This window comes from Adiantum capillus-veneris, chromosome 14, assembly GCF_014529385.1.
Source record: "Adiantum capillus-veneris isolate H3 chromosome 14, ASM1452938v2, whole genome shotgun sequence".
NCBI classification, from domain to species: domain Eukaryota; kingdom Viridiplantae; phylum Streptophyta; class Polypodiopsida; order Polypodiales; family Pteridaceae; genus Adiantum; species Adiantum capillus-veneris.
The window spans coordinates 105422310-105494398 of record NC_140944.1 but is presented as its reverse complement, the minus strand read 5'-3'; positions in this window follow the sequence as shown (position 1 = coordinate 105494398).

The window sequence follows — 72089 nt, the reverse complement described above, 5'->3', positions numbered from 1 at the left end:
TTTCTTTTAGAATTATTTTCTCCAATGCAATTTACAACTTTAGATGCTGTTATCGAAGTAGGTGATATTGAAATGAATTTGCCTCTTGAGAGGACTCTCAACAATTTGGGTGAATTTATCTATGTATTAAAGGAGCAGCTTTCACATAAATACAAAGTCACCGTATCTCATCAAACACAGTATGCCGGCTCACCTAGCATGATTCCCATTTCCATTGTGGATAGTCCGTCAAAGATGCAATTCGGTCCAAAGGAGTTAATAGATCTATGTACCCCCCCTCGAGTTTTTCCCTCAAACAACTTCAAAAGGAGTACAAGACAAAAACTCTTACAGACAGAGAAGAAGGGCACATTGACAAAGCTGTTAATGCAAATAAAAGTAGTGGAACAAGTTACAGAGATTCCAAGGTCTTACAATGGAGATCTCATTCTAGAATTTCCACCTACCATGGGAAAGTTGCACCATATGGATGCGATGGAGCATAAGTATGATCCTCATTTGTGGCCGAAGACTACTACATCCAATATTGTATTTGCAGGTGTAGTGCGTCTTAGTCATTGCATAGGATCTCTCAAGTGCATGAATGAACAATGTGTCTGCTTGGTTAATTACCATATTCCCAATACAAGTCATTTCAACGGGTACATACAAAAGGCAACTGGACCTGGGGAATATTGTAAGATTGGAGATAAGAGCCTTACATGCCATTTTTGTAAGGCAATTGCTTTCTGTATTGCAACATGTGATTGTGTAGTATACTATGTCATGCCATCCGATGAGACTGCCACTAGAGTCATGATTCATCGTGGCACACATCGACACGATGTGCGCAGCAGCACATCCAAAACACTAACGGACAACACCAAGCTGATGGTGCAAAGGATTTTGACTGTTGACCCACACGCAGGAGCCAGGAAGGTTCAAATGTGTTTGGCAAAAGAAATTATAAGTACAACACTTCTTCGCAACAACACCAACGAAGGTATTTTAGGTGAGCAACAGCTATTTGCAATCGCTCAGGAGTTGGGCCCATTGGTGCAAGATAACTGGTATGAGCATTTCCTAGATTCTTATTTCGATGCAAAACTCTATGCTAAATTATTTTTTTATCTAAACACTTTTAACATTGACAGGTTTCAGAGGTCAGTATCTATTTCACGTAGAGGGGTTGACAAAGAATCTTTTGGCATTGATGCACTCCTAAAACTGAAGCGAGACTGCACATATGAGTTTTTCCATGGAAGCCGGTTTCCTGGTCAAGGTATGGAGGGGGAGAAATGTTATGTCTTCAAAATGTCCACAATTGGTCCAGCATCCGGTATGGACCTAGTCAACCGAATGAGACAAGATCAGGATGGTGATCTTTGACGTGCGTGGATCTAGTTTGATCACACCTGACGTGTTAACGATTGGGGGACTATGGCCTGTCATGTCTATGATCCAAGGTACATGGCGCACCTTAAGAGCTTTGTGGCTTTCCATTTACTCTCTCTAAAACAATTTGTTTGCAGCATGCAGGACCTTTTGACTATTGCAACTTGTGAAATGAAACAGGAAGACATGGAAACGCAATGTTTGTTTTGGGAGTGCCTTAATGATGTAATGATATCATGTGGGTGTGACAAAGCAAATTTCTTTGGCTACATGGCTGATGAAGCTCAAGCAAATTGGAATGCAGTTCGAATTGTTTTCAATGGTGGTGACAAGACCAATACAATGAGCGGCCGAGAGCGTTCTTGTCTTTTCCATTGGAAGCAAAGCTTGAATCAACACACAATGAAGTATGTGGTGCAAGCTTCTCAACACACACACAAAGAAATGTGTGAGAAGTGGAGGCAAGCACCAACAAAAGAGGCTGTAGCAGCAGAGGCTCGTTTGATACGCCAATGGTGGCGTAACGGTCATTGCATAGACCGTAACATTCCATACATGGATTCATGGCTTAGTTGGTGGGAAATTCATATTGCACATTGGGGTGGCATTATGACATGCGTAGAAAGTAGCTCTGATGGACCAAACACTCCACGCACTAACCTTGCGGAGAGCAAGCATGGCAGCTGGCTAGCAGGGGAGGGTTTCCGTAAACGCATATCATTATATGATGCATGTACAACCGACCTTGCAAATTCCATCTTACAGAGCATAAAGGCCATTTCATACAGCCATGGAAAACACATTGGGAAGGGTCCATCAATACAAAAGCTTACGGAACGCCATGAAAAACGTCCTAGCCAAGTGATAAGAGCAGTGAATGCGGCTACTGAGGGCACTCCAATGTATAAACAACCAACTCCATTAACAGGAGATAAGGAGACATCGAGGCAAAAACGGAAGCCAAATTAGGTTATCAACGTGGAAGATGATGTATCACATAGGCCTGAGTACAACTCGGTCACCAAAGATCGCAAGAAGTGTGGAAGACCACGTAAGATCAACTTTGCAGAAGAAGGGATATCACAAACCCCAAAAAGAAGTATAGGTTCTGGTGGGAAGTATGTAGTTGAGCGCAAGGTCAATGAGGCAATGTGGGCCATACGTCAAACTCCACAAGGTAGTAGGGTCACATGTAGCAGTACACCAAGAGGCGGACGCAGGTGTGGATGCAGTATAGCAGGTTCTAGCCTTGGTATACCAGCCCCATCGTCTGAAGGATATCGAAAACATCCAAATGGTGTGGTGCATCAATGGTTTTGGTTTTGTTCGGATCATGTCTTGCATTGTCATATAGTAGACCAGAACATTGAGCCGCAGCCTCTTCATCCACCACACACGGCCCGTGCATGTGGGCACCAACCTATCGGAGGATGAGGTGCAAATATTGCATGAAGGGGGGTATCAAGTGGAGCTAAGCAAAGAAGGAGTATCTAATGTAACGCCAGTTGCTCAAGAACAAAATATGACAAACTCTCCTTTCAAGTCAAAAGATACATCCACTCCTGAAGGCAGTGCAAGAGCCACAGTGCGAGATGGTCTGTGTGTACGGTATTAGACTTCCATTTCCGAGGATGCTGCTCGCAAGATCAGTCTAGCACTAGCCCTGAGAGCGAAGGTCGTAGAAGAGATATGTGCAGCAGATGGTGTTAGTGAGGTCTTCGAACTAGAGACGAAAAGTGAAGATGGTCATGTCGGGATGTACAAAGTTTGTATTAGCAACCAGCCATCGTGCACATGCCCAGACTTCATGGAACGGGTGTCAAAGCAAAAACCATATCTTGCATGTAAACAGTTGTATTTTATTTATCTGCGTGTGCTAGGGCTAAGCCAAAATGAGAACATGTTTATCCATCAACCAATCCTGGCAGCTGTTGATATCTTCAAGGCACCGAGTCGAAGCCGGACTTATCCAGGCATGGATGCATAGCATTTGGCAATGCTCACTTTTTCTTAGTATGCTTTACCTAAACAATTGTACTACTTTCTAATTTTATCTTAGGATGGTCACATTTGGATACATTCATTTGCAACTTTTTTTCATATTTGAGTACTGGTTGTTTATGTGTCAAATCGTGTATAAAATAATATAATATTACCACAGTGGCTATAAATTGCCATAGCTTGAGTTATTTTTGTGAAAGCGTCCACTAGCTTCCTAGCACACCTCTCGTTCTTTTACGATGTCCGACGATCTTGAGAGTAAAATAAAGTCTGCGTGGGATGCCATGGAAGCCATTCCAAACGGAGAGGCATTGTATGGAGCCGACTGGTTCCGTCAGGCTCTCAAGGCAACCATCAACGTGTATCGCCTCTATCAATGCCGCAAGGAACTCAATATGCGGAGCTTAATCAATTTGAAAGAGACGGGACAATTAGCTTTCTCTTGCTGGAAGAAGATTGGGCTCATCACAGAGGAGGATGAGGAGGAAATGAGGCAGCAACTAAGCAACGTGGTGAATCTTAATATGCCAATCGAAGGGAGCATATCAACTACTAAAACCGGGCCTTCCAGAAGATGAACACTTCTTGTTTATGTAATGCAAGTTTAATAAAATGTAACTTTTTTATTATTAATGGGAGTTCTTGTTTTAAGTACCCTTGTCTATATAGTTTTTGAAACAATTTGTCTAGCTTCCATATCTTTGACTGTGTCTCAACTCTCTCTCTCTCTCTCTCTCTCTATGTGGCACTCTCTCTCTCTCTCTCTTCTCTCTCTCCCTCTCTCTCTCAAAGAGAGAGATAGAGATAGTCCACAAAGAGGAAGAGAGAATCTTTTTAGGAATCTGCTCACCTGATTCCTAAAAAGTGCTCACCTAGAAATATCCCCCCTTGGGAAGTTACTTGTACTTCGTGACTTTCATTGATGACTACTTTAGGAATGCATGGGTATATCAGTTGAAAGCTAAGTCCGAACTGTTCATGTCGTTCAAGCAATTTCTTGTTGGCTGAAAATGTCTCGAAATGTACTATGGGCACCCTCCGTTCCGATCGAGGGGGGGAGTATACGTCTCATGAATTTAATGCATTTCGGGCTAGTCGTGGGATAAAACACCAATGTACAGTGCCGTATACGCCCTAGCAAAATGGTATTGCTGAGAGGAAAAATAGGTCTCTTATGGAAATGGCAAGATGTATGGTCAAGAGCCAAGCTTTACCACATTCATTTTGGCTTGAGGCAGTCATGTGTGCCACTTATGTACTCAATAGGTGTCCTACAAAAGTGTTGCAGTCTATAACTTCATATGAAGCATGGCATGATAGAAAGCCATCTATTGAGCACATGCGTGCTTTTGGCTGTTTGGCTTATGGTTCAGTTCCACAAACGTAGTGCAAAAAATTGGATGAAAAGGCTATCAAATGTTATTTGGTTGGTTATAGTGCTGAAAGCAAAGCTTACAGATTGTACCATCCACAAACAAAGTGTATTTTGGTCTCATGTGATGTTGTGTTTGTGGAAGATTCTGTTCACCCTTTGCTGTCATGTACTAGAGACAATAATGTAAGATATCGGGACATTTATGACACTTTGTTGTCTCTTTTTAGTGGTGGAAGTACGAATATAAATTCCAATGAGGCAAATGTGCAGCCTATGGGGGTTTTTGAAAATGTTACAGATCAGCCTATTACTGATGCAGATGTACATGCTGTACTTGATGAAAAAAGGGATGAAAATGAGCAGGCTAGAGGTATGCCAAAATGGCTGCACACTTTGTGTGACAGTAACTTGGATGCTTGTCTAGTTGTACTCGTTCAGGTTCTTGCCATGCCTCTTATGCATTAGATTGTTATGCTTTGGTTGTGTTTAGCTTACATGATGTTGAGGAACCTCTATCTTTTGATGAAGCACAGAATTCGAAAAATTGGATGGCTGCCATGCAATTAGAATATGATGCACTTATAGAAAATGACACATGGACTTTATGTGATTTGCCTCCTGGCAAAAAGGCCATTGGTATGAAGCAGGTTTACAAGTTGAAACACAATCCGGATGGTGAGGTTGATCGCCATAAGGCTTGACTTGTTGTAAAAGGCTAGGAGCAGCAAAAAGGCATAGATTATGAAGAAAATTTTGCTCCCACTTGTCGTATGACTATTGTTCGTTTTCTATGTGCATTGGCAACTCATTTTGGTTGGGATGTATATCATTCAGACATTGTTACTGCTTTCTTGATTGGTGACATATTTGAGGAAGTTTATGTAACGAAGCCTCATGGTTTTGTCTCAAGAAAGGACAAGAGGACAAAGTGTGTAGATGTAAGAAGGCTTTGTATGGGTTGAAGCAATCTCCTCATGCTTGGTATGAGAAAGCTGACACTCATTTGGTCAAACGAGGCTTTCGTAATAGTCCAACAAAAAGCACATTGTATGTCAAGCGTGAGGGCGATGTACTTCTCATTTTTGTTCTTTATATGGATGATTTGCTAATCATTGGTCCCAATGAGGCACATATTGCGAAATTAAGGCTGATTTGAATGCTACTTTCAAGATGAAAGATTTGGGACTGTTGCATCATTACTTGGGCATATAGTTTAAGCAATGTGATGGTGGTATTGCCTTGTGTCAAAAAAGTTACATAGATACATCGCTATGGAAGTTTGGACTTGAGGATTGCAAACCTATTGCCACTCCCATGGAAACAGATTTGAAGTTAAGTCTACATGATGAGCTCCTTGCTTACCCACTCTATGTGCTCCATAGCCCATAACTCCACACATGCCAAAGTGGGTTTTGAAGAAATCTTTGAAAATAATGGCAAGAGAAGGAGGTGTCTCTAACTTCTCTTTGGGAGTTCCACGAATTACAATGTTCTTGGAACGTCGCTCCTGTTCCTTCAACTCCACATCCACATCCACATCCTCAACATTCTTTGTTTGAACCATAGCTTGTATGAGTGAGAAATAAGGAACCACATTGTTACCACATACATCAACCCAAGACTTGTTTGTGCATACATTTTTCATGTCGAATACATCCTGGAACATGGTGTCAAATTTCTCCTCTTTCAATACATGGCCATGCTCTACTTTGCTCATGCGCTCCTTCAAAGCCACAAGAGAGCGTTTACATCTCTTGACTTCCTCTTCAAGTTGCATCGAACGTGTTGTTTGCATCTCAAATGTCCTCTTGAGATTCTCATTCTTAACCACAAGTACCCTTAGTGTGCCATTCTCCATTGCAAGTGCCGGAATAAGTCTTGGCCTTGTTTGTTTATGGTCTCTTGCAACGATACCAAGTATACCATGATCATGGTTTTTGATGTCGTTGGTTGGGTGTCGTTGTGTTGCTATCTCCACACTTAGGAGATTTTAAATCATTTTTCACAATGGTTGTGGACCTTGTTGAAGAAGAAGAACCCTTGCGAGTGCCGAAAGACATTGTACGTAAAATAAGAGATGAGAGTCAACTTTCTTAAACCTGTTCACTTCAAAAATGCTGCTACAGAAATTCCTTTTGTAACTCTGAATTTTTTTGTATTTACATCAATGCGTAGAGGGTGTTGTGCTCTTTGATTGAGGCTATAGATCACCCAAATCGGAGTTTGGATGAAGAAGTTATGATCTAAAGAGTGAACTACTGTCTACTAGGTCAAAAAACGGCTGCACTAAGCGAGAGAGAGAGAGAGAGAGAGAGAGAGAGAGAGAGAGAGAGAGAGAGAGAGAGAGAGAGAGAGAGAGAGAGAGAGAGAGAAGCCATGCAACTCTCCTTCCCCTCCCCTCCATGGCTTCTCTACCTTGTGCTCTGATACCAGTGTGAGATTGAAAGAATTTTCGTGAAGGATTCTCCGCCCTACCACCCATAATATAGGCCCTTGGCCATCAATACTTAGAATCCCCTGTCCACAACTAGCAGCCGGCCCTTGGCATGGGTCCGTGACCCCCCCTTGGGTTTTCCCCTGAGAATTACAAGGTAAGTGTGTGTGTGGACCATTGCAAAGCATGGGGTATATTTCTTATTTGAAAAGTATTGACAAGCAACCCACGAGGGGTACTTGGTGTAGCTTACCCACAATAGGGTGTTTGACCCGGAGGTCGCAGGCTCAAAAGCTGCAAAGTGTTTTTGAGGGAATTGGGTGGACGTGAGTGGCGCATCGAATTGTGATGAAAGCTGCCTTGGTCGGCAGATTGGGGTTCATGTGCACAAGCACCTCTTTACGCTGCTAATCGGACGTGATAAGTAGTGAAATTTGCCTCATATTCCACAATCGGCCATGGCCCTCTTCCCACGATGTTGCTCGTTGCTTAAAGCTGCTTGTGTTGGGCCGTTTCCCACACCTTGTTCCATTCTCTCAAGCTCGGAGGGTGTTCCCACCTACAGCATAACAGAACCACCTTTTAAGGGACAACTTTCCACCAACATAAAAACATTGACTTCCTTAGCAAGCCATCACACCTGCAGAAAGCCCAAAAAAAAAAAAGGGTGAAGTGCTTCAGATGAAGCAGCTAAGGGCACATTCAAAGCTTCAATAAGAAACTTTCCAAGCTTCAAAGAAAAAATTCTTGCAGCCAAGGCACTTTGTGAAGAGGAGTTTCACTCCCAGTGAAGAGGAGCTTCACACAGCTTAAAGGTTTTCCCCCAAAGCATTCAAGAATTTTTCACGTTGAGCATGCCATGAAAATGAAGAAGACCAAGCAATGTAGGAAGAGCTTTTAGTACATAGGAGAGCTCATCATTCAAATGGAGGAGAATATGAAGATTGAAGAAAATGAAGATCATCAATGTGGAGATGAAGAAAACAAGAATGAAGATGAAGACAAAGGGGAGGACATGGAAACAAAGACAAAGACCATGAAGAAGTTGAAAACAAAGCATTGAAGAAGACAAAGGTGCTCTTGGATTAGAGTGAAGCAGACATTTTTCAAAATTTTGCTCTTGGATTAGAGAGTTGTTTTTTGCTCTTAAATTGGAGTGTGGCTCTTGGATTGGAGTGTTATGTTGTTTGTCTCCTGGATTGGGGATGTATGTTGTTTGTGCTCCTGGATTGGAGTGTCGTCTTTCTTCATCAAGTTGTAGCCTCTCTTCAAGGGGAGGAATTGTGTCATCCGTAGTGGATAAAGAACCTTCATTGTATTGTCCTAGTCCAAACATCAAGGGAAGGATTGTAAAGTGTGAGCTTTTCCCTAGAGTACTAGAGTATGATTCAAGGAGAGGAAAGGTGGAATTATCCCACATGTATTAGTGGTGCAAGGTTGTATTCTTTGTCAGACCTTAGGGCAGTAGAAACACCCCAAAATTCTCTCTTAACCTGTGGGTAACTTCTTTGACGAGAATTAAGCACTTTTGCTCCAAACCGGATTGCATACCTGTGACCATCTTCATCATCTTGACCTATAGCCCACCCGACCCGGACTAGTGTCAACGGTTAAGATCACTGGCCTTCTACACTTATAGTCAATATTTCTCAAGGTAGGAGCCTCGAGAAGCATTGTTTTCAATTTTTTGATGGCCATTGTATGAACTTCTTCCCATACAAACCTTTTACCCTTCCATAGCAATTGATAAAGCGCCTCTACAACATGAGCAAAAGTGCGGTAACCAAATACGATAAAATACACATGCACCCAAAAACCTTCAAACCTCAGTGACTGATGTGCATGTTTCTTTCATCTTCTATATAGCTTTAACTTTAACCGGACTTGGTCGTCTTCCATCTGGGCCACACATATGCCCCACAATTAAAACCTCTTTAACACCAAAAATTGATTTTGGCCCTAAAAGTGTCAAGTTAACTTATTCAATCCTAGATAAAATGGCATCACAGCTAGCAATATGCTGGGAAACAAATTGTCACCACCCCTTTGGTCTTTTACCTCATCTTTGAACCCTTGTTCACATCCCTTGATCGACAAATCATCAATGAAAGGCATAGTAACTTGAGGAATAAAATCCCTTAGCACCTTATTTATACCATTAATCATATGAGCTACAGAGTTAGTAGCACCCTGTGGTAGAGTGCACATCCTTACCAAACCGAGAGGTGTACACATTGTAGTAAAATCCTTGCTCTCCAAAGCAAGATGAAACTTATCATATCCTAAGTAGAGATCACCCATAGAGTAGATGGATCTTCCTACAAAGGCTTCAACAAACTCGTCCTTAATTGGACATGTACCCACATTGCGGATTGTTACTTTATTGATTGGTTGCATATCCTGAATGAACCTTAGGGTACCATTCTTCTTTGGAACAGTAAACCACCGATTAGAGCATTGTGCACATGATGGTTCCAAAATACCCATTCTTATCTTCTCTGTTTAGGAGGATCCATGGCGCATTCCTTTCTTTCCTTCTCAACCTTTGAAGGTATTTTTTCCTCTTTTGGTGATGGAAAATTTTATATGTGACCTTCGACGTTGTTCAAATCACCTTCCTCTACTTGGATTTTTGCTTTGTCAGTGTTTTCCTTCTCCTCTGCCTTGGTAGATTTGTCAGATGATTCAAGATCATTGACGTGTGGGTGTTTTGTTCCTCTCTTTCTCTTTGTTCCATGTTGCGTTTAAGTTCATTCTGAATTTGTTGCCACATCTCGTTGGCAATGTTCAGATTTTTTGATGCCTCTTTTCTTTTACGCTGTTTGATTCTTTCCAAAGCTTTAGTTTTTTTGTGTTGCAGAGGCATGTCCTCCTCGTTCTTTCTTTAATCGTTTGCCTCCGTTCCAAGACTTCTCTTTTTGTCATTATTTTGTCAGCAAGTCTTTCCCTTTGTGCTTGTGTTTCTTCCATCGTCCTTCGTGCTTGTGTAATGGGAATTGCCTCTGCTGCCCTGGCTGACCTCCTTTTTAGTCTTGTGTGTCTAATTGCAAACTCACTTTCTTGTCCCTTATTTGAAGGCTGATACTCGGAGGGAGTTTCTCTCTCCTTTAAGTTAGCTTCATTGCTGTTTGGCACATCTGATTTTGTTTCTTCGCTACCAATGTCATGTTTCCTTGAGCTTTGCCTTGTTTGCTTTATCTCTGGTTGCGGTCTTGTAGATGGTCCTGCTACTGGCTTCACTGCTCTTTTGGATTTGTGGGTTAGATCCAGCAGTGCTTCAACAGGTGGTAATTCAACCATCATGCCTAGCACCTGGTAGGCAATTCTGGTCATCATTGGTCCAACATTCATATATGATTTGCTTTTGTGGCTTCCTTTGATGTTTTCTTCCGCTATATTGTCAAGGAGGTAGTTGCGAAAGTCACATCTGACCACTCTTCTTTCTGCCAACCCCATTGCCATGACCACTGTCATGTACAAAATTGGTTCCGTGTAGCCTGATGGTTTTTTCACTTTGAAGTGTTGCAATATTAGCCGTAGTGGCAGCTATGTTTCAGAGTAAATCAGATCTTGATAGAGCAATTTGTGTCCTCTCTGCTTTAGAAATGCCTCGCCATTATCTATTGCCTTGATTTTTTGCAATAAATTGCGTGTTCCTTGCTGTAGGTGAAGAGCTTCGTTGATTATTTCTGCAGTGATTTTGACCTTGAATGTAGCTCCATCTTTGTTAGTGAGAGTGGCTTCCCCATTGTACTAAATGGAGCTAATAACTTCATGGGCTCTTTGAAAATCTGTTCCCCATGGAGGTAGTCTTAAGAAACTATCCAATTGTCGACATCTGGCCCCTTCTAGCACTTTGAAACTTTGGTGTAACTTCCACAATTCCTTTGGAAATAGGGTGGCCTTCACTATCACTCCATTTGTTGCTTGGATCTTCCTGATGATGAAAATGTTTGCAGGTATTGTTTCTAACTCCTGTTCCGTGATGTGAGATTTCTCGTTTGAGGAGATATCAGTGATCTCGTATGGAGCCACCTCCCACTCCTTTTGTGCTTTCTTGCGAGGAATCCTGAGGCCAGTTTCAAGTTGAAAATAGGGTTAAGCAATGACCAAAAAAGCTTTCGGGAAGTTGAAAAAAACGCAAACTTTGACCATAAAATGGAAAATGAACATAACTTTGTCAAAACTACCCCAAATTTGACCAAATTTCACCCGTGCATCTAAGATTACTATAGTCACAAAGGCATGAGATCACATATGACATTTGGCTCTGAGGTACATGGATCACGATGCTTGTTGAGAAACATTTTGAAGATTTGATGATACCATCTGGTAGGGCTCATCAAGGTGATGCCCTAGTCCAATTTTTTTGAGATTTGGATCACTAGTTAAGAACTTAGGCCAATTCTTGGAAATTTTCTTTAGACTAAAAGAATTTGGACCTTTTGGTTGGGATTTTGAAATCCAAATGAACCAATATTTCATGGCTAGACTTGGTTTGATGTTCTGAATCAAATGATGTGATTTTGTATCTGTTTGGACAGAAAGGTATATGGATTGCTATCCATGTTGGGAAGGATAATGGGGTACCCTTTTGCAGACATGTTCCTATAGGCCTTCCTAGCACACTCGTTAAATTTTTTCAAGTTTGCACTTGTTTTTCCTGTGTTTACTCAATTTTTCAATTTATGGTCATGTTTCTCTTGTCTTGACCATATTTGTTTTTTGATCCAATTTTGAGCACTTCCCTTGATTGATATCTGATAGTTCATTGATTGCTAATGATTTATGCGTGAAAACCACTATTTTGCCCAAGTCTTTGCCAAATTTCATCAGTTTCTCGATTCATCTAAAGTGGGAAATTGATGCAGGCATTTTTTTCACAACTTAATAGGTATCCCTTTGCTTTGCTTTGTCCCTAATTAGACCTTTAGTGTTGCTTCTCTTGATCTTTGGGTTTTACTCGCTTCTGGATTCCCTTTTGTTTTGTACTTCTTTTGAATAAAGCCACTGGAAGTTCCAAATGCTGCTTTGCTTAGTGGGTTAGCTTCATGTTCCCTTAACAGTCCTATTCCATAGTGTTTTTTGAAAATAAGACCATTTTAGCGTTGATTAAATAAAAAATGACCCTTTGCAGATTGAAATTCCCAAATCACTTGGTTTTAATGATTTTAAGATCCCTGTTGTGATTAATTTGCATGGTCAATTATCCTTTTTCTTCCTCCAACCAGTGATCCACTTCTACCCTGTTTTTGTCATCAAGGTATATGGATCGGATCCATGTTGGGAAGGGTTTTGCAATTCCACTTAGTAGAGTTTGCTCCTAGGCTTATGGGGAACTCACTGCCCAAAGCTTATTGGTTTTAGGGTTTTGACAACATGGATTGCGATCATATTCCAACTCCTTTTGCAACTGTTTTTGCACGGGGTAATTCTGTCAGATGTCAGGTGTCTACTGAAGAGAGGATTTTGGTTTTGGGCAAGTTTTGGAATCCCCAATTAGCTCTGACAACTTGTCAAATTTTTGTCTTGATTTTGATCCGATCTGCTGTTTTGGTGTTGCTAGTGCAGTGTGGAGCATATACAAACGTTCTTGAAGGGTTAATGATCATACTTGTCAAATCTGGTGGAGTAAGGGCTACTATAGTGGTCACAACAAACAGAAACACGGCAGGATTCTCTAAGCTTCTCTGGCTGTCTCTCTCTCTCTCTCTCTCTCTCTCTCTTAGTGAATGCAAATGAGATTGTCTTGCCCCATTTTGACTATATGTTCCCTACCTACTCGGAATGCCCCATTCATACTTACCTCCATTGCTCATTTCTTCCTGTTCATATCACCTTCGGTTCAAATCGTTCTTCATTCAGATATTCAATCGACCAATGGCCTTTAATCAGCAGTTTTGATCCTTCAAAAGTTGGCTCAAAATCCATCCTGTGCCAAACCTTTTCATATTTGCCATGTTTGAAGCCTTGCTTTGAAGATTCAACGTTTTCTCTAGGAAGTCAATTTCGACTTTCTTGGCTCGACTTATTAATTGTTTGTTGATTATTTACCCTTTTTAGTTTTTTAGAGTTTAAAAATAAAAGAAAATTACCCATAAGTATTATTAATTGGCCAAAATTTTGCCAAAATGTCCAAACAAAAGAAGTTGAAGAAGACGTGCTCTGTCTTTGACAGTGGCACCTCGTAGTTTTGACATTGCATTGTCTTTTGATTGAGGGCTCTTTTTTGGATGCCACTGAAATTGCTTTGATGTGGATTTTGAGTTCGAGTCATCCAGCGGGTGAGTTGGTTTCGGTTTCCATTTCCAAATGACTTCTTTGGTTGTCGATGATTTGAAGTTGTATTGACTTTGTTTTCTTGACAAAAGTTGTAGCTTTTTGTGGTTGGGTGTGGTTTGGGTTTAGTATTGGTTGGTGCAGCGTAGGTTGAATTTCAGTACAATGTCATTTGGGTATCCATATTTTCTTCGAATGAGTTTGCATAATGGATTTTTAAACCCATATTTTCCTAATCACCTTTCTAGAACCTCGTGGTATCGGATCAGGCCCTTGGTTGAAGAGGTTCCCATAGGTAATCTGATTGAACAAATGGTGTGGCAAAAGATTTGTTATCTAACATGAGTTGTAAGGTATCATTCTGCCAATTTGGTGTAGCTTTATAAGTGCACATCCACGACACTCCTAGAATAACTGCTTCATTAAGCTCTGTATCCACAACTACATGAAATCAATGAGGATAAAATTTTCCATCAACAGTTATTGGTAAATTGACTTGTCCCAGGCTGTTCATTGTTCCTTGGTTGGCCACTTTTGGAACTTATTAGTATTTGGCAATAGAGTTCCCTTGTCAATTTTAAAAATGTGGCATTAGGGACAGAAGGGCCTCAAAAAGGGTTGTGTAAGGAATTGGTTAGCTTGCTAATTAGTGGATCATTTGATGGTGGAGAGGGGGAATAGGGAACACACCTAGCACACAAAATGTTTGCCTCTCTATAGCCCAGGGATTCCACAACACCCCTAACCTCTCTAATAACACCTTCAAATTGGCTAATTTGCACTAACAATTCCACTTAAGCATACGGGACAATCGTCTCACACCTTGCAAAAAAACAACTTACAACACAAAAGCACCCACACTGCTCAACTCACCTTTCCGGCTCACAAATCAGGCAATTTCTGTCCTCTTGGTAACAACCTTCAAGCTACAGGCAAACCCTCTCCAAACACCGGCAAGTACACAAAGAGCAAGAGAAAAGGAGGGGGATGGGGATAAGCAACACAAGAAGTAGGGGGCAAATGTTTGGTATTATTGCATAGGGAGATAGTACAGTCAAGTATGCAGCTCCAATGGAAAGCTTGCAATGCACATGCTTGAAAAACTCCATTCACTCTCTCTTTGGAAAAAAAGCCCTCAAAAAATCACTTCTATGCCCTTTTATAAGGCTTGGCTAAGGCTAAAAATGAAAAAAACAAGGAGCTATCTAGCTCGTACAATTAACTGGAGCTTCCTTTAGAAATTTTCTTGCATGGCCACCACTTGGCACTTTCTTGGTGTTTGGTATCTGCATGGTGCAAACTTGCCCAATTTGGCCGCCCGGCCCTCCATTTGACTTCATCCCTTTGGTTTTTCTCTGTCGCTCTTTCTCGAAACCCTGGTTGTGGGATTCCACCTTTAAATTGCACGTACCCTGAAGCCTTCAAACCCTCACTTGGGATCCCTTGGCGAGATACCTCCCCTTTAAAATGTTCTCAAACTGTCTCTCTCTCTCTACCGTGGGACACACCCCCCTCCCCTAATGGAATTTCCTCCTCTCACTGCCTTTGCGGGACCCCTCCCCTAAGCAGGCAATAGCGATGTCGCTATTGGGGGGGCCCTAACCCTCAAAAACGTGGCCTCATTAGCACGCGCATAAGCCCTTCAGGGCTGCCACCTTATCATACCAACCAGGGCAGCGTCACCGCCGGCCGTTGCCCAGCCATGCAAGCGCGCGCCACCTACCACATCCTTCTCTGTGCCACTGATCCCAAAACAGCGCCCAGCGCCGCCGCGCCATATCCAGGGAGCTCTCTAGCTCGCTCCTCGCTTCACATGCCTCAAGAGGGCTCGCGGCTCTGCCTTTCTACCATGCCCTGTCTAGCTAATGAATCGTATATGGGACTTGCACCCGCCACGTGGTAGTCCACAAGCGCCCCCTTCTTTGAGTGGCCTCCAAAAAAAAAAAACCATTTTATGAGAGAAAAACCCCTGCTGGGGTGCCAATTTGGTCCCGTTCCCATTTTTTGCTCACAGATCCCATTCGTGAGTCATAAAGCCCAATCGCAACTTCAGCCCGCGAATCGAGGCCACAGAAATTGATCAAATCATCTGCAATCAACTCCGGATAAGTGCACCCACTCTTTCGACTTTACTATCTCTCCGTTCCGGACTCTGTTTGACATGCAATATAATTCTTGCTAACCGCGTATGATGCATACCCTGCTGTAGAACCTCGTCGAGGCTCAAAAGACGCCAGATTGCATGATTCCCCTGGTGGTCAGTTGGGCATCAACCTAGCCCCCGATAAAGTTTCAACAGGCCATAACTTGCAATCCGTAACTCTGATCTGTAATCTGAAAAGACGATTAGGCTCCATAAATAGAGTACTACATGTCTATACCCTGACTTCCACTTGGACCACCTTTCCCCAGCTGCCCTATCTGGCAAGAGTCTGCAACACACTGGACATTCACCCTTCAATAACTTGGGCTTTGTAGCGCGGTTTGATGAGCCGTTTGGACATGCTCCTTTAGCACTTTAAGCTCTTCATCCATGGACCCAAAGACTGCATCTCATATCTCCTTCACCTGCTACTCAAATTAGCCCCTTATGGATCCTTCCTTGGCCTATAAATAACATCAGTCATACATTTGCGCTGTTGCGTATCAGCCCATGATATTCCTAGCTGCTCTAGCCTTTTGCCATGCTTGTGCTAGCCAGCATATATTTGCTCGTGCCATCTTCTATGGTCGACACACTTTGGCTGTACCAATGGTCAAAACGGCTCCAAATTTGACCGTTTTGGGTATTCAAAGAATATCTAGAGCATTTAAAGAGTATCCCGGTACAATTCTTCTTTCAATATGAAAAAAAGATTTCATTTTCACACTATTTTCTCCCCTACAAGACCTATTTTATTGGTTTGGCGAAAAATTCAAAATTTTCACTTTTGAATGATGGTTTTCCTCGGTACTCTTTCTCTCAAGCCATTTCATTAGGCTCTCTTCACCCTCACAAGCTTTGCAAGCTATCTCTACCTTCGCAAGAGGACCGCCATTTTTGGTCTAGCTAGAAGGACCGCCGCAATTTTTCTCTCTTCACCATTGCAAGAGAACCATCATTTTGTTCTCTTCACCCTCACAAGATTTCCAATCTTTCCTACTAGTTTCTCTTGGCTAGAAGCTCATTTCAACCTCACAAGTTTTCCCATCATTTCTACTCTTCATGGAAACCATTTTTCTCTCCTCACCCTCACAAGATTTCCAAATTTTCTCACTAGTTTTGCTCTTCCTAGAAGCTCATTGCAGTCTCACAAACTTTCCAAAATTTCTCACTAGTTTTTCCTGGCTAGAAGCTCCCTTCAGCCTCACAAGCTTTTCCACCATTTTCACTCTGCCTAGAAACTCATTGAGTTGTTCCATATGGAAATCAAGCTCAACCAAGTGTAAGGAACTGCGAGGGTTGTGTATCAAAGGTTGCCGGCGTCTGAGCTCAAGCATTACAAAGCCAAGGGAGCAAGCAAATGGATATGGACAGAAATCATCTTGCATCCCGTTGATTCATGAACTGGAAGGTAAATAGAAAAATTTGAAGCCTTACTCTCATAAATAAATTTCCATGGTGGCCATCTGCATTTGGAGAAGGATCCAACTATTTCTAAAAGGATAGGAAATGTTTTGAAGGATGCTTCAACAGGATGTTTAAAAGCCAAAAGATTCACTTAGTTTTCTCTAAGTTAGAAATTGGATCTCATGATATCCTGCAACATATGCTCTATCTACATGGACCATATTAAACAAGGGCCCATTGCAACACATAGAAGTCACATTATCAAGCACAAACTTCATTTTTCATATCAACAAGAAAGGGAGGATGACAAAGAAGAAGCAATGCACTAGAATAACGACTCACTCGGTACCAAGGGAGGTAATAAAAGAGGATGAGATCAAAGAACCAACAACAACCACCTTGCTGTGAACATCACAATCATTCCAAGGAGGGGACTATTTAGATGCAAAGTTACAATATCATTCCTTGTAGAACACTATCATTTCAACAATATAATTCCTTGTAAATTTACTTTAAATCTCCTTGCAAAAGGGTTAATTTTATTTGCGAGTTAATCAATTCGTGTTTTTTTGCTACAGGTGATGCTTTTTCGAGTTTATAGAAGCATGAATTCCACTCATATGTATGCTCTCTAAGGTGGCGTTGTGGTATGTTAAATAAGTACCGAGGAAAGGAGAGAGAAGAAGGATTAGACGGAGAGAGAAAAGCATACTTGTGAAATAGAGATAGGATCGGGGTGTGAGAGTACCGACAACGAGAGAGAGAGAGAGAGAGAGAGAGAGAGAGAGAGAGTGGGAGATGAGGGGGAGAGAGGAAAGATAGGTTCAAAATGAAAAAAGTCCGGCTAAAGTTTGGGCAAGAAGGTTCTCCAGCCGGTTCAAATTATTTCATTTAGTAACTTGGTATAGAATTGTTTATGTGTTGGTTTAATGTATATATTTTATAAATATCCTACATTTTAATTGAGATGAAAGTGGAGTTAAGTAAAAGTGGAGTTTTGTTGTGAAGAAGGAGGTTGTGTGCACGTTTTCTACTCACATGTGTGTGTGTGTGTGTGTGAGAGAGAGAGAGAGAGAGAGAGAGAGAGAGAGTGGGAGATGAGGGGGAGAGAGGAAAGATAGGTTCAAAATGAAAAAAGTCTGGCTCAAGTTTGGGCAAGAAGGTTCTCAAGCCGGTTCAAATTATTTCATTTACTATCTTGGTATAGAATTGTTTATGTGTTGGTTTAATTTATATATTTTATAAATATCCCACATTTTAATTGAGATGAAAGTGGAGTTTTGTTGTGAAGAAGGAGGTTGTGTGCACGTTTTCTACTCACGTGTGTGTGTGTGTGTGTGTGTGTGTGTGTGTGTGTGTGTGTGAGAGAGAGAGAGAGAGAGAGAGAGAGAGAGAGAGAGAGAGAGAGAGAGAGTTTTCCTGTTCATATGAGTGTGAAAAGGTTCCAAAGCCGGGTCCACAAATAATGTTTTCCGAGCCCTTAGAGAGGCAGTTTGTGGTGGTTACTCATTGCACTATTATATGCCTATAGTATTCATAGAAGAATAATAATCATAGTGTTTCCCGAGCCCTTAGAGAGGCAGTTAGTGTTGTCTACTCATTGCACTTTTAGATGCTTATAAATCTTATAGGGGAATAATAATCGTAGTGACAAATCATGCATATTTTATTGCACACCCCACTTTAAAAGTTAGTGGTGGAGTAGTAGACGATTATAATATTCATATTGACAAATCATGCATATATTATTGCACGCTCCAATTTAGCAGTTAGCATATGCTGCGTGGGACCCCTCATGTCACTAACGCATGCCACTCTTCCATCACTATCAATGCTTTTTGAGAGCATGGTGCTTTAGCCTATATAAATGTTACAAGGCAAGCACCATATGCTGCACAAGTGAATCGGAGGTGCTAATCAAGAGAGATTTTTTCATTTTCCCTGTACTTATACAATGCCTATAGGATATGCTAGTACTGGTAATGAGGTAGTTGCAAAAATCCATGAAGAGCTTCACAAAATCCCCCCCAACGCACCCCTTGAAGAAAAGAAGACGTTTACACAAAGAGAGCGTGACACAAACAAGGCGATCCGGATGTTCAACCACCTTAATCGCCCTCGCAACACCGGAGACCAGGAACTCAATGATGGCTTTGAGACAATGCGAGAAGCTCTGGGCAAGTGGGAGACATGGGGGTACATAGATAGCTCTCGAAGGGCCGCTTTACAGGCGGAGATTGACCATTTGCTTGTCTGCAAACTCACAATCAACCTGGTCGACATCTCTGGCTCTAATGTGGTAGAAGATTGAGGCAAGATTTAAATAATCATGCACTAAATAATATAGTTAAATAAATATGCACTAGCACATGATAAATTGTACTAGTGTGATGCAAGTTGTACTCTGTGTGTGTGCGTGTGTGCAGGTTTGATTCCCTACGTAATCATGTAAACAACTTATTTTAATTATATGATGCTTATTTTAACTATATGATGGTGTTCGACTCTTCAGTACCTTGGCGAGAATAATTCATATGTCTCTGTCTGACTTATTATTATTGAAGTAGCTGTGATACTTTTAATCGGCCTGGTCTACAGCTAACACATCTTCAAGATCTGTCATAATTTAGGGTATTGTTGATATCTTGTAGCTAAACTGAACCGTCAAAAGTAACTACAAGCTATTTGAAAGCCAAAAATGTAAAGAAAATCTATGTGAGTTTTTTATATAATGCAAGAAAAAGATGAGCATGTCTTTAGTATTTACCCTACTTTTATTAGAATATACTTTCATGTCCATGTAGGTGTTGTTGCAAACAAGGATGAATGCCGAATAAGCCAATTTGAAACTAGGAATCTAAAAAATATTGATGGTTGTACTTGTTTGGGCGAAGACCTCAAAGTAATGAAACACGCATAGACTCTTGCATATAAAATAGTAATTAAGAACACTTTACTGAGTTGAAGAACTGCATACGTACATAAACACACACGTATAAATAACTATATATATTGTATAAACAAGTACTTAAAAACACTTTACCAAGTTGAAGATCTCCTTACGTACATAAACACACACATATAAATAAATAAATAAAAAGATATTATATATATAATATAAATATTATATATAAAACTATATATATTCTTAGACCGACAGTGTAAAGAAATACTGACAAGCAAATGAAATTTTGATAGCATAACAACGTGAAAAATAAAAATAAAACCATTCCATACTTGCTTCTGTGAAAGCTTGCCTAACTTTTGTTAAGCTTTCCTATTCTATACTTGCTTCCGTGAAGCTTGCCTAACTTTTGTGTATACATGAAACCATGATTATGTTTCTAAACATGAACAAAAAGCATGATTATATTCACAAGCAATCAAAATTTCGACAGTATAACGGCGCGAAAATACAAACAAAAAAATTTTCCATTCCATACTTGCTTCCGTGAAGCTTGACTAACTTTTCTGTATACGTGAAATCATGATTATGTTTTCAAACATGAACAAAAAGCATGATGATATTGATAAGCAATCAAAATTTCGGTAGCATAACGGTATGAAAATTCAAACTAAAAAAATTCCCATTCCATACTTGCTTCCGTGCAGCAGCGAATGCTCACGGGAAGAAGAAATTACATAAGCAAAAAAGCATATGTTGGTATATTACTTTGGTAAATCCAAAGCTCTCAACAAACTTCTATCTAGTATAATAAATATGAAATCATGGCTGAATTGATAAGGACGATTAACACCAACAACATGTCTTCAGTAATACCAAAAAAGTGGCACCCAAACACCATGGTCACACGTCGTTCCATAAAAATCACAAACTAGAAAAAATGATAGATAATACCAATGTTGATGTCAATCAAGGGCAATGTGATCCGTGCTCATATTGTTGCCAATCAGTCTCCTCATCGCTATCTGCATCAACTGCTGAAATAGCACGTACACATGGAGCCTTGAAGCGTGAAAGATGTCGATGGAAGACCTCTAGATCACTATCTATGCAGAGACAGTGTCTAGACAACTCAACGCAAACATTGCCCAAGCCACCACATCCAGAAAACATATCAACAATGTAGGTGTGCTCCGCAGTAAATGTCCGCACAAGCCAGCTAAAAAAAAGCAAAAAATATGCGTATTTTTACTTTATGTAACATAGTCCAATAACGCATAGTAGGAAGCATATATTCTTACCGAAAGAAGTCAAGGCTACGCTCGGTGGCACCTCTAAAAGCGTGTCCTCCAATGTACTCTCCGTCGACGCGCTCCACCAGTATTCCGGACTTGGCATCGAAAGAGTTGTTGTCCACGCTCTCTCCATCTCGTAGATCGTAGATAGGACGTTGACCCTTACGATAAAACAATCCTAGCAATAGTGTTTCCACCTACAAATTACAACTAGAATGTGATCTAATTGAAGAAAACTACAAGCATGCTTTTCAATCAACAAATAAATTTACTTACTTTCTCAATCTCAATGGTCTTTCGCACATAACCATCGGGGATCAAAATAAGGATGGTGTGCATCATTTTGAATCCCATCTCGATGGCATGGCTAGACACAATGCCAAAGTGATCAGTGGAGCTTAGGGTGATGTACCACCCATTGTCTGCCACATACTTTGAAGCTATTACGGCCACTTTCTTACTTAATTTTCGAGAGAATTGATTCCATGGAGGGACCTGCATAATACGCATTGCTAATTTAATTAAAGTTCCAAAACTATCATAGACTGTCCATTGTGGTTTTGAAGGATGCATACCTCGTTCTTTGAAAAATTTTCAACTTAAAAGTTTGTTGGAAAATCCGCAAACAAAAGAGAGGCCACTTCATTGCTCTTTTCCCCATCAACATGGGCTGAATGAAGAAAATCCAAGATCCTGCATACGATCAAATAAATGTATTTCAAACATTCACAACACACACCACACATAGTTAGTCTTTCTTTTCACATGTGTTTACCATTTCTCATCATCGAGAGAAATTTTGTAAACATCTAGCATGTTCCCAATAACGTTCACATCACAATCTATGGAAGGCACTGCATAATCAGAAAATAAAATATTTCATCAAGAATTGTTGAGTAGAAAGAAAGTGACAGCTAGATATCTATACAAGCAAGTTTACCTGTGGAGCCTTGAGCACCTTTTTGGTTCTTTTTGGGAGACTTCTTGGGCTTCTTGGATCTAACAAAATCCAATCATTTCTTTATAGAGGAGATTGTACTATTGTTTACTCTTTTTGAAGAGGTGGCTTTCTTGGAAGCTGAGCCAATCTCCTCACTACCATTTTCATTTCTTTCAAGAACGTGCTCTAAAGCAAACAAAAATATATTTCTCACAAACATAATCTAAATAGTATGAGCACTTTAACAATTTTGTAGTTTTTATAAATGCCAAAAATAACCTTTATATAAGTTCCCTTCATCACGTGGGTAGGTGCCTCGAGTGTAATCTAGCCACCAAGGGCAATACTCAATTTCCCAAGCAATCAAACCATAATCTCTCATCCATAGTGGATACATACACTCCTCACAAGAGAGGTCCCTCCAACTTTCAACAGCAATTAGCAACTTCTCCAACAAAGTTTGATCGTAAAGCTGAATTAGCCATCTACATAAAATGCAGTTAACTTTATTTGAGCTCCTTTCCTAAGTGACTTATTTATTATACAAACTCTAAGTAAAAAATAGAATAACAACCATAAAGATATCAATTGTATTACCTGAATAATACTCTCCTTGAAGATTCCATAAGCTCTGGAATTTTTTCATCCGACTCTTTTGTGTTGAGCTTACTCCAAAGCTCCACAAAAGCTTTATCAATGTGGTCCCTCAATTGGTGATGAAACCATGCTTCAAAGCCCTCCGGCATTTCTTCAATCATTTTCCCTTTGATCCTCAAGCATTGCTTCAAGATACTTCCCCAATACCACTCTTTACGCAAGTACATTCTAAATTTCATTGCACTAATATAACGCTCAGAAGTAACATCATCTACATGGCAATGCATCAAAGAGTGCAATATTTCCTTTTTCCTATAGAGCAAACAATAAACAAACCATAAATGCATTGATTCATTTGATGATTTCATGTGTATTTTTTATCCAAAAATTATTACCTCTCTGGTGATATTTTAGAAGTTGCCAAAGAGTGGACTTTGTCTCTTGTAAGGCCCACTTGATCCTTTTCTCTTATCCAATTGAAGTTAAATAATAAAGAGAAGAACCCTTGGCCATTGGCGGGGTTGGCAATGGCCAACATCTATGTTACATTAGCACGAGATCAAATCAAATCAATTTTTCAATCAAATATATCAAATTCAAATGACATGTCAACTTACAATTTTGTAGAAATTCAAACATAAACGGGGAGAAGAGAAAGTGTTTACCTTATAAGCTCTTTCTTTGAATATTTTTTCTACTCTTCCTCGAGCAACCATTTCCTTTTCTGGCAGTGAAATCGAGGGATCATTGATCTCTTGCATCTCTTTGATAAGAGACAAGTCAAAGTCTTCCTTTTGTAGAGCAAATGAAAAAAAAAGTAAGATTTTACAAAATAATGTCAAGCTTTACACTACAAAAGGCTATTCATATTAGCGACGCTCACACAGCGACGCTCAAAAAAAATAATCCCGGTGTCGCTATGAGCGTCGCAAATTTACAAAGAAATTTGCGACGCCGGCTGGGCTAAAAAAATAACAGAGCGCGCCCAAAAACTCAGATCTCAGCTCTGAGTTTTTCGGCGCCCTCAAGCAAGGAGCAGGTAACGCTCTCCCTCTCTCTCTCTCTCTCTCTCTCTCTTTTTCTTCTCCACACACACACACACACACACACACACACACACACACACACACACACACACACGAGGAGAGGAAGGAGAGCCAGGTATGCTCCTTCCCTCTCCTCATTCTCATGTTCCCTTCCCCTCTTTCTCTCTCCCTCTCTCTCTCTCACACACACACATACACACACACACATAGTGTTTTTGAGAGAGAGAGAGAGAGAGAGAGAGAGAGAGAGAGAGAGAGAGTACAAACATAAACAAAAATGCACACACACATACATAAACAAAGAATGCACACACACATTGAGAGAGGAAAAGAGAGAGAAAACATGCATACGATCCAAAAAAACGCACACACATTGAGAGAGAAAGAGAGAGAAACTAATTTAACGACGTAGGAAACTAATTAAAATTAAAAGACCTAAAGATCTAGCTGACGAGGAGTTGAACTCAAGACCTATTATTCAAGAGGGAAATGGCATAATCAATCTATCATACTTGGCATGGGTGATAGAAAGGTTATACCATTTATCTCTTTTTATTGGCACACACATCCACACGCGTACACACACAAGAAGAAGAGAGTTATAACGTCGTAGGAAACTATCCTAAAAGACGTTAAAGATTAGGTTAGATGTAGACTTACGTTAAATTAGATTTAGGTTTATTTAAGTTAAATTAGATTAGATTTAGGTTTATTTTTAATTAGATTTATGTTTATTTACGCTAGATTTAGATTTACGTTATATTAGATTAGATTTAGGTCTCCATAGACTGCGATGCCTGCATGAAGCGGGTGAAGAAAGCCCTCAATGGAATATAGGGTATTGCTGCCTTCACTTATGGTGGGCTCCGTCGATCCAAAAGTACTGGTGAAATGTCTTCAGAAGATAGGGAAGAAGGTGGATCTTCAGGGCGGCAAGAGTCACTACATCCCCGACACAATGACCATCTAGACAACCTCTAGTCATTCAACAGCAACTTCAAAGTTAGTAACAAGAGCAAGAACGGTCTAAAGGGCCAATTGCTGTCGTCAGATGTGGATGGAGATGAGGCAGCGTCACCGCCGGAAGTTAACTCTCACATCTTTAGTGATGAGAATGCCAACTCTTGCCGAGTTATGTGAAAAATTATGTGTTAAATCAGTTTTAAGGTTCTTATAATCCCTGTTAGTTTAGTTCTTTGTTTTTAATATAACATAATTTACATTAGATTTAGATTTATGTTATATTAGATTAGACTTAGGTTTATTTAGGTTTACCCACACACACACACACACACACACAAGAAGAAGAGAGTTTTAATGTCGTAGGAAACTATCCCAAAAGATGTTAAAGATTAGGTTAGATGTAGACTTACGTTAAAATAGATTTAGGTTTATTTTTAGTTAGATTTACGTTTATTTAGATTTACGCTTATTTACGTTAGATCGAGTCCACGCAAGAATTACTTATGGTTTAGGGTTTAGAGTTAGACGAACAATGAAAAGATCTACTGTGAAAAGATGTTAAGATGCTGTGAAGTGCTACAGCTAGAGAAGAGGCAAAGGGGTTTTGTCCACTACATGTAGTATCATGTAGACATGGGTCTGTAGATTTCTTGTACCCACAAATATAGGTATTGACCAATAAAGACGAGATTATAACCCGGTGGTTCTAATCTCCGTGCACCTCTAGACCGAGGTGTGCGGGGATTGGACATGACTAGAGAATGTGAGGTAAAGAAAGAGAGAGAGAGAGAGAGAGAGAGAGAGAGAGAGAGAGAGAGAGAGAGAGAGAGAGAGAGATAAGACGAAGAATGCCAATAGAATATTAAATTTGTTGTCCAGGTTATAAGATTTTTATCCTCATTATGAGTAGTGACGAGGATGTGGGACCGTCCAACCGAAACACCTATCTCTCAACGAGGGTCTTATGTCCTTGTAATCAATGCAAGCATGCTGTGCGACGGACAAGACGTGTTTCTTTGCAGCACGTTCGCGAATTTGGCGAGTTCGATCCATCTATTATAGATCGAGTTGTTGCCAATTATAACTCGTCGGACTCTGACGCTGGCCAACAAGCAGCAATCTTGCAACCCAATAGAGGTGCTCGCAGGCGCTTTGGTCAAGCAGCATATGTGAGGCCACAAGATGTAGCCTCTGACAGCACGGGGGATGATCATGCAGAGCACATTCCCAACGAGGCAATGTTTGAGCCCGAGATTGATGAAATGATCGAGACGATCATGGATTCAGAAAGGCTTATCTATGATGATATGAAAAGTGAAGCCGATACGCCATTGTATAATGGAGCACGTATGTCTAGATTGAAAGCACTCCTGGTTCTTCTCAACATGCAGGCAAAGTTTGGATGGAGTGACACTAGCGTCACAGCGCTTTTGAGGTGATCTATTACAATTAGTTTACTTTAATAAAACTCTAAATGTATAATGATCTGATAGATTTTTACACAACTGTATCATATTTTTATGTTGTGTAGATTGCTTAAAGAGCACATACTACCAGCTGACAATGTGATGCCAGATTCCCGAGATGAAGCAAGAAAGATTTTGCGAAACTTGGGGATGGATTACAATTCTATCCACGCTTGTCCTAATGACTTCATTCTTTTCAGAGGGGAATACATAGACATGGAGAAGTGTCCGAAATGTGATTCCGAAAGATATCGAGTAGATCTCCACGGGACAAAAATTCCACAAAAGGTTTTGCGACATTTTCCTCTGCTTCCTCGCATCAAGCATTTCTTCGAATGTAAGTCCATGGCCGCCCTAGCATCATGGCATGAGGAGAATAAATCTTCGGATGGTGTGCTACGAATTCCTGCAGATTGCGCAGCCTGGAAACATATAGATGGAACATGGTCGGATTTTGCCAGGGAAGCTCGAAATTTGTGCTTAGGCCTGGCTATGGATGGCGTAAATCCATTTGGTCAAAGATCAACATCTTACAGTGTATGGCCCGTTGTCATCGTCAACTACAACATTCCCCCGTGGTTGACTACGAAGAAGGGGCACCTATGGCTAAGCTTGATTGTGCCAGGGCGATATAAAGTGGGGAATATGGATGTGTATCTTCGTCCACTATTGGAAGAGCTACAACAATTGTGGATTGGCATAGAGGTGGTGGATATGAGCCGACACACAGGACGACGAAATGCTTTGATCAGAGGCATTCTAATGTGGACCATGCATGACTATCCCGGGCTAACAGAATGCTCAGGTGATCTATTGACACTCCTCACTCAGACACTGTAAATCTTGTTTTTTCCCATAGTTGATCTATTATCATGTGTATACATGCAGGGCTTCAAACAAGCGGATACAGAGCATGTGTCACATGTGGACCTAGACTGAATGCACGTAGGGCGCCCTCACTGAAGAAGCAAATCTACGAAGGTCATCAAGCGTATCTTCCAGAGAATCATGTGTTACGCGATGGATTTTTGGGAAGAGCACAACAATGCGGTGACGAAGTGACTGAGGATGGTTGCACAACCAATTGAAAAGCGCACAACAATGCAGTGACGAAGTGACTGAGGAAGAGTGGGAGTACTCTCGGGGTTGCGCGACCAAGGTAAGTTTGCAATGTACGACTAGCAAGTGACTTTATTTATAAACGTTTGAACGGCCACTCATAATCTTTGTTCGTTGTAGTATAAGTCATACACAGCAGCATGGTGTAAAGGTCGACATTTTAGGGTGGAACGAATCGACAAAAAGCGTTTTACTCAAGATTGTGGAATCATGGCAAAATTTGAACAGTCTAGTCGACGACGTTCCTCTGATGCAGATCCTGTGGTGGCGGAACTCACTTACTTCAGCACGCTGCAAGAGATTTTGAGGATCGATTACAAAGGATTTTTTGTTGACTTGTTCGACGTGCAATGGTTCAAGATAATCATGGAGGGTCGCAACCCTACTGTGCGTAGAGGAGAGTCTGGTTTTCTTGAGGTGGATTCTACTAAGAAATGGACTGACCTAAGAGACACTTTCGTACTACCCGAGCATTGTGAACAAGTAAGTATGTAAATAGTTAACATCCCCCTTTTACAAGTTACGTGCTTGAAAGCTCTCATGTAAGTTATGTGGCTCTGGCAGGTAATATTTCATCCTACAAAGTCTACATCAAACTGGTGGTACGTCATAGAGGTAGCCCCTCGTAGTGCAAGGACGTATGAAGGCTACCATGTGCCAATCACAACGGCATCAATGGAGGAGATCAGAGAAGATGCTCAATCAGAAGCCGCTGCGGTGGTGCCAGACGAGCATCAAGATGCTACTACTCTATATGGGGTGCATGCAGAGGAGCTACAAAATGAAACAGAGGATATGTGTTTAAACGGAGAGCTCTATATAGATATAGGAAGTTATGCTGAGTTATGCGAGGATGAGAGAGAGATCTCTTAAAGCCACAAATATTGTATTTGAACAATTTTGCTCCGTGTTGTAAAAGCTCTGGCTCTCTAAGTACCTTCCATGGTGTATAACGCTCTTTTCTACTTGCGCTCACATCTTTTGATTGAAAATTCTGAGTTTTCGACTTGCCTCTTCTATCACTCAATTCATTGCGTCATTGTATTTATATGCATCATTACGTCATTGTATTTAATGGTCTTTGCATCATTGTCTACTCTATTCATTCAATATTAAGTTTAAATATTCGTGTGTTTAATGCAGGTATGGATGATGAGGAGTTTCTTTCTTCTTTGTCACCGCAGCAGAGACAGTGGTACATGGAGCGTCATCGCTCTGGTGCATCATCGCGCGTTCCTACTCCATCCGCATCTCCCTCTCTTTCGGAGCATTCGGCGCGCTCCGAAGCTTCGGCGTCGACGAGACGAGCTTCACACTCGTCTAGACACCGGCGCATGGCAGAAGGTTGGTTGGTATGAGAGTCCCTAGTGTACATTGGAGAGTGGCTAGACGGATTTGATAAAGCCCGGGACACGCTATGGCGAACCATAGATGATGAGCGCATATCTGGGATTGTCATGTGCAATCTCGGTGTTGAGAAGAAGATGACGGAAGATCTAGAGGCTAAAATCAACCGATTTTGCATGCTTCACAATCCAGTGATGCAAAAGTGGATTTCACAATATGAGGATGCAAAGCAAGAGCGACAAAGGGTACGAATCGAGTGGAGACGGGGAAGACGACCACTGATGCACTATCCGACGGTTCTAGAGAGCCTACCAACCTTCATGAGCTTAAGATGGTTGCACAACAAATTGAAAAGCGCACAACAATGCGGTGACGAAGTGACTGAGGAAGAGTGGGAGTACTCTCAGGGTTGCGCGACCAAGGTAAGTTTGCAATGTACGACTAGCTAGTGACTTTATTTCTAAACGTTTGAACGGCCACTCATAATCTTTGTTCGTTGTAGTATAAGTCATACACAGCAGCATGGTGTAAAGGTCGACATTTTAGGGTGGAACGAATCGACAAAAAGCGTTTTACTCAAGATTGTGGAATCATGGCAAAATTTGAACAGTCTAGTCGACGACGTTCCTCTGATGCAGATCCTGTGGTGGCGGAACTCACTTACTTCAGCACGCTGCAAGAGATTTTGAGGATCGATTACAAAGGATTTTTTGTCGACTTGTTCGACGTGCAATGGTTCAAGATAATCATGGAGGGTCGCAACCCTACTGTGCGTAGAGGAGAGTCTGGTTTTCTTGAGGTGGATTCTACTAAGAAATGGACTGACCTAAGAGACACTTTCGTACTACCCGAGCATTGTGAACAAGTAAGTATGTAAATAGTTAACATCCCCCTTTTACAAGTTATGTGCTTGAAAGCTCTCATGTAAGTTATGTGGCTCTGGCAGGTAATATTTCATCCTACAAAGTCTACATCAAACTGGTGGTACGTCATAGAGGTAGCCCCTCGTAGTGCAAGGACGTATGAAGGCTACCATGTGCCAATCACAACGGCATCAATGGAGGAGATCAGAGAAGATGCTCAATCAGAAGCCGCTGCGGTGGTGCCAGACGAGCATCAAGATGCTACTACTCTATATGGGGTGCATGCAGAGGAGCTACAAAATGAAACAGAGGATATGTGTTTAAACGGAGAGCTCTATATAGATATAGGAAGTTATGCTGAGTTATGCGAGGATGAGAGAGAGATCTCTTAAAGCCACAAATATTGTATTTGAACAATTTTGCTCCGTGTTGTAAAAGCTCTGGCTCTCTAAGTACCTTCCATGGTGTATAACGCTCTTTTCTACTCGCGCTCACATCTTTTGATTGAAAATTCTGAGTTTTCGACTTGCCTCTTCTATCACTCAATTCATTGCGTCATTGTATTTATATGCATCATTACGTCATTGTATTTAATGGTCTTTGCGTCATTGTCTACTCTATTCATTCAATATTAAGTTTAAATATTCGTGTGTTTAATGCAGGTATGGATGATGAGGAGTTTCTTTCTTCTTTGTCACCGCAGCAGAGACAGTGGTACATGGAGCGTCATCGCTCTGGCGCATCATCGCGCGTTCCTACTCCATCCGCATCTCCCTCTCTTTCGGAGCATTCGGCACGCTCCGAAGCTTTGGCGTCGACGAGACGAGCTTCACACTCGTCTAGACACCGGCGCTCTAGTGGTGGCGGTGGCAGTTGTTGTGGGGATTCCGCCACCGATGCCTCCACACCGCCTCGTGTTCGACGAGGCTCTTACCCTCCCCTTCTTTGCCCGCCCCCACACCAGCCACAGCATCGCCATCTACGCCAGGTTTTGCACGGCTGACTGTTCCTAGCAGCTACACACCTCTACCTACTCCGCCAGGAGCCACCCCACTCGACACTCCTCGCTTCGGGGCCCAGACGCCGGTGGAGACACCTGACGTCCGTACCCCCATCGACACGCCGCTAGAGACCCCTGCCGGGACACCCAGGTTCACACGTCACCGGCCAAAGGGCTTGTCTTACTCCGTCGACTTCAGCGGCGGCATCATCATGGATGATGACGGCAAGAAGGTGATCTCATGCATGCGTGGTCTTTGCTCTCAGCTGTTTAGACACTACATACTAAACAAATGGAGTGAAGTACCAAGTGATTTAAAAAACAGAGTCATCAGCATACTTTATGATGAGTTTCCCGTTCCAACACGGGATCAGCGCTTCAATGAAGACCTGATGAAGATTCGAATGTGCGAATACTGCAAACATAAGCGTTTCGAAGTGCAAAAAGCAATCAAGAATGGGTGGAACAGGCCAGATTGGCTGGCCAAAGAAGATTGGAAGAATGCGAAGAAAGCAGCGCGCGAGAATTCCGACAAGTGGAAGCAACAAAAGGATGCAGCCAGAGCGCGAGTAGAGGCAGGGAGCTCGCACCACTTGGGGAGCCGTGGATGGGCATCATTTGAGGCCGATTTTGTAAGTGTTTTCGCATTGCTCTTTATGTTCGATAGTTTAGGGTTTATGAGTTTTTTAATTCTAACATAATGAAATCTTTGTATGTTTTGACAGTGGTCGATGACAGGACGTGATCCCACACCGTACGAGTGGGAGTACGCAGGCAGGAAGGGCTTAAATGCCCTGATGGACATTCTCAGTTCTCGCGGCGGCATGGTTAGTATTAGGGTTTACTCTTTTCTATTTTTTGTATTGTTTTATAAATGTCGTTATATGTTTATACTTACTGAAAGTTGTCTTATTGTCTTTTTTTGCAAAATCCGACAGATACGCCGCTTGGACGCGATGAGACGTCTGACTAGACGACGTCAGTTAGCATTAGTTTAGGGTTTCTCATAGCTTATGTATCATGAGACGGATTTTATACGTCTTTTTGAACCATGTATATTATTACATTTGTCACCGCAGTTCCTTTTGCCAATCAATTCTTTATGGCTATGATGTTGTACAATTGTCATTATTACATTTGCCAATCAATTCATTTTGCCTATGATGTGTACAATTGTCAATTTTGCAAACAATGCGTCTTGTGGGTGACTATTTTGGGTCTATTATCTACCCTTGCACTTTTTTAAAAAAGTGAATCAAGTACAATATGGTTGATGGGTGGCAGGGCATTCAATGCCCTGCCACCAAAAAAAAATTCTCTCGGGCGTCGCTATAACCGTCGCTATTTATGGCTCTGTAGTGTCGCTATGAGCGTCGCTATAGTCTTCTGTGTAAACATCGCTATAACCGTCGCTATAAGCATCGCTATGAGCGTCTCTATAAGCGTCGCTATGAGCGTCTCTATATAGAGATGCTCATAGCGACGCTTATAGCGACGCTCTCGTAGCGGCGCTCGTAGCGACGGTTTTAGCGACGCCGGGGGTTATAAAAACCTAGTGTATTTCCGTCGCTAACAGCGTCACAAGAGCACACAACCTCTTGTAGTGTTAGAAATTACATAAAAAGTGTACTTTAAGGAAAAAAATACTTACGTGTTTTTATTAAGCGTATCCAAGTTTTCAAACGGTGATTACCATCCCAAACGATAAATTTTTTTCCCCTTAAATCTTCCCACTCAAGGGGAAGGGAATTATCAAAATCATCGCTTATTTCTCGCCAAATAGACCCCCATTCATCTTTGTCTAAGTCGGAAACATAATGTTGATCATGGCCTGGCTTCTTAAATGACACAAGAAATGGAGCTCCAAGCACACTGTATCCAGACATCTCAAACCTTTTCACCAAGCCCTCAGTGCTTGGACCCACCGCTCTAATGGCTTCATTTTCCATCAATCTACAAAGAGGAATTCGAGGAGGTTCCCCACCTCTCTTTACAATAAAACCCTCTACAATCTCCTCTAATATTCGACCATGAACATCCTTTCCAAATACTGTTGGATGATCGGGAGGTTTAGCAACAATTGTTGTTGCGTCAAACACGCTGTGAGCCACCAATTCACCTTGTGTAGCATGAATATCTATGAACACCTCTTCTTCATGCACATCACTCAATATATCCTCTTCTTCATGCACATCACCCAATATATCCTCTTCTTCATGCACATCACCCAAAATATCCTCCTTTCGATGGACATTGGAAGAAGCAATGGAAGATCGTGCATTGGCCCTATGCCCTGTAGTGCCAGACCTTAATGTGTATCCTACTCCTACAAGCAAAAAACAATAAGAGCACAAATAGTTTAGTGAGTATGATGAGACAAAAGAAAAGAAAACAAATAGCTTAATGTATTTGAACTTACTTTGAGAGATACCTGTCCTGCCATGTTTAGATGGTGTACGAGCCATAATCTATTAACCACAAACAACAAAAAATCTTCTTAGCAATGACAATACAAATATAAAATTCTAAATTTCGACAGCATAACGGCGTAAAATGCAAACTAAAAAAAAAAACCATTCTCAACTTGCTCATGGCAAGGAAAAATACAAATCCACTTTGACATTTGTATACCTCTTCTCTACAACGACCTGTTCTTACATCATTGTAATTGTTACTGTAAGTGTGTATGCAAGTGTGTTAAAGTGTGTGAATGCAAGTGTTTATATGTGTGTGTGTGTGTGTGTGTGGATGTATGCATGATTGTGTGTGTGAATGTAAGTGTAATATGTGTGTGTCTTTATGCATGATTGTGTATGTGTTTGTGCTATGTATGCAAGTGTGTTGATGTTGTGAATGCAAGTGTTTATATATGTGTATGTGTGTATGTATGCAAGTGTGTTGATGTTGTGAATGCAAGTGTGTATATATGTGGGTGTATGTATGTATGTATGTGTGTGTATGCAAGTGGATGTGTGCATGATTATGTGTGTGTGAATGTAAGTGTAATATGTGCGTGTATGCAAGTGTGTTGATGTTGTGAATAAAAGTGTTTATATATGTGTATGTGTGTATATGCTTGACAATACAAATATAAAATTCTAAATTTCGGCAGCATAACGGCGTAAAATGCAAATTACAAAAAAAACCATTCTCAACTTGCTCATGGCAAGGAAAAATACAAATCCACTTTGACATTTATATACCTCTTCTCTACAACGACCTGTTCTTACATCATTGTAATTGTTACTCTAAGTGTGTTTAATATGTGTGTATGCAAGTGTGTTGATGTGTGTGAATGCAAGTGTTTATATGTGTGTGTGTGTGGATGTATGCATGATTGTGTGTGTGTGTGAATGTAAGTGTAATATGTGTGTGTCTGTATGCATGATTGTGTGTGTGTTTGTGCTATGTATGCAAGTGTGTTGATGTTGTGAATGCAAGTGTTTATATGTGTATGTGTGTATGTATGCAAGTGTGTTGATGTTGTGAATGCAAGTGTTTATATATGTGGGTGTATGTATGTATGTATGTGTGTGTATGCAAGTGTAATGTGTGTGCGTATACATGACTGTGTGTGTGTTTGTGCTATGTGTGCAAGTGTTTTGATGTGTGTGTATCACTGTGTGTGTGTGTGTGAGTGTGTGTGTGTGTGTGTGTGCTTACCTGGACACGCTCGCCCAATCCACTGGAGGAGGTCCAATGGAAGCTCCATTGGAGCTCCTCCATGCCTTGAAAGGCATGGTGAGAAAGCAGCGCACGCGCTGCCCTCTCACCATGCCTTTCAAGGCATGGTGGAGCTCCATTGGTGGATCGGGCGAGCGTGCGCAGGTAAGCACACACACACACACACACACTCACACACACACACACACACACACGTGAGTAGAAAATCTACACACACACACACAAACACACACACACACACACACACACACACACACAGTACCTTGTCTTCTCTTACTCCTTCTTCTTCACAGCAAAACTCCACTTTCTCTTCACTCCACTTTCATCTCCTTCTTCACAGAAAAACTTCACTTTCACTTCACTCCACTTCAATCTCAATTAAAACTCCATTTAAACTTCACTCCACTTTCATCTCAACTACTACTTTTTTCACACACACCATATATTACAAAAATGATATTGTGGTATAAACACTCACACACACACATTCATTTATATATATATATATGTATATACACACACAAAGATATACACAAAATGGATTCTCATATATAGTTTTACTAAAAAAATACTATGTTTTTTACACACACACAACCATATATTTAAAAAAATGATTGTATGTGTTTGTGTGTATAAAAAATGTAGCATTCTTAAAGTTAAGTCATGCACACACACACACACACACACACATACACACACACACACACACACACACACACAAAATGTAAAAACTATGTGCACAGTTAAATATCTTATGTGCACATGCACTCAACTTAAATATCTTAACTTAAAAAAATGCACATACACTCAACTTAAATACACTCAACTTAAAAATATCTTAACTTAAACTATGTGCACATACACTTAACTTAAATATCTTAACTTAATAAAATGCTACGTTGTTTACACACACCCACAAAATCATTTATACATACGCACAGTAATGTATATAACTTAACTAAAATAATTATATATACACACTACCAAAAACACACACACATATATATAAAATGGCAAGATGGAATCATATATATAACTTAACTAAAAAAATTGCTACGTTTTTTATACAAAGTCAGTCATATAGAATGTTACGTTTTTTATACACACACTCACACAATCATATATATATATATATATATATATATATATACACACACACACACACACATACACAAAAGATGAAGACACTATTAGACTACATTAAATGCAGTCCTTGGACCACCATTTAGAAATTAAATGGCCCCTCAAATTTGATGACATATTCCACTGCACATACATTCAGAACCGTCATATATTAAATGCACTTCTTCAATTATGATTTTCATTATTCTTTGAGCCGTCACAAGATCTTATGCAACTGTCTTTTCGTCTACCTACCAATCTTTCACTTTCATTAACCTTCACATCTTTCATTAACTTTCACCAGTTTCATTAACCTTCACTTTATCTTTAACTTTCATTAACCTTCACTTATTCCACCGCAGTTTTCTCGCATCTCCACCCTGTAATCTGTTGCTTGAGAGAATATGTCCAACATGAAAGTAACAATAACTTGGAAGGTTGGTGGTCAGATAGTCAACCGCGACATTCAGTTTAAGGGAAACTCATTGTTGCTTAGTGCTTACTATTTGCAGAGTTTGCTGCCTCCATCTTGCCATTTTCAGTCACTATCTGCTCTTATTGAAAGTGATTGTGGCCTAACAAAAGTCTTGCTGCAACCACGGTGGGATATAGAAGGTCATCAGCATTTCTTAATAGATGGTTCTTTTTCGAGCTTGTTTGAGATGCTTCATTCAGACACATTTATACAGGTATCTGACAATGAGAAAGGAAATGACAAAGAGATATCTGAAGATGTTTTAAGCATTGTGCATCTTGAAAGTAGTGGTGACGATATAGGACAGCTCAAAACTCAGTCAATCGTCATTTGGATTCAACAAAATCCAGGGGAAAAAAAGTTAAATGATCTGTTAACATTATGTGGAGCTCCTTTGCAAGTTGTTGAACTTCCACAACATTATGATGGAAATTTGTGTTTTGAGTTACCTGCGACTCAAGATAAAACAAAACGAATGATAGGGATGGAACAACGCTTTGATGGTCACTTGTGGACTCGCCCATCTGTGACAACCATGGCAATAGCATGCACAATTCGTCTAAGCCACTGTTTGGGATTCATGCAGTGTAATTATTCAACGTGTCCTCATTATATTAAGGAACAAGAATTCAATAGTAGAGATTTTCATGGATATTTGGACAGACAGGTGAAAAAGGACTACCTTGCAATGGAAGAGAATACAACAATAACTTGTCATTATTGTCAGAAGGTTGTTACTTGTGTTGCTGCTTGTCCCTGCAAAATCTATTATGTTTTGCCTAGAGATGGTACAATGTCGCGACTGGCAATACATGTTGGTAAACATTGTCATAATGTTAAGGCAGGAACCTCTAGGGCTGCTATTTCAAGAGTGCGGAAACTGGTAGGTGCAGTACTAAAAATAGAAAAGGGTGGCCCAAGAAAAATTCAAATGTTGGTGGCTCAACAACTTGTTCTTCACTCCTTGATTGGTGAGGAAGCTGAAGCTACATCCGATGTACAATTCAATGATTTTTTGGAAGAAATGATGCCACTGGTTCAAACCAAAGGGTAAGAAAACTCAATTTGGTTCCTTGAATTTGTTAATTTTTTAACTATTATAAATTTAGCCTTCTTGTGATGCATCGTGTAGGTTTTCTTCAATTGTTTCAAAGGAGAGAAAGAGTCAAGGTGCTGTTATTGGGGATGGATATGATAATATTTTATTGCTTCAAAAAAAGTGCATGTTTCCTTTTTTTCATGGGAGTAGATTTCCTGGACAGGGTGAAGAGGATGACAAGTGCTTCCTATTTAAAATGTCCACTAAAGGACCAGGTTCTGGGATTGATCTAGTAAATCGGATGAAAAGAACTGAAACTGGTGACTTGAGAAATGCGTGGGTACATTTTGATTTTACCCATAGAATAGATGGATGGGCAACAATGTCATGCTCAGTTTATGATCCAAGGTAATCTTTAAGTATTTAAATATCTCGTATTTTTTTAATCATTAAATAAAAGAAGATGTGTGAAAATGTTTATGTTGAATATCTTGCAGCATACGATCACTACAAATAATTGCTATATGTGAAACTAAAGAGGAGGATGCAAAGACTCAAGTTATTTTTTGGGAGAGCCTTAATTCAACAATGGAAAAGTACGGACATTGTGCAGCTGACTTTGCAGGTTTTATGTCTGATGAAGCTGGTGCAAATTGGAATGCTATTCGAATAGTCTTCAATGGCGGGCCATATAATATCATGGAGGGACGTGAACGATCATGCCTATTTCATTGGGAGCAGAGTCTCCATAAATATGCTAAAAAGTGGATACCTCAACATCTAACAAATCAACACATTGATATGTGTGAGGACTGGAGAGCTTGTAAGACCATTGTGCTTGCATCTCAAAAGGCGCTTTCAATTTAAAAGTGGTGGAGACAACATCTATCTACAGAGAGCATCACAAGAGTGAGCAGATGGTTTAAATGGTGGGAGCAACGAATTTCACACTGGGGAGGAATTGGAACAGATGTAAGTACCTTTATGACAATCTATATTTTTAGAAAAATTTCTTTTCATACATGAAATTTATAAATTTTAATTCATGTTTTTTTGCATTTCATAGGGTGGTCTAAGTCCGTGGGAGCGGACACAAATTCCCAATGTTAATTTATCAGAAAGTGTACATGCCATTTGGTTAGCAGGTGAAGGTGGAAAGGGAAAAATATCCTTGTATGATGCATGTGTAACAGATGTTATAAACTCATATATTCAATGTGCAAAGCGTTTGGGATATACTACTGGGCGTTATATAGGAACGAGTCCCACAATGGAGACCTTGCTTTCTCGAGTTGAATCTCAGCAAACTCCAACTCCAACCAACGTGGCCCATCTATTACACGAGGCTGTTGCAGGGACTCCCATGTATGCGCAGCCAATTTTGCATGGAGACAAAGAAACAGTATAATGCAAAAAGAGGGGCAGAACAGGAACAAGTAGCTCCCATCGACCAGAATATGTCATGGAATCTAAGCAACGAAACCATCGCGGTCGACAAAAAAAAATCAAGTTTGATACCCAAGGACCATGTATTTCTAACATTCCGCTGCAAATTAGTGACAGTGATGATGATATTGGATCTCAAAAAGAAACAACCACACCTTTGTCATCTAAAACAAACAATGTGTTTGAGAGTGATGTGCCACGCACTCAGTGGGCCCTCAAGAGAATGCCCATTCAAAGTCAAAGAAAATGTTTTGGAATAGTAGGGAGAAAAAATTGTGACAATATCTTGCATAGTCGCTCAATTGGTCTTGTTGCTCCATATATATGGTCTGAAAGAATGTTCAAGGGTAAAACAATCAAGCAATGGTTATGGTTTTGTAATCATGATATTTTGCATACCCAATCAATCAAAAGACAAGTCAAAGATTTACCTCCTGCTCCAAATGTTTGGCCAGTAGCAAGAGGGACAGATATCTCCACACAGGAACTTGCCGCGCTGCATCAGAGTGGATTTCGGATAGAGAATTCAATGGTAATTCCACAACCTCTTGCTGGCGACTGCAAAGAAGGTGGTGGCAGCTCGAGGAAGAAAAAGTGGAGGCATGGAATCTCTAAAGAGGCCATGAAGAAATTGGAAGCAAGTAATAGTATGACAATTATATTTTTGGATGAAGTGAAAAGGTCTCAAGAGCATGTAATTTTCCGAGTTCTCACTGAAAATAGTTATGAGATTCATATAAAACAGAGTCTAGCATGCACGTGTCCGGATTTTCAGAAGCGAGAGAATACCAACAAATCCTTTTTGGCATGCAAACATATGTACTATGTGTACACAAAAGTGCTCGGACTTGAACCTAAGGAGCACATGATTATTCATCAGCCAACCCTCTCACCAATGGACATCGCTTTTATTCTTGGACAACCAAGGATGATTTCTCCCTCCATTTAATTACAACTGGTTTGGTATGCTTCTTTCACTCAACTAGAATATTGATCTATGATATGAAAGTGTTTTTCTGTATGTATTTTGGTTTATTATACTTGTGATTATTTATCTTGAAAAAACATTGTTTATGCAGCAAAGGATTTCAAATTTCAAGCAAAAGATATGAAGCATCTTGCAAGCTATTTGGGAGCAAATTACTTGCCTTTTAGAGTGACCATTACATTTATGGCGACTATCCTTTTTGGTACTCTAATTTTGATCTTATCCTGTGGTAGTTTTGCGAATGTACTTACATCCTCAAACTCATGTTGTTTCGAAAAGCAATTGCTTGGGAAAAATAGTATTGTCTCTATCTGGCATTATTTTTGACTTCATCACATTTATATATGCTGTGGATTATATTTAACTCTGAAATTAGTGTTGTCTCTATTCTGCATGATTTTTTACTTTATCGCATGTTTATATGTTGTGGATTATTTGACTCTGATCACATGCGTTGCGAGCATATTTGACTCTAATGGCATGAGTTGTGAAATGGTGATTTTATTTGTTTACATTTTTTCCGTCGTTATGCCCTCTCGGTCTCTCTCTCTCTCTCTCTCTCTCTCTCTCTCTCTCTCTCTTTCTCTGCGTAGTGATATACAACTCTATGATTTTACTTTCTCTCTCTAGAAGAGAAGTCACTCTCTCTCTCAAGGATTTATGATCTCTTCTTCCAATGGTAACTCGCATAAATACTATGTCTCTAGAATTTATACTTTCTCTCTCCGTCAACCACACATATATGGAGTCTTATGACGATTGAAAATTACATTAAATAGATACTTTATGCTATGACACATATTTGGTTAAAAAAACTCTAAAGATTGCTAAAATTGTCAAAAAAACTTGAAATGAAAAACTCGCAAATGTTAAATCCCCCTTGCAAAACATCCATTTTCACAATATAATACCTTGTAAAGTTACAATATATGTTCCTCTAAACATTGCAACATCAGGATTAACACTTTATTTCCTCTTTGCCACACAATCGTTTTAGTCATCTATAACTTGTAAGACAAGTTTCCTTTTAACTATTCTAACATTTGTGTGAGATCAAACTTGAGCTTGAAATTTTTTCACTCTTCTATGTAGACTTCCATGTGACCATAATCCTATAACATGACATCTAGAAACCATTGGCATGGACCATCATTATTAGAAGATTCATCACCCTCGAGCCCTTTGCCTTTAAGTGATGTTAATAAAGCTTTGTTGCTTCAGATCTTTTGACTCAACTTAAAATTATAACTATCAAATAGAGCAAAATGACAAAATTTTAAGATCACAATTGAGTCCAAAATACTCAAAAACCCCAAAAAATGACTTGCTATATGCCTTGTTCTGACACCCGGAATCTTCCTACCCCTCTCCTTGCACCGTACGGGATAGTGCATTCGGAGGCCTTTTTTGGCCATACCGACCTCTCTGGGTGTCAGAACAAGGCATATAGCCAATCGTTTCCAGGTGTTTGGGCATTTCAGACTCATTTGTGATTTCAAAAGCTTCAAATAATATAGATTTCGAAAGTAACAAGTATTACATATTGTAAATAGACTTGAGTAATTTTGTGACTATGCTTGGGTCCAATATGCTTAATAGATCTCTAATTAAAAAGAGATCTATAGTAGGCAGGAAAGGTGAATCTCTGAATGCAAATAACCCACACGTCACAATTGGGGTAATGAGATTCTAAAACTAACCCCTATCCTGTTGTGCAAGCAAGGCATAGTGTGGCAGCAAATTGGTGTTCCGAAAATGACCCACACAACATGAGGGTTGGGGTAGTGAGATTCTAAAACTACTCCCTATCCCATTGTGCAAGCAAGGCATCGTGTGGCAGCAAATAGGCCTTTTGCTAGTATCTTGTACGTATGAGAAAAACCACAGAATTCAAACAATAAGGTCACTCAAGATTTTTTTGCATGGTGTGTGCATGGAGCCAGAACGACGTGATGGGGGGGGGGGGGGGGGGGGGGGAGCGACAAGCTCTATGATGCCCTCTTCGGGCGGTGTGGGTAGGAGCTAAAATGAGCAACATGGGGAGTGTCAAAGTCTCTGAGCGCTTTTGCACATGGAGCTAGAATGACGTGATGAGGGGGGGATTGACAAGCTCTATGATGCCCACTTCGCGCGGTGTGGACAGGAGCTAAAATGATGCAGCAGGGGGAGCGTCAAAGTCTCTAAGCACTTTTGCACATGATTTAGAAAAACCTTAGGAATCCAATTAACAAGGTGATTCAAGGTTCTTATGTGGTGTGGCTGTAGAGCTAGAACAACGTGATAGGAGGGTGACAAGCTCACACATGACAAGCACAGTGTGGGCAAGAGATGGAACGGTGCGATATGGGGAGGAGTGAAAAATTCATTGAGTCCTTTTGCGCACGATGTGGGTACACTGACGAAACGGGGCAAGTGGGGGTAGAGTGACTAGATCAATCAAGCCACAATCGTACAGTGTGGTCATTGATCCAAAACAATGTGAGAAAGGATCTCTTCAGGTGTGGTCCCATGTGGATGTAGATATCATGTACACACGTGATGAGTGCAATCTCTTGATGATGCTTAGAAATAGAGGGTAAGTGAAAAGTAGACATTGAAAAAAATAAGGATCAGTCATTAATAGGTGTCATCATCACTGTTTGAAAAGAAAGATTTTGTCTCTTCTAGCTTAATATTGTACAATATTAAATAGAAAAGAGCACTTGTACATCACGCCCGGAATATGATATTATCCGTCAAAAACATCAAGAATGCCATCAAGTATAGGCAATTTAGCCAAATGAAAGTGACATTTAGACGTTTTCCACTAAAGTAGGAGCACAAAAGCTCAAGGTAGAGGAGACAAGAATGCCATACTTTTGTATATGTGGCGAGTGAGTATTGGCCGTAATGGAGTAGTTGATGACATTTGCTCATGCCCGAGTGTCCACAAATGCTTGCTCTGTGGTACCATTATGAAGTTGAAGCATAATTCGTAGATCTATGCCACCTAACCATGTAGGCTCCGTTTGTATTGATGCTATTGGAGGGGGATTGATCTAATTGTTATGTCGGCAATTTCTCTGAAGGTTTGCTTGTTCCTTCCGGTTTACTATTCTGATCTTGGCCTCGTCTCTAGCCTGCTCTTGAATAGCATGGGCTCGATTTCTCCGCTGGTCTACTGCATGAATTGTTTGGAGCTCTTCTGGTGTCAATGGGAGAAGATATTTTTTTACCCACTTATCCAATTAGGCATCTGCTCACCTGCTAATGTTGCAAGCTTGAGGGTGCCACTTTGCGATTTATCATGTATTACAAAAGGCCCCATCCCTCGCTTTTTGAGTTTTTTGGAGTGTTGCTTTAGGGTATAGACCCCCTTTTTGGAACTCCTTGTTGGTTGCTGATCACATGTTGATCATGAAAAGCTTTCATTTTTCATTTTTGAGCATATATGTTCCTGCTACCACCCTCATTCTGGTTTCATTTAGTTGCTCCAAGATGTCTAGTTTTTTAGATAGTTCGTGTCCCGTCCATCCTAATTGTGTTGCAACTCGAAGCATATTGATTAAGGATTCCATGGGTAGAATCACATTAATCCCAAATAGAAGGTTAAATGGAGTGGTTCCTATGGAAGTTTTAAATGCTACCCTATAAGCCCATAATGCTGAGTGTAGCTTCTAGTCCCAATCAGTCCTTGAGTCACTCACTATTTTGGTGAGCACCGTGCATAAGATTTATTGGTACTCTCGGCTTGTTTGTTAGCTTGGGGGTGATAGGGTGCTGATTCGCAATGGATCACCATGAATTCATCGAGTAAGCTTTCAATGAGGTTGTTTACAAAGTGTGTTCCTCTATCACTCATAATTTCAATGGGTAGACCATATCGGGTAAAGGTATGTTTGAAGAGAGCTGTGCCATGATCCGTGCATCATTTTTTTAGGTCGCTTTTGCTTCCACCCATTTGGTCAAATAATCCATGGCTACTATGATGTATTGTGCGTGTGGCTGGTCCGGGATGCAAGAGGTATGATGGGTCCTATAAAATCTATGCCCCACTTGGCAAAGGCTCGTACTCCCATCATCGGCCATAATGGCATTTCATCTCTCCGTAGAGGTGCTTTTGTGCGTTAACATTCATCACGCCATTTTCACATATTCCTGTGCATCTCTGAACAGTGTTGGCCACCATATTCCTATATGAAGTACTAGCTTTGCAGTTTTATCATCATAAAAATGTCTTCCTGGCTGGCCAGAGTGTGCTTGTTTTAGGATGGAGAAATATTTTCTTTCAATAGCACACAATGTTCATTGATTGTCCTTTCCCTGCCTGTACACTTGGTTTGCAATGAACAAATAGTGATTTGCTTCTTCCTCTACCGTTATCATTAGTGCCTTACCCCATCCCTCTAGGAAGCTCTTGATTTTTAAGTACTCGATTATGTAAGTACTCCATTTGGGTGCTTGCATTAGTCGAAATAGGGTGGCATGTTCCATTGGCTATTGATTTTTACAAGTTTCACATGATTTTACGTAATTATGGACACTGTTCTCCATGTTTTACCAGTAGACCCCAAGTCTCCTTAGTCTTTGGTATGTTTGTGTTTTTCCATGATGAAACCCCATGTGTTGTGTATGAGCCAGTTTGAGGTAGTATTTGTTCTCGTTTGATTGTACACATAGTCTCAAAAACTTGTCCTTACCTTCCTTGTAGAGTCGTCCAACTAAAAGATGGAGATTTCTTTTTTGATGAGTGATTGATGGTTGTCTTTCTACCTATAATGATCCTATTGTGAGTAGAGGGATGACCTCTTCACTCCACCTTGGAAACATTTCAATGTTAAACAGATACGAATCTGGAAGATCATCATCAACACTGTCAGGTGCTTCTCCATGGAATAATCTCAAAAGATGATCTACTCTCTTGTGGATAGTTCCCTTTTTTACGACTACGAAGAAATCAAACTCAAGCAATATGATAAACCAACGAACAATCCTACTAGTGTTGCAAGGTTTTTTTACCAGATACAACAGTGCTTGGTGATCTACGAAGAAAACAAACTTGTTCGCAAGAAGGCAATGTCTAAATTTTTTGACAGCATATATCATCCCTAGACCTTCTCTCTCCGTAGTGGTATAATTTTTCTCTGTGTTGTTTAGCTACCTACCAGAGTAGCAAATGGAAAAATCCATTTTTTTCTCTTCTGGTTGGGCCAATATGCACCCTGTGGCATATGCTGATGCATCTACATGAACATGGAAGATCTTGTTTCAATCAAGGGCTTGCAAAATTGGAGCAGAAATTAATCTTTGCTTCAATTTGTGAAAATCCTTCTTACATTCCTCCGTCCACTCAAATTTAGCAATGAGGGCATACATAGGCTTGGCTATTACAACATACATGTATGTGAAGCACCTATAATACCCAATGTACCTCCTTTATCCTCATTGGTCTTGGGAGTGCAATGATTACATGTATCTTATCTTAATCAATGAAAATCTCATTTTTGGACACAATGTGGCCCAAGATTTACCTTGTCTTACCATGAAGACACATTTTTCAGGGTTTAAGTAAATACGATAAGTTCTGCACTTTTCAAAGACTTTCTCTAGGTGTGTTATGTACTCACTTCTCAATTGAGAATGCATGCATAGATCATCCATAGATATCTCTAAAAATTGCCTGAGACATTCCTTGAATGCATGACTCATTAGTGTTTGAAAAGTGGCAGGGGCATTGGTCAGGCCAAAAGGCATTACCTTGTATGCAAAGATGTCCCACTCTGTTGCAAAAGCTGTCTTACATTGATCTTGGGCAATCTACTCAATGGGGGACCTCTACTTAGGGTATGATCAATTTCAGTTTGCAATAGAAAGCAGAGACTTGACAACCATGAGGACACCTTTAGGTTTGGTAAGGATGTGTACCTTGCCGCAGGGAGGAACCAACTCGGTTGCACATATGAAGAATGGGATGAATAAGGTCTTACGTGATTTTATTACTCAAATCACAATGCATTTCATTGATGATTTTCCTATCAAAGGATGTGAAGAAAGTGAGAAAGATGAAGCTTTTGATCTCTATAGAGATGTCACAGGTTTGTGGAGAATCACATAAATAATTGTGATAAAATTCTATCTAGGTTGGAGGAAGTGAATCTTACTTTGTCAGGGAAAAAGTCTATGTTTGGTGTCAGTGAAGTGCTCATCGTGGGGCACATGTGCGGGCCATATTTTAGGAAACCTTGTCCAAAAAAGGTAGATGCCATCCAAAGAATAAAAGAAACATACACTAACATCATTGAGGTTAAAAGGTTTCTGGGAGCATGTTTTTTTTATGTTATTTGGATTCCACATTATGCACATGGAACTGATCCTCTTTATCAATTGCTTAGAAATAATCAAAAGTTTAAATGGACAAAAGCACATGTAAAATCCATGAAAAAACTAAAGGAGTTGCTCCAATTAGCACCAACTTTGAGAAAGGCAAACTGAGTGTAAAAGGCTAGTAATTGTGAAAGTAGACACCAGTCCTACAGGATGGTCAATATGGCAAGATAGTGATGAAGGACACAGGTATGTGGTGAGATTTGAAGCAAAGGTACTAAGTGCTTGCCAAAGAAACTATCCACAAATAAGAGAGAGTTATGGAGTATGGTTACAACCTTGAAAAATGGGAAAGAGTACCTAATTGGTGCATGTGTGGTTATAGAAACAGATTGTCTACCACTTCTTGGGATGATTACAAGCTGCTCAACACCAGACATTGCTATGTTGCAGTGGATTGTCTACATTAAGTCCTTAAATCCCGAGTTTAAGCACATTGCAGGTAAAGAAAATACAATGGCATATATGCTATCAAGGGCAACGTATGAAGATGAGTTACACATGATTGACAAGGGAGATGATGTAGGCACAAAGTTCTATTCTATCTCTCATGTCAATGGTAACAATGTCTGCATGACTAATCCACTTGAATTGTTCTTGACAGAGCTTTATGAAGGTGATCTTATTGGAAGCTACTTGATTACTTTAACAAAAAAGGATGATTGGTATGAACAAGAATTCAAGAGGATACGTAGAAAAGCATATGGGTACTTTTTGAGGGATGGTTACTTGTGGAACATCGTAAACAAAAGGGTGCTACACCGCAAAGGGTTATATGTAAAAAAGAGACTCAAGTAAAACTCATGCAAGAGTTTCATGGGAGTCTATGGGCTGGACACAGGGGTGTGTGGGCAACCTTCTCCAAGTTAAAAGAAAATTAATGGTGGAAGGGTATGTATAAATCTCAATTTATAGAGTCATGTGTAACTTGTCAAATGTATTCAGATGTCCGACATCATGATGGATTGCACCCTACATATCCACTAGCCATGCACTATAAATGGGTTGTAGATCTAGTCACAATGCCTTTAGGACTCTGACAGATGAGATACTTAGTTCTTGCACAAGTGGACCTAACTAACTAAGTTGAAGGGCGAGCATTAAGAGCTAAAAACACGGAAGTTGTGTGCAAATTCCTTCTTGATGAGGTGGTTTGCCGTTATGGTTGTGTGGGAAAGATCACTGCAGACAGAGGTGAACTAGATGCCAAGGAAGCAAGGGAGTTCTTTTCTAGATTAGTTTCTCTTACTACAACTTACAACCCTGAAGGCAATGGAAAGAGTGAAAGAGGGCATCCTCCTATCATCAAAGCTTTGGCTAAGGCTTTTGTGAAGGAAAAGTTGGTGAGTGGCCAAAACTGCTGCCATATGCTTTATGGGCTGATCATACAACACATAGCTCAGTAATTGGCTATATGTCTGCAAAGCTGATGTATGGTCAAAAGAAAGTGATGCCGATTGAAGATACAATTCCCACAAGGAATGTACTACCTTAGCAAGAGGGGCTTAGCAGGGAAGATCTCCTTGCATTGCACATAAGGCAAATAGAGAGAAGACCTTGAGACATTGAGACTGCAAAAGAACAATTAAAAACTGCAAGGTTGAAAAACAAGGACTACTTTGATAAGCGACATTTGGCTCAGGAGCAAAGCAATTGACAAAAGTGACTGGGTTTTAGTGTATGATAGTAGCCTTGATAACCAACACACATTCATGCATAAGTTTTCAAAAAGATGGTTGAGACCGTATGTTGTGAAGCATGTGCATGAAAATGCTACGTACAACTTGTCTGAACTAGATGGTACAGAAGTAAAGGTTCCCATTGTAGAAAAAAGGATCAAAATGTTTAAGAGAAGACGAGACAGTGATCCAGAAGATGTTGAGGAGGAGTAAGAGAAAAACACATATGAAGGTCCAAATAAAGATGAAATCATGGAAAATCTACAAGGAAATTGAAACCGCAAAAAATCATATGTGGCACATACCAGAGGATGTGCAGGTTTAGAGCGGGTGGATGTCGTGTTGTGACACGTACATAATGGAAACAAATGCTACAAAATCTTTCTTGCAATGTTTTAATAACATAATTATATTTCTTATAATGTACATATGCATATATAAGTATAATAATAAGCTTTCTATCTCATACTATTATTTATCTCAAGGGTAACATATTCTTACTTTACCGTTAGATAATACTATGGGAAAAGCGTCAATAGCTCCGCCACTTTAACTTGGGGCAAAAAACATTGGTTCTTTCTTTCTACTATCTCATTATCATCTCACACCCTAGCTAGATCCTATATCTAGGGTAACTTTCAATATATATATATTGTATGTATTTACATATATTTCTTCTATTTCTTTTTAATAGGTACTAGGAAGGAAGAAAATCCTAGTGGGACACTAGCTTGCATGATTTTCAAAGATGCACTCATTTTAATGCATTATTAACAGGATTTTTACATACCTTTGTCAAGGAGCAATGTCATGCTTTCATATTGCATGAGGTGTCCATTGGAATCAAGTGGAAGTCTAAGCTAAGGGACCACAAGAAGATTTTTGCTTCTAGAAATATATCCTATTTTGGTGATTTTTTAACACAAGGTTCTAATCCAAACTGGAAATAGTATATAAAATGGGAGTTGTAGTTCATGAGCTGAATTTTTTGTGCTATTTTTATTTTTTAATTTGGAACCACGGTTGAGGAGATATGATCAAAATGATGGACCCTATTTGCCCACATCATGTAGAGACAACTCATTTCAAACTTTGCCAATTCATGTTTACACTGGCTCGTCTGTTTCTTGTGTAGCCCTTGGGGGTTCCCTTTACCTATAAAAGGGAACCTCTTCTTCCTTAAAAACCATTCAAGAGGGAGTGAGAGGATTCATGCTAAATTAGCCTTAAGCCCTTCACTTGCCTTTGAGGAAGGCTAGCTAAACTTGAAAGCATCCTTGTAAACATCAGCTCTAGTCAATCAAGGCCAAAGTCTCCTATCTCTTGCCATCTTCATCAAATTGGAAAATACTCTTGAAGGGCTTGATAAGTAAGGTGTTTTTTGCTTTGTTATTTTGTTGATTTTTTGTTTTTCATCTCCAAGCCCAACCTATACCTCCATGTCTTCTACTACTTCTACCTCTACTCGTATCTCCATCTCTCTTGTGTCTTAATTGTTTCTCTTGAAGACATTCAAGCAACAATGCTCTATCACCAACCTTCTTGTGAAGAAATACTAGTGCACAAGGTACATCTCCCTCCGCTATAGGTACATCTCTCCCCGAAGTATCCTTATTGCCTACATGCAAGAATAGGGCTTGGAAGGGAAACTTCTCTTCTCTTCACTTCCCTCATATCTACATTTTGCACATACTAGAGTTATCTTAGATGAATAATACATATGATGTGAATTTTAATCGCTTCCACTCTGTGCAATCTATTACAATTAACATATGGATTAGCCATAAAATACACTTTCAACAATGTATAGTGTTTCTCTTTGGCCCATAAAGGCTCAATGAAATACTTCTTTCACAAGATCCCATCATGCTACCCCTTATAGACTATAAATTTTCTTTTGATATAAGTGTAGTTATCTTACTATGAACCAAGAGGATTTGTACCCACAATTAATTCCAAACACTAGACAAAACATATATGTTATGGTAAGCACAAAATTACAATTCCAAAGAACAATTCGTAGCCTGTTTGGTCGGCAAATATTGAAGGCCATTAACTCATCTATTAACTCTTTCATATTACCCATGATACGATATGACCATAGCCTTGATGTTTTCATCTTTGTTTTGTTTTGATATTCTCTTTTGTGTTCTTTCTTTGTGTGTGTGTGTGTGAGTGTAAGAGAGAAAGAGTGGGGCTTCTTTGATTGCACTTCCTTCCAAACCCTAGACTTCATGGCATCTATGGTATAACTCCTTCATATAGTTTTGAAGTTCTCTCACAAACTCTCACAGCCAAAAGCCCGGTTCTTTCCTGGCAAGGCAACAAAATTCTCAACAATGTGCAAGAGGAAAATGCTCACTCTTGCAAGGGGGGAGATTGCACCCGATGTTTATATCCTTCTCCTCTCCTCTCCTCTCTTCTTTCTTACTTTGGCGGTGCAGCACTCCGCTCTAGGAGGTGCATTTTCATGTGTTCTTCTACCTTCTCTCGCTCTTTGTCTGTCTCTGTTTGCGTATAGATTTGATTACGTGCTTGTGGATGTGCTAGGTATGCAAATCTGTCAATTTTATGGATTTTATTTATGGCTTGTACAAACTGGCCGACCAAACATCAATGGCCAAAGGTCATGAAGAGCACTTGAATAATGAAATGTACATAAATGTTATATCCTTTCATATAGGCCTTAGTCCAATCAAGCCTTTTCCACCTATGAGCTGCAATAAAAAGCTATATATCAATTTCTATTACATCTCCAATATCCTTTACGTGACAAGTTGTATCATTAGCAAGATAAACAACATGTTATAGAGACACTTATACTGATAGTTATAGAGACACTTAGACAGATATGTCATATTTTTTTGTAGCACCAAAATCGATAATAAAAAGTGAACCATCACATACATGAAGTATTCTATCTGGAGTAAAAGAACATAGAATGTAGCTTGTTTTTGGTACAATATTGTTATGATGTTCAGTAGCATATGTTCTATTACGATCTATGTCAAATTGACACTTGTAGTACATATGAGTGGGATGATCAGATCGTCTAGACTATTCACAAGAAGAAGAGGTGTAACATTTAATGGTCTAGTAACTTGTGTGTAGCAGAAAATAGCATAGAAATAGTGAGAATTTCATTAGAATAGATTCCTAATGAGCATAGCAAGAGTGCTTGGATGGAGAGAGCAACAAAAAACATAACACCTAGTTAATTAGGCCTGAACAATACTTCAAAAAGAGAGAGAAATTAAGCTATTGACAACAGTTGAAGACCAAATTTACATGGAGCCGGCGGTCCCTCTTCCAAAAGGCTTTGTATTATAGGTTTCCCCCATTAAGGGAGACATTTTACAATACAGTACTTTGTGTTCCTTCAATAACTTGGTGGTGCAATGAAGATGGAAGCTTCAAGCACCATGCTCACACTTATAAAACACAACATCAATTCCCTCACGGTCTCAGACCCAAGACCTTACACACCTTCGAAGATGGTGAGAGCTAGCGAGGTATGAGAGTAGGTTGAGAGGAAGAAGGAGTATTCTTATGAGAAAGAATTATATCTCCTCACATAATCACTCATAATAGCTTAGCATAGCTTAGTAATTAGCATGGTAGAGGAGATGAGCATGCATTGGAGCTTGGCTCTTGGTTGGATTTGCATCACAAAGCCAAGAGTTGTAGGTGTAGGTATCCCTTCTCACAAGCTTGGAGTAGATGATGATCTTTCCATTAAAGCTTGATAAGGAGAGAGAGTCTTCTTTACTTCACACATGAGCTTGTGTGAATGTGTGTGTGTGATGATTCCTTGCCAAAATCAGCCCCCTCTCTCTTTTGGTCTACCCCTCTTGATTTTTACTCATGCTGGCATCCCATTGGACCCTACAAAGCTTCACTTATGATAATTAAGAAGCATAAGTGATAGCCTTGTGACATGTGTCCCCCTTTCCCCTTTTGTGAGAGATTTAGGTAATTATGTAATGCAATTAAACTCTCATTGGACCCCTTAGTCTTCTGGCCAATATGAATCAGGCAAGCCATTGGGCTACTGAATGCTCATTGGACCCCTTGGGAGACTATCCAATAGTCTTCTAGAGAGCTTAATTTCTATTGGTTCTTTTATCAAGTGTTTTTAAATGAGAGATTTAGGTAATTACATAATGCAATTAAACTCTCATTGGACCCCTTAGTCTTCTGGCCAATATGAATCAGGCAAGCCATTGGGCTACTGAATGCTCATTGGACCCCTTGGGAGACTATCCAAAGGTAATTAGGTAATTACATAATGCAATTAAACTCTCATTGGACCCCTTAGTTCTTTTGTGAGAGATTTAGGTAATTACATAATGCAATTAAACTCTCATTGGACCCCTTAGTCTTCTGGCCAATATGAATCAGGCAAGCCATTGGGCTACTGAATGCTCATTGGACCCCTTGGGAGACTATCCAATAGTCTTCTAGAGAGCTTAATTTCTATTGGTTCTTTTATCAAGTGTTTTTAAATGAGTTAAACTAGGTTTATTCTAGCCTAATTGTGAATCTCTACTCCAAGAGCAATGTCTAGTCTTGGCAAAGGTAAAGGCAGTCTCTTCACTTTCATTTGGTCCATGGTTTAGTTGTTTCTATGAATTGTGCTTTAAAATGTAAAAGAACATTCAACATTTCACCAACCAAAATTGGATCACTGCGCGCCAGTAGTGTTGTGGAGGTTCGTTTATGTACTCCGCGTGCCGCGATCCACTCTTGAAATTGTACAAAGGTTTTTTTTGGAGTATAAAATTCTTTAATGTTTTGGTATCTATTACTTTGTATAAAAGCCAATCAAGTGGATCACGACGTGCCAATAGTTTTGTGGAGTTTTGTTTATGTACTCCGCGCACCGTGATCCACTTGATTGGATTTTTCTCTTCTCAATTATAAATATATTTTGCATTCTATCAAAGGATGCACACATGCTAATCATCTTGTGTTATTATCTATATGATTAGTTGGAAATAATTGTGAGATATCTACCTATTGTTTGTTCAAAACTTATATGATCATGTGGTGCTCTTCTTGTTATTTATGTTTGAAGAAACTTATATTTCTCAGTATGAAGTAAATGGCAGGATTAAGATCTCATAGGAGGAAGAGGCAGAAAATAGATCCCAAGCGCATTGTTGGCCAAGAAAACGTTTTGAGAAGACTGTCTAAACTATTAAAAACTTCAATGAAGAGGAAGGTAGACTTCACAGAACCCATTGATATATCTGGTGCAGAGCTTGCCATGAGTTTTGAGGAGCCTGATACTGATCCATCTGTAGAAATTGAGTCCCCTTCTACTCCAAAATTTACTTTACTGAACTCACTTAAGTTAGATGTGGAATTTTCAGCACCTACTTTGTAGAGTGCCCAATGTGTTGCAACAATCCCAAAGAAAAAAGAGGCAGTTATTTATGAAGACCCTACAGTGATTGATGAAAGGCTTTTAGATTTTGCAGTTTCGTCTGGGGCCTGGTGATAAGTTTGGCTTGGTCTCCTGCATTTTTAATGCTCCATTTAATCTTGATGTGTTTCTAGCTGAACAGAGTGAACACTTGAAGCTGGAACGAGAGAAGTTTGAGCTTCACACTCAAGAGGGCAGGGTTAATGTTGGTGAGATGGTGGTATTCCATTTAAAAGACTGTGATCCTAAAAGACACTCTTATAAGAAGTATAAGCAGCTACCTCTTATGTACAGACCCCATTGGTGCAGCTTACATGAACGGGAGTGGAAGCTAGTTCAAGAATCCTTTGGATTTCTAATATTTTTAAATGGATTATTTACAAGTCTTATGAAAGATCCTAAGGAGGTCATGGAGGAACACGATTTACCAGAAGATGAAAAAGAGGAAAAGGATGAGGAATATATTGAAGTGATGGAGATAGAGGAGTCCATTGATCTTGAAGAAGAAGCAAAAGAGGTGGAATGAAGCAATCTTCTCTCAGTGAAAACCTCAGATATCAAGCTACCTCTAGATGTGTCAGGTTTCAATGAGGGGCAAGCCACCTTAATGCTACCAGGAGTGTGAGCGTTTAAATTTGGAGATAGGTCATATATTTTCCTTCATGATATACAAAGTATTTTTTGTTTGCGGGAGGACTTTGCACTGACCACTATCTCCAAGTATTAGGAGGAGAGGAATGGATTTATTTCAGATGACAGTGGTGATGACAAGGCAGTGGAGATCTCTAGTAACCCATTGGATTGCCTTAAACTGTGCTTTGAAAAGGCAAAAAAGTATAAAGAAAGCCTTCCTGATGAAGCCACATTTCAAACTATTCAAAATAATTTCAAGCCATCAACTAGTAAACAGGATATGGAGGGTTGGTTTAAGCGACCGGCCCAGGAGTCAACCGGATCAGTCAACCTATGGAAGGATGAACTTTTTTGCAAGAAGAGAGTTTCATGGTATAACATCGTGCACTCCCCCCCCCCCCCCCCCCCCCCCCAATCCCCCCCCATCTCTGTCTCTCTCTCTCTCACACACACACACACACACACACACACACACACACACACACACACACACACACACACACACACACACACACACACACACACACACACACACACTTCTTTTGTTTACAGTCATGGATTGCTGAAAAGGATGACTTTCCATCAAAGAAGACAGTTCCGTGGTAGGGATGCAACTCTAGGACAATATCTTCCTAGTTTATGTGAGGCACCCATCCTAATCTTCCACAATGGAATGTCACAAGAGGGGAATACTGCAACCTATGCTTTCAAGACATTATCTCGCTTCTTAGGTGGTCCAATGCTGTCACAAAATGCTGACAAATTTATCCTCGTCGACAAGGTTTTTGGGAGAGAATGTTTTGGTTACTCGCCATGATATACTGGGGGCCGTGCAGCATATTACTACACATACACAACAATGGCATTATCTTTAGGGAAAGAAAACCCTATTGACCTCTTAGAGTATGGAAAACATTTAATGATTAGATACAAGGGCGAGGTTCCAAATGATATTTGCAAATCATCAAAAGTTTGAAATAGTTGTGGTACGTATTGAATTTAATTCTACAGGCATTGGTGGTACATCCGATCATCTAAACTCTAATTCTCTTGTTCCACCGATGATTGGCATATTGCATTGTCTCCCTCCACCTCATTTGAATTTCAAGAGCACTTGAGTTGTTGAATCTGTCTGCTCGCTTTCTTTTCTGAAGTTGCAAATGTCTGATTGCCTGTACGGTTGCTGAAGAGGCCAATACTTGCTTTTGTTGCATGCAATGAACGATTCTGCGATATAACCACTGAAATAACTCCTTCCAAATGTTTGTCTTATTTCGAGAGCCTCCATGCTGTGTGTGTCTGAAGTAGGCATTTCTAGCCATGTAATGACTTCTCCAAGCCTTGGGTGTTCCATATACCTGGATTCCCATACTTTTGGATGAAGTATGGCAAAAAATTATAAAAATAATGTGTTGCAAAACAAGAAATTTATTTAAAAATTTAAACACAAACTTAGTACTAAGACTATCTCAGGTGCTTTGAATTTACCATGTAATGAGTGATTTGAGTGTCAGTCCATGCTGTCTTGAAGGATTTTTTCAGTAGTAGCTGAAGGTTTTGTTTAAACTTGCTGAGATTATCCTACGACCAATCATCATTCTCACACATTTGAACTAACGTGTCAATGGAACGCCACACATCACCCTTTGCATTGCGAGTTGTTGGCTCTTGGTCTTTCACTGCTAAATGAAGTTTTTTCTAGTGCATATACTCAACTTTGCTAATGTAGGTAGAGTGATATACTCTCCCTCGCTTTTTTAGCTTCACATCTTTCATACCTTGAGGTTTAGATAGAAAATGGAGTGCCTTGACCCCACCTATGGATGGTTTTTAGGGTACATCTTTCTCATTGGTTGACCTTTTTTTGTCCCGCTGGATTTTCACATTGCTCCCATGTAGACCAATATCTGACAAAACTAGTTCCAAAGCCTCTAGAGAGACTTGTCGTTCAGCTGACTTTTTGATTTTCCAAGCAAACCCAATGTACAGATATACCAACTTCTCTACGATTCGGCAGCGACCATGCATTGTACAAATATGGACATAAATAAGTGGTATATCCAAAAATGTTCAAAAATTAGAGTCTTGATTGTGGCGAGTACGAGTCTTTCGCCACCACTTTGGATCCATCACCTTTGCAGGCTCTATGCAATACAAGCATGGAAACTTTGCCATGGCACCCATTCCACAATTAGACATACACTTCAGTGTTTTCACGTCACCTCATGCCATTGAACTTGAAAGTCTCCTCTCCCATCTACAACCAGTACCTCTCCTCGATTCATTTGCCTATCAATGATATCTGGAATAGGGGTTTGATGGAACACCCAAAATCAAATTTCATGGTCTTCTTTCTTTACCTGCAAGATTAATCCTTATGAGATACGAAAAATAAATCTAAAATTTAGGTACAATAGAGGGCTTGCTAGAGTTGCAAAATTGGAAATAACAGGATTACTTGAAATGCACCAAGCCACCATATGTTTGTTTCTGATTGAGCATTGAAGTATGAAGGGTCATCAGTGGGACATTTTGAAAGAGCCCTATTCATTTATGGTATTGTAACTCGCTCTAGCTTCTTCTCATTAAGAATCTCACACTCATCTAGCTTCAAAACAAAATGTAGAATGCCACCTGTCTCTTCAAATGTGATATTGTAGAACTCTACCATTCTAGTTTGCAACAAAGTCAGGTCCATGAAGATATTGTTGTACTCATTATAAGTGACAGTAGTTCCCTATGAGCTATAAATATCTTGAATATGAAATGAAAATCCAATGAAGTCGGTCTATTCATTATCGAGATGGAGTCTTTCCTTCCAAACACTTGCAGCAACTATTGGTAAAAGCTTAGACTTTATTCCCTTCTTCACAAACATGGAAGAGATAGAATGTTGAATAGCTGAGTAACCTCTTTTACTAACGCCAAGGGAGTCCAATGTACCCTGTATTTACTTGGCAGTCACTGCATTCTTTGAAATGAATCTGTCAACGACATCTTGTTGCAAAAACTTAAACCTTTTGTCATGCATTATATCCTTTGCAAGACTACTACTTATCAATGGATTTAACTACTTTCCTATTGGCCTTCGAGTCTATGTTTTCTTTGTCTAGATAGATAGAATATCTTCAAAGAAAGCATAACTAACATAAGCAAAAACTTAAATTAATTAGACAGTTTACAATGCTCACCTCAATGCTTGGATTCTTTTATTAAGGCCGCCAGAGCCTACCTTCAATGTTTCAAGATTCCGTAGATTCTTCTTTCGCACACGAGTGCCTAACATTGTCTCTTTGTTTTGTAATGACTGTACCGTTGTTCGTAAGACCTATGATTCTTGTGTGCGCTGCTTAGAGTCTTTTGGTCCTGATAATGCAAGTTTAAAAGTATCTGAATCTCATGTGCTTGGTGCTTCACCATGTCTTTATAAGTTTCTGATTTCTTGTTTAGAGCTTTAGAGTAGCCAAGCAATCTATTCTCTCCATTACCTACAAAGGTCAATAAGTTAGTGGGATTTGAAAATGGAGGGAAAGCATTGGTCATGGGATTCAATGGATAGAGTGAGCCTTTTGTCCAAATATCTAAGTGTTTTGCTCCCTCTGCTCTAAGTCTCTCTGTCATGATCGATGTCACTTTGATGTTAGTTTTGCCTCGCTTACACAGTGGCGTTTGGGGATCCAAGTCAATGTGTAGATGATAGAAGGGTCTTTTAAGAAGGACATTTGTTCGGGTGGAAGAAGAAGCCATGTATGCAATAGTGCAAGAAAGAGAGGATTTCTTTGAGGTCAGCGCACAAACAGTGAGAGAGTAAGGAGAGAGCAGGTTTGGAAGGATACGTCCTATTTCCTTTAGTCATACATTCCACGTTGTCGTGCTGTGGCACGTATATAGTGGGAACGGGCATTAAACGATTTATCTTGTGACTTTTTGATGCATAAGTATACTTCATATAATACTCATATGCATAAATAAAATCTTTCTACCATACCTTAGTATTACCTTTGAAGTAATATAAATGTACATTACTATTAGAAAGTACTGCAAGAGAAGTATCAATGATTGTGCCTCTTTTTGTCTGGGGGAAAAGCATTTGTATATTTCTTCTAATATCTCAGCTATACCCTACCATATATAAATTATTTTCTTGTTTTCACATTTATTAAATAATATAACCCTTCAATAATGCATACCTTCTTAGATACATACAAGAGGGAAGGGCCTACTAGAAGACTTTATGAAAAGGAAGATCCAAAGCTTCTTGGACCATCCCAATTTGAAACTCCCGACCTAAGGGTGTGGATAAAAGGCCAAAACCAAGTCAAGCTCTTTTAGTAGGCCAATTTTGCCTTTTGAAGCATGTCAATCCGAGTTACAGGTCAAAAGTTATAGGAAAACCAGTGAAAAACCCTCTCACAACTACACTACAAGAAGAGATGGTAAACAGGTGAATCAAGTGAAAAGAGGTAATCTTGGTCTTTTTACATAAAATAAGATATTTTCAGGATAAAAGACACAAGCATGTGAATGTGACACCTCAAAGATGCCTTGAAGGACAAGACACACAAGTTGGGACCCCCTGCTGGAGCCACACAGAAGATGCCTAGGTGAGGCCCACATACATCATGCACCCACATGGAGCCTCAACGACCAAAAATGCTGAATTTCATGATATTTTGAGTCCTAATATTGCCCATTTTAGGAAATATCCAAAGAACATTTGATTTGGGCTAACTCTTTAGCCTAATCAAGTGATTATGTAAAACATGGCTCCCTCACCTATAAAAAGGGCAACCTTCTCTTCATTGGGGGGAAGTTATGAGTGAGTGAGAATAGCTCAATTCCATAGTGTCACACTCATCTTAGTGCCACACTTTCTCTTGAAGAAAGACTGAAGTCTTGCCTCATCTTCTCTCTCCATTAAGGTGGTGGCGATTGCTCTCATGTAAGATGTATGTTGCTAGTTTTACTTTCATTTGCATATCTAGTCCAATACTTGTCTCTAACTCTATCTCTAACTCTCATTATCTATCTTTAATACCACCACCACACTTAGATCTATCTCTAATTCTATCTTACTCCTCCTTTGATCTCTCTTGTTGTGTCCTAATTGTTTCATTGGAAGGTATTCAAGCAGCAACTTTGTCAATGTAATGAGTACAACCTTCTTGCGGGAAACAATTATGAGCACAAGGTTAGTAACCATATCTTCATCTTCCACAAGCATCTCTCTCTCTTAAGGTTCTCATTCTCTTCCACAAACTCTAGAATCTCCTTGCTACAGGTACTTCTCTCCCCGCAGTATCCTTATTGCCTAAGGGCAACAATAGGGCTTGGGAGAGAAACTCTCTTCTTCTTCTCCTTTCTCTTCTTTCACACCTTTATCTTTGAAAATACTAAGTATATCATTGATGAATAACCATAATCCACATAGAGGTAATTTCTTTCAATTCCATTCAGTGCAATCTATTAGGGTCAACATTTGGATTAGTCGAAAGATTCACTTTCAGCAACGCATAGTGTTTCTATTTGGTCCTGAAAGGCTCAACGAAATACTTCTCTCACCAGATCCCATCATACTACCTATTATTGACTATGACTTATCTTTTGATGTGAATGTGGTTATTTTATTATGAATCAAGAGGATTTGTACTCACAACTAATCCCAATCGCTAGACAAAACATATACATTATAGTAAGCACAAAGCTACAGTTCCAAAGAGCAATCCGCAGCTTATTTGGACAACAAATATTAAATATCATTAACTCATCCATTAACCCTTTTATCCTACCCATGATACGATATGATCGTAATCTCGATGTTTTCATTTTTGTTTTGTTTTGACTATCTTTCATGAGTTCTCTCCATCACGTGTGTGTTTGTAAGGAAAAGTGAGTGGCTTCTTTGGCTACATTTCTTCTTTAGCTCTAGAAGCTATGTTATCTACATCTTAGCTCTTTCTCATAAACCTTGAGCTTCCTCACAAACTCTCATAGCAAGAGGCACGGTGCCTTCCTGGCAAGACCGCCTACTTCTTGACATATTTTTGGTGAACCCGACGCGAAACTGCCAGGGTGAGAGTTTGTGCATAACCATGAGTGATCATGTTGAGCAACAGAGTAATCATTTTGACCCAAAAACAATGCAAATGTTTCAAGCATTTGCAATGTTCATGCAACAACAACATGCCACTGAAGGAAGGGAGATTTCAGCAATGAAGGCCATACAAGCGGTCGTCAACAGAATGGATCAATTCAATGGCAAAGATGTAACCAAGTACTTACGCAAGTATGTGAAGGAGATGGAGCTGCATCGCGTGTCAGAAGGTGAGATGATTCAAAGCTTTGAGCTAGTTGTTGCTCTAGAAATTAGGGAGCATGTTAGGGCAATTAAAGATGGGCATGGGAGAAATTGGGAAAAACTCAAAGTAGCTTGAAAGGAGGAATATTTCATGGAGGACTCTGAGAGAGTAACCAAAAGGACATTCTTAGAATGGGTAGTCAAGCCAAAGCAAGGACTATCAATAACAGAGCTACTTAGGGAATTTGAGCAGTGCTATGCACAACTCACAAGGACAGAAAGGGCCACACTAGATGCAGAGAAGACATATCTTTTCTTACAAGCTGTAGGTAAAGAGTTGCAAGAAAATTTGGAGCTTCTTCTTGAAGATAAATATGCTGAGCAAGGACTAAAGACCACCGACTGGAATGAAGTTGAAGGTGCTGTCTCATTGCTTGCCAAACGACAAAGAAGAAGGGACAGGATGGTAGTAAACACTACAAGTCCTTCAACCTCAACTTCTGACAAAATGGTAAAGCCTACTTATATAGCTCCTTAGTTTGATGAGTCTATGCTAGATGAACTTGTGAAGGGAATGCGTGACTTGAAGGTGAAACTTGCAAAGCTTGAAGAAAAAGGCACGCCATCAGGGTCACTTCTTAGGCAAAGACAAAAGCCCAAGGAAGGGTTTGTTAATAGATGTATTTGGTGTGATAGTACAGACCATGTAAGAAGGGATTGTGATGATTTTAGTGATGCTTTGTCAAAAGATGTTGTCTTTTTTAAGGATGGTAAAATACACTTAAGAGAGATATGTCTACCCTTGAGAACTAACTTTGGGAATGGGGGAATGCAAACCTTAGTTGTGTTGGGGTATAAAGCCCAATGTGGTCGCCCAGATAAGTGGGCGGGCAGCCAGGTATGTACACATATTCTTTTGTAAAAACCTAATAAGAACTCACTATGCTCTACACATTACAGTAGAGAGAGTTCACCATATTGTCGTGCTCTCCTTCTTGCACTCTCTCTCTCTCGCGTCGCACTTTCGCTCGTACTCCTTCAACTGTTATCAGAGCTCAGATCGAGGCTCGGGGCAGCATTTGCAGGTAGCCAGAGTCACCTGCTCAGATTGGAGTGAGATTCGATAGGCGAAGATATGGCCCCAATTCCTTTTGGAAAGCCAGAAGGGCTTGGTGTTCTCAAAATTTCATTATGAGGTCATCTCGACCACCGTCCGGCTTCGACAAAGTTCAACGCAGGCCATTTTCGACGACGTGGTCTCGGCGGGTGCAGATCCGACTCTGCAAATTTGGGGTTTTGCGGCCTACGACTGCAGGTGGTGAGGATATCGGCACTCCTAGAGTGCTGATTTGTGGTTGTCTACACATCGAAGGACGGCTCACAGCTCTTGGAGGCGTGTCACGTACAACACGGGTGCACCTACACATAGACTGTAGGCGACATCCACTAGTTCATCAGGTAGCTTGTGTTTGCTGCTTGATATTCCAGATTTCATCCTGACATTGCAGGTACTTCCACATGGGATGTATTGTCAGAGATGATGTATGTCTGTTGAGGGTTTGCTGGCTGTGAGTCACGCAGCAAACAACCGCCGCAACGATTACAGCATACAGTGGGAAATTTGTGCATGTATGACTTTGTGGGAAGTCTATGTACTGTCAGATTTACTGCAGCCTTTGTTGAGGGTCGAGTGAGGTTTTATTGAGCTGGGGGAGTCTCGAATGTTGAGATCCTTTCGGTGATATAGGTCTTGGAGCGATCCCTCGAGCACCCTTAGATAGGCAGCTAGGATGTATTGACTGTGAGTTAGACAGTTGGGATTGCATCTTTGATTTACTACCGTTGAGGCATTGTCGCAGTCTATGCTTACAGGACAATGAGAGACAGTACAGGTGCATGACAGGTTTACCCACAGCTTATAGTGTTAGAGAGACAATGGTTTTTTGAGCTGTTTTTGGTCTGTTTTTGAGTACACCAAAGCCATTTTACAAAGGAGACTCTGCCGAAATTTTTGCAGAATCTGAAGCTTTCTTGGTTCATTTGACAGGTTGATATTGGTTCAGAGGTCAGTTTACAGGGGAAACTCTGCCGAATTTTTCCCAGGAAAGTAAACTACTATGAAGCGTAGCTATGGATGGATCACAGGACACTGCTCTTTACAATATCAAGAAGCTGGATGGAACCAATTTCCCATTGTGGAAGAAGAAGATTTGTCACGTGTTGGTACAAAAGAAGCAGATAAAACCTATAAAGCTCAAGGGGATAAAACCAGAAGATATGGACGAAGATGAATGGAGCGAAATGGATGAATTTGCACTTTCTACCATTATGCTGACTTTGGCAGAAAGCGTTTACTTCAATGTAGTAGACGAGATGTCGGCTTATCAAGCATGGTTAAAGCTGAGTGATATTTATGAGAAGCAGAGTGCAGCTTCACAGGTATACTGGCTTAAGAAGCTTGTTGACTTGAAGATGAAAGAAGAGACACCTATGTCCAATCATCTGAATGAATTCAACACAATCTACAGTCAGTTGTCAGCTCAAGGTGTCAAGTTTAGGGTTCCTGTTGATCACATTGCCGGAAAGTTGGGACACTTTTTGCACAGCTTTGAGTAATTCTACACCTCCAGATGGTTCGACCATAGTAGGTGTAGAAGGCAGTCTGCTTACTGAAGAAACCAACAGAAAGACAATGGACAAAGGCAAAGGAATAGCCTTAGTTGTCAGGTAAAGGACCAAAGAAAAGTACAAAGGTGGAAAGAGGGATTAGTCTCGTAGCAAGTCTCGCAATGTTAAAGGAAAGAGTGACATAGAATGCTACCATTGTGGCAAGAAGGGTCACATGAAAAGAGACTGCAGAGAATGGAAAGCAGAAAAAGGCAAAGAGAAAGCAGAAGACCATGGTGACAAGAACAAGTCCGCAGTGAAGATTCAAGAAATAAATGTGACAAACACTGTTGCAGAGGATGACAGTCTAGTGTCAGGAGACATCTACTTCTCGAAGTATACAATGGACTCAGCTCTTCTTACAGCATCTGATGGAAATGCACTGAGTGACTGGATTATAGACTCAGGGGCATCACTTCATGTGTCTCCAAACAAGGGGTGGTTTACCTCTTATGTGACCACTAAAGATCATGTTCGGCTAGGAAATGGGCAGACATGTGAGATCTTAGGTGTTGGAGATGTTCAATTGAAGTTTCAGAATGGCTCTTATTTCACGCTGAAGAATGTGAGACATGTTCCCGCAATTACAAAGAGCTTGATCAGCACAGGTTTACTTGATGATACTCGCTACGTCACCACTTTTGGATAGAACATGTGGAAGATATCCAAGGGTTCTATGACAGTAGCACATGGAGTAAAGTATGGAGGACTTTACATGATTTATGTATCAAATGTCTCTACAAATGTAATCAATGTAACCGAGCAGCCAAACATTTCTTTGTGGCATAGCCGGTTAGGACATATGGCCAAGAAGGGAATGGAAATCTTGTCTCGTTCTGGTTATTTGCGTGGCTTGTCATTTAATGATTTTGAATTCTGTGAACATTGTCTGTATGGTAAGCAAACACAGCAGCCACATAAGCATAGAAGCAGTAGAAGAGATACACAGTTGGCACTTGTTCATAGTGATTTGTGTGGACCTATGCCTAACCTATCTCTAGAGGGAGATTCTTACTTTATGAGATTTATAGATGATTACTCGAGGAAAGTATGGGTTTACTTTCTCAAGCACAAGGATGAAGCGTTTAGTGTTTTCAAAACGTTTGTGACACTTGTGGAGAATCAGAGTGGCAAGAAGCTTAAATGCTTACGCACTGACAATGGTGGAGAGTATGCTTCAAAGGCCTTTCAGGACTTTTGTGAGTCAAAAGGTATAAAACGTGAACTTACTGCTCCTTACAATCCTCCTCAAAATGGTGTTGCTGAGAGGATGAATAGGACCATACAAGAGAAGGTCAGAAGTATGTTGTCTAATGCACAGCTGCCAAATGGGTTTTGGGCTGAAGCTGTATCAACAACTGTTCATCTTATAAATAGATCTCATAGCAAGGTTTTGCAGAAGGATTTAGTGGCAGAGATGGTATGGTCAGGCAAGGTGCCCTCATACAAGCATCTCAGAGTATTTGGCTATGAGGCATATACTCACGTTGCAAAGGAATTTAAGAACAAACTTGAGCCAAAGAGTAGAAAGTGCATCTTTCTAGGCTATGGTAATTCTGGTGAGATGGGGTACAGACTTTGGGATCCCGAATCCAAAAAGGTTGTCCGCAGCAATGATGTTCACTTTAATGAATCCAAATATCATTCTAAACCAGAGAGGGTTGAGGAGATTAGAAGAGTTGTCTTCCAAGAAGATGGACCTGCACGTGCAAGACAAAATGTCAGGGCTCAAGAGGAGCAAGGACAGGATAGAGTGGAACCACAGGTTGTGGCTGAGCCTGAGCCACCTATTGTGCGTAGATCTGGACGTGTCACGCGACCTCCTGATAGGTTTGTTCTATCTATGAACTATGTCATGTTGACTGATTGCAATGAGCCTTCATGTTACAAGGAAGCAGTGCAAATGAAGGACTCCGGGAATTGGCAATTGGCCATGCAGTCAGAGATGACAGCTCTGCATAAAAACAAGACATGGAAGCTAGTTAAATTACCACAGGGCAAAAAGGCTCTACCTTGTAAATGGGTTTACAGGTATAAGATCACCGCTCATGATAGTCAGCCAAAGTACAAAGCCAGGCTTGTTGCCAAGGGCTTTAAGCAAGAACAAGGCATTGACTTTGATGAAGTCTTCTCTCCGGTAGTCAAGATGACTACATTGAGATGCTTTCTTGCATTGGTTGCCATATTAGATTTGGTGTTGCACCAAATGGATGTCAAGACAGCGTTCTTGCATGGTGATTTAGATGTGGAAATTTACATGCAGCAACCAGAAGGGTTTGTTGAGAAAGGCAAGGAAGATTGGGTATTCCAGTTTATGCTTTCTCAAGGCTACAAACGTAGTGAGTTCGATCACTGTCTATATACAAAGAAGGCTAAGGATGGTAGTTGGCTGATCCTTATTTTGTATGTGGATGACATGTTGATTGCTGGCAAGCACTTGGAAGAAATTTCAGCTTTGAAGTCAAAGATGGCAAAATCGTTTGACATGAAAGACATGGGTGAGGCAAGTCATATACTTGGTATGCGCATTGAGAGAGACAGATCAAAGAAGTTGATTTGGTTATCTCAAACAGAGTATATTGACAAGGTTTTGCAACGTTTCAATATGGAGAAGGGAAAGGCATTGAGTGTTCCATTGCCACGATGGCACTGTCCATTTTTCCAAATTACTCACTCTTTTTCTGCTGTGTAAGTTTCTCCTATGAGCGAAGCTTCCGCTCAAATTTGTGATTGTATCTGGTATCTTTTACCCATATTGTGTGAGATGTTTACCCCATTGGTGTTGGCCCAAGCTCATTTGTATCTAAACATAAAAAATTCTCCTCTTTTGAGCTGAATTTTTGGGTGTGTTTGTGTATGTGTGTGTCTCTGTGTGGAGTGGGCAAGTGGATAGTCTCTCTCCTCTCACTCCATAGGTGTGTTTCCTGTCTCGGCCAGGTGGTTGTGTAAGCCAAGTGGTGCCCCATAGTGTGTGTGTGTGTGTGTATCTTCCCAAGAGTGTGTGTCGGGTCGTTATAGAGGTGTTCTATGTGTTTTCATCCCGCTCACATTCTTTTGGTGCCCCCACTGAGAATCTTCTTCGAGTACCTTCTGCTTCGAGCTTCAAGCTTTGAGATTCGGGAGTACAGGTTGCAGGTTCCAAATTACAGGTTACAGGTTACAGGTTATAGGGACAGGTACATGTACAGGTAGATGGAGTTCAGTGATACATTGGCAAGTGGGAGTCACTTGCAGTTGCCATGGGTATGCATCATTTAGCGCCTGCTTGAGCGCATTGTCTATTGGTATTGTGCGTTACTTGTGGAAACTACCATTGTACGCCTTTGTGGAGCCATATATGGTTTTATTTGGCAGTCCTAGCCATTTCTGAGACTTGATCTGGAAGATAGTCATTTCTGAGACTTGACTATACGCGATTTGCATTAGCTTTCGTGTGAGGGTCGATAGCGTGAGGTTTTATTGAGCTGGGGGATTCTCAAATGTGGAGATCCTTTCGGTGATACAGGTAGCTGGAGCACCCTTTGCGTGACCTCGCCATAGGCTATGTACTAGTGATTCCTACTTGATGCTCGGGTTCTATTGTTGACAGTTTATGCATACATATACAATCTATATTTTGGGGTCACACTGCTCTACTTCTGGGGAACTTTGCCAAAATTTTTCCGAGTTGTGATGGCTGGTTTTTTGGTCTTTTGAGCCATTTATGATGTTATGATGCTGAAATTTTGACAAAGTCAGAGATTAAGTCAGGTGTGCCTTCTTGGGAGCTTCATGGTTGGCTTTAATGGATGATCAAAATGGCCCTCAAATCACTCCATTTCATTTAACTCAAAGAATCTAGATAAATGTTCATGTGTCCAGGAAGATTTTTTTCCAGCAGCGTATAGTCTTTATGTTCGGGCCAAGAAGATTAAGAGAGATCCTGGAATGTCCTTTGCCTGTTGTAATTCCGATGATCAACTATGAAAACTCATTTGATGTGCATGTGTTTGTCCTTATCTAAAGTTGAGCTCCATTGAAGTTTTTGGGAATTGAGTCACTAAAAGTTTTGGGTTCTTTCACGTGTGTTCAAAGGGGTTCTCAAAGCATCGTAACTTGGGTAGCCATGGCTTTCTCTTATCCGGAATTTCATAGAAGAAGTGGCGAAGATGCAGAAGACTTTCTGGAGCAAGTCGAGGTGGCATGCATAAGCAACAATATGTGTGATGAGGACAAGATTTTGAGGCTATTTGGATTACTTTTGAAAGATGAGGCCCGTGTTTGGTTCATGGATTTGGAAGCTAAAGAAGCAGTGGCTTCTTCTTATGGTTTGAGTCTTGACAAGTTTATAGAAGCTTTTTTAGAGCGTTTCCAAGTTTTTGAAGATGCAAATGCAGTATGGAATGAGCTCAATGCTCTTAAGCAAGGTTCTTGTCAAGGTGTTGATGCCTATGTACACGGTTTTACAGATTTATGGACTCGTTGGCGTGTTGCTCTTAAGGATGAGACCCCCCCTTGTTCATTGAAGAAAAGTTCTTTTGTTGATGGTTTGTTACCTTGGTTGCGGTTCTAGGTTGAGTTGAAGACGTCCGAGTCTTTTGAAGATGCGGTATGCATTGCAAAGCACAAGGAATGGAAGTTTAAGCGTCTTGAGGAACATGGTATCAGTACAGGTATGCATGTGCAAAATGGATTTGACATGGAAGATGAAGTTAAGCCTAAGCATGTGAAAAGTAGCCTATCCTATGATGTTTCTCGTTTTTTCCCAAGGTCTATTGTGAAGCGTAAAAAGGTCTTGCAGGTTGACAGGTTTATGGAAGAGCCTAAAGAGGTGAGTAATGCTTTGGATACAGGATTGAAAAGTCTTTAAGAGGATGCATTGGCTACTTGGGTACCTTGTGATTCTGGGTGTGAGTGTGAGGTCGAGGTTATTGATGATGAGCACGTATCTTTGGATACTAGTTCCTTGGAAATTACGGAAGAGGGCAAGGTTGAGAGCCATTTTGTGGATTTGTTGGATGTGGAGCCTGTTTTGAAGCCATATTTTGATGTATGTGCAGTGATTGAACCGATTTATGAGCATGATTGTGGTTTAGAGTAGGGATTTGTATTCTTGGAGACTGATGAACCCATGCTAGAAGCTATGGATAGTGGTGCTAGCCATGATTATTATGTGGATAAAGTTATGTGTGATGATGAGTATGCTTATGATGATGAGAAGGGGTTTGGCATATATGAGTCCAATCTCAGCTATGTGGATACCTATGCTAGGGATATGTGTGCTGTGGGGATACTTTTGTGCTTTGGATATCAACAACTTTACCTTCACACAATGCTTTTAGCTACTTGGGTGCATGATTTGTAGGTTGTTGCTATGGCTGGTGAAGCCAAGATGCCAGGTGATGAGTCACTTGAGTTGTCTCTATCGGTCGGGTTGAATGTGGCATGCAATATTTATGCTTTTGGAACTCCAGATAGGGCGGATGTGTTAGTTGGATATGCCTATGGTGCATTTTCGTTGGATGTTGACAAATGTAGGTGTGGTGTTATGATGCTTCTTGTGAATCAGGCGATATGCCTTTGGCCTTTTGATCCAAGTGGAATGAGCATCTACTAGTGCTGCTGCTGAGCATGAATGCTCTAGCAGGCTAGGGGGTGGGCAAATTATGTCAGGAGTTTTTTGGAGCAAGGGATTGCGCATATGTACACACATGCATGGTGCATCAAATAAAGGATTGCCCATTTTCCAGAGCCAGGTGGTTATGTGGGGCCCACATGTGTACAAGTAGGACAGGATATACATAGTGCATCGATTTTCATCGTTACCAGTACTAGTGTGTTTTTCTACAATAATGAGGATTTGGTAGCGCATAAAACTTCTCGAGGACGCTATCCGCAGGACGACGACATGAGGTAAGCAGGTGCGTCAGATGGCATCTAGTGGCGTCAGGACGTCGAATGGGGTCAATACTTGCACGTGGATGAGTACGGACACAACGTGGATGCTTTCTTGTGATAATTATGCAGAAAGGTCATCATGAGGACCATATTTTGGGGCCACTTCACGTGGTGGCGGGATGCATTATTGGAAAAATTTGAGTGCCAGGTGTGCGCATGGATGCAGCAGGGTGACAACTATGCACTGCGAGGTCAGTTTTTGGCCTGTTCGGGGTCCGTTTGAGGTCATCTAAAAGGCCAAGGGTGCAAGTAATAAATCTAAGTGTGGGAACTGAAGAAACAAAGAGAAGACCCGAAAAAATGTGGAGAAGAGAGGAGGAACAGCCGCAGGTGTGTTTTTGCTCATTTTGGAGCCTGTTTTGGCCATAAACTGCCCATCCGAGGTCGATTTGAGCACTTTGACATTGTAAACTGGGGTTTTGGGCCGTTCCGGACGCGATGGCGCTGTCCATTTTTCCAAATTACTCGCTGTTTTTCTACTGTGTAAGTTTCTCCTATGAGCGAAGCTTCCGCTCCAATTTGTGATTGTATCTGGTATCTTTTACCCATATTGTGTGAGCTGTTTGCCCCATTGGTGTTGGCCCAAGCTCATTTGTATCTAAACATAAAAAATTCTCCTCTTTTGAGCTGAATTTTTGGGTGTGTGTGTGTATGTGTGTGTCTCTGTGTGGAGTGGGCAAGTGGATAGTCTCTCTCCTCTCACTCCATAGGTGTGTTTCCTGTCTCGGCCAGGTGGTTGTGTAAGCCAAGTGGTGCCCCATAGTGTGTGTGTGTGTGTGTGTGTGTATCTTCCCAAGAGTGTGTGTCGGGTCGTTATAGAGGCGTTCTGTGTGTTTTCATTCCGCTCACAGCCGTTCTTAACTTTTTGCTCTAAATTAGCCAAGACTCATATCATTGATTCATTGCATGTGTACAAACAACGTTTGTAAAGGCCCAAGAGATTTGGAGCACTAAACTGGCAAAAAAATGGGTGAAAATCAAAGTTTGTACTGACTTTTTGAATCTTGAGTGTGAATTGAGGAAAAATGTTATCCAAACTTGTTAAAAATTGATTCATAGGCTTATATTGATGTGAAAAAAATGTGTATGTGCTCAATTGACCAAAAACTAGTAAAATTTTGACAAAAGTAAATAATTGTGATTATTTACTTCTGCCCTGTTTTTTAACTTTTTTGACCAACTTGGATACCACTAGCTTTACCACCAAATTTGGTAAGATTTGGATCACTAGAGTGAAAACTGTGACAAAAATTGTAAAGTTAGTCTGTGGACAAATAATTGATGACCATTTGACCAAAAATTATCCAAACTTGATGAAAATTGGCTAGTGACCTTAACATAAGGTGCTTAACAAATCTATGTCAAAGTTGGGACAAAAATTTGCAAAAAATTGTCAAGAGTAAATAATCGCGATTATTTACATTTGCTTCAAAACTTGGTGATTTTGCAAATTTGTGTATACCACAAGGTCAAGCAGATCAATTGGACCCCACAAATCAATTTTAGTGAAATTTGGACCACAAAAGTGAGACTTAAGCCAGATTCTCGAAATCAGAGTCTGTGGACGCGGAACAGTGGGTAAACTTGATCAAATTTTGTCCAAACTTGTTGAAACTTGCCCAAGGACTATAACAAATTGTATACTTGCCAAACCAATCCAAAAAGTGAAAAAAAGTGATAAAACAAAATAATCGCGATTATTTACTTTTGCTCTCCAAAGACTTCAAAGTTGACTTTTTTGGGCTTATACAGTGTTAGACCAGCATAATATAAGGCCACATGGAAATTTTGGGTTAAATAGGATCAAAATTGGTACAGATACACTCGGTTTACAGATTGCAGATTAGACCTTTGATTTTGCTAAGCTGAATCTGAAAGTCAAAATTTTGACTTCCATAGCACGAACTGAAGTGAAATACAGAGACCAGTCACTGGAGTTCTCAAGAGCTCTACTGTCCTTATAGAAAAATAGCTAATTTGATAAATTTTGTACAGGAATCATGTTGGAATTAGGGTTGCAGAGAAACACACACAGCTTGGAGAAGACAAAGGAAGCTCAAGGCACACAATAGAGAGTGTGTTACTTAGTGTGCAATGGAAAGATAGATAGCCCTAGAGTGATGGGCGTATATACAATGCACGGGGGAAAAAACCTCCTAAAGAGGGAAAAAATGCCCCGGCGGTCCTAGTGTGTTCACACACATCACTACCACATGTATATGGTAACAAATCCCCCCGGGCGTGATGCGGTGAACGAGAGCTGGCACATGAGTAAAGGGAAGTGCCATGCCCTGAGGACAGGATCAGTCCACAAAGGGAAGTAAGCCCAAAGCTTTGCGGAAAGCTTCAAGCTTCTCACGAGACAATGCCTTTGTGAAAAGATCTGCAAGGTTGTCCTGTGTTGGCACATAAGCCAAGCTGATCTCTCCTGCTGAGAGCCTCTCCCTCACATAGTGGTAATGCACCTCAATGTGCTTTGTGCGAGCATGAAAAACTGGGTTCCTCGCAACTGCCAATGCGCTCTGACTATCAGTGTAGATAGTGTTGGCAGTGTCCTGTCCAACAACCAAATCAGCCATAAGGCGTGTGAGCCATACACACTCAACCGTAGCTGTGAAGATTGCCCTGTACTCAGCCTCACAACTTGAAGTGGCCACAGTAGGTTGCTTCTTGCTCAACCATGATATACATGAACTGCCAAGCATGAAACAAAAACCACTTGTGGACACTCGCGTGTCAAAACACCCAGCCCAATCTGAGTCCGAAAAAGCATGTAAGTCTGGCGGCAATGATCCCCCCTTGGGATAAAACAAGCCAAGATGTAAAGTGCCACTAAGGTAGCGGAAAATCCTCTTGACAGTCTGCCAATGCTTAGACCCTGGGCTATGCATAAATCTACTGACCTGTGAGACTGCAAACTGAATATCTAGTCTCGTGTTGTATACATAAATGAGGCAGCCAACAGAAGTTTGGTAAAGAGTGACATCAGCAGGGTCACCAGCATCATGTAGAATCAACCTTAAACCTGTTTCCATGGGAGTGGCAATAGGTTTGAAATCCTCAAGTCCAAACTTACATAGCAATGTCTCTATGTAACTTTTCTGACACAAGGCAATACCACCATCACACTGCTTAAACTGTATACCCAAGTAATGATGCAACAGCCCCAAATATTTCATCTTGAAAGTAGCATTCAAATCAGCCTTAAATTCAGCAATATGTCTCTCATTTGGTCCAGTGATCAGCAAATCATCAACATAAAGAACCACGATGAGAAATACATCACCCTCACCACGATGGGCCAAGGACAATTATACATCCCATGTCCAGACTCTCTGCAATTCCAACATTGCAAGACTCTCCTAGTTCGTGGCTCTCTCTCTTCTGACTTCTTTGCTTGTCCCTTTGGACCTACAGCTTGTGCAAGGTGAATTGACAGGCTGCTTAAAGATTCATTTAACTTCTCAATCACTTCAGCCGTTACCTCAGGAAGCTCCCTAGATGTTGATGCTTGTGACTTACCTTTGGGTCTAAGAACTTCTATTGGAACCTCTCCCCTTAAGCACTTGAGTTTCCTATACTTCTCAGCAGCCCTAGTTTCCGTTGCATCAAAGGTAGCAGGTGCACCCACCTCAACTTTTACCTTAAGGTCAGGAAAGAGTCCGGCTATGAACCTCTCCTTCTTTAAAAATTTTGCACCATCACCAGGGTTAGCAACATTTCGTATCCATAGAGCCCAAAGACGTAGAAACTCTTGCTTGTACAAGTAGTAGTCA